The following is a 65373-nucleotide window of genomic DNA, read 5'->3' as shown; positions in this document are numbered from 1 at the left end:
GTATTTGCACTTGAACTACAATCCTACATGAGTCATATGCACATTAAAGTTGGAGAAGTGCTGGTACAGACTAGCTCTTCTCACCTTCTCTGTTTGACATAATTATTTGTGTTTGATGTTGTAGGTTTTTAGCAGCCTCCCTTCAGACATTGCCTAATAGCCCAGGGGCAACGTCATCTCTGGCTGGGAATCACTGGCCCAGAGATTAAAACCTGGAAGCGACCTGGCAGATTCCAATCAGCACCAATTCTTTACTTTGATTGTAACTTCGGGCAATCACTAAACTTTTTGAAGCCCCATTTCTGCAATGTGGGAGAGTTCATAATAGTACAACCTATAGGATGGAATTTATAAAATTGAAATATGACAAAGCCTGAAGGTAAAAGCTCAGATTATATGGCATAAAATTATGTAAATATATTTCTTATAATTATCAAACCTTTTATAATGTGGGACTAAAGGACAGCTCTTAACCTCTGATATAAGTGTAATATTCTTCATTAATTTGTAAAGAGTCATGAAGCCACGGAGTGTAGTATCCAAAGTGTACATGAAAATCACAGAGTTTCCCTACTGACAAAGAGGGAAATAGTAATTTTCTGGACCTATCAGGGGTTGTGTCCTACCAGATGCCAATGCTTTGAAGACCCAGGGTTCTAGTGCAGACAGTAACCTCAGTCTAGACTTCTGAGAGAACTTTAACTCAGGGTTGGGATAAGGTTCTGGGAAGTTGAGATAAGGTGAGACCTCTTGCAGGTAGGATAATCATGGAGAAGGAACAATGAAAACAGGATTCACTTGACTTCTAACCTGGTCCTTTGGGAACAAAGAATCAACAGGAAAAATTTCCAGTCCATCCAGACCAGTGTCTCACAGGGAAATCGGGGCTCAGAAGTGGGAGTAATGTTGGAAACAGTGCCTAATGAGCAGATAAATGAAGCAGAAACAATCTCCTCTCCATATGCACAAGCTTGGGCTTTACAGGACCTATTTGTTATTTTGGATTCCTAAGTCAGAGTGGGACCAATGCTTTACTCCATCCTGCTGCCTTGTCTGGGGACAGAGCTTCAGTCTCCATCATCGATCATCCAGGGAGGCATTCAGACTTCCACATGGAGTCCTCCCTTTCAGAGACCCCATTCAGGTGAGTTGAGAGCCCAGCAGGTACTTCAGGGAAGGGTCAGAGTGGATAGAACCTGAGAACTTTTACTTGAGGTCTTCTGGCCCAGAGCCCAGAGATGGTCATGTTTGCTGGCTAGGTAGACTAATCTATTTAATATGTAAATTGGAGTTTCTTCTACCAGCTTTGCTGTTTGGCATTGAATTCCTTTATAGATATAGATATGTATTTGGGGGAGAGTATAAAAATTATAATTTTTTTGCTCAATTCTTACAGTCTGTCACATTGTGTCCCCCCTCGTTATTTTTACACATAAAGTTAAAGAAGTACAAATAAGTAATTAATACATGGTCATGGGGATTGGGAGCACAACAGAGGGTATTAACATTAATGTGATGGCTAGATAAAGGGTTAGGGGAGGGAGGGAGCAATTGGGGGAATTGTTTTATGAACTCTATAGATGTCTAACCAATGTACTCTATACTTGAAACTAATTTAAACAAATAAAATTTTAAAAAACCTTATATGTCCTCATCTATCTTTTGATGAGTATTCCTTTACATTCATTAATGATCACATCTATCCTTTCCTAAGCACATCTGAATCTATTTATGTTTATATAGGTAGAAATTATAACAGTAGATACTTCCTCCTCCACAGCTTTTCAAAAGTATATTTTTATATTTTTCTTTCCAAGTCTTTGCCAGTTCTCTGGAATTAGAGACCCATAACAATGTGATTAAGTTATTGTATTTTATATCTTTTTTTTTTTTTTAGAATTAGTCTTACATAGTAATCAAGTTGACAATACAGTTACTAAAATCTACTATATTAATTTGGTCGTATTTTCCCATTCCTCAACAATTTGTTCTATATAAATGCACATCTTATGAAACCACATAGGTAAGCAAAATAAGTGCGGTCCTTACTCATTATATAGCACATTACAAAGGAGAAGGCCAGTACAGTGAAATGAGTGCAATATGACATCATCTCCTTAGGGATAAATGTATGAAGAAAGGGCACCAATAGTTGTAGCATAGGAAGGGTTTTATAGAATATGTCTGGGGAGGCCTTCTTATGTTGGATAAGGAAGAGAACCAGGACTAGTGTATCCATCAGATTTGTTACAAAGAGGTCAAAACTCAAAGCCCAAAAATAACAAAAGAAAGAATTCCACAAAGAAAAGTAAGAAAAGGGCCAGGCTCATCCAGTACTGGATCATATAAAACCATGGGTGGTCAAAAAAATGTGGATTAAGTGCAGGAATAACAATTAGGTCAGGGCTGAGGTAGACACCATGATGAGGCCCATGGGGCAGTAAAGGTCCGGTCAGTGTGAGGTCCCTTGAGTCTGAGGGAACTGCAGCATCCATGCCGGCTGCCTCTTCTCTCTGCACCTGCTCTCTGTGGGCTCCTCATTCTTGCTGCTTTTCCCTCACTGACAAGAAGTGGTCCTGTAATTTATTGCAGTATTTATTGCAGTGGATTCTAGAGTTTTTTTTTATTTTGTCCCAAAGAGGACATTCTTTTTATGTTGTGAACCGGCATGCCTGCACACAATCACAGCAACACACACTCACACACACACGCACACACACACACACACACACGATTGACCAAGAGAACTATGAAATGATTATATATGTACTCTATGTATGATGCACTCATATTTTCTCTTATGACATCTTGATTCTATTCTAGTTAATTCTTACAAACCATAGTCTTCCACCCTACTGGGTCCTGATATAGAATATGGAAAACATTCCTCTGGCATGTCCTCCACACCTAGGTCAGTGTTGCCTCCTTCTCTTCCTTCTCTCACCATCAACAATTTCTGGGAGAACGTTCTCTCATCCCTCCATGGAATGCTTACTTATTCATCTACTGTTCCCATCTCAGCTAAGTCTGGTGGGAGGGTGGTGATGTGTATAACATGCTGCATGCCTCACCACACTCACTGTAGAAGGGAGAAAAGACATGGAACTAAATAAAAACTCCACCATGGGCATCCTAATACGTAATTAACTTGATGAGAAAGTATCCTTTTCCTGTGATAATGTTCAGAATAAGAAAAGGCTCATGAAGGAGAGGATGCAGGCAATCTGAAGAGGACATGGAGTTTAAAGGATGGAGAGGGGGTGAAAAGTTCCAAAATGTCTCATGGGGTAACACCAAGCAGAGAGAAGCATGTGTGTAAAGGCTCTGAGCCTTGTAGCTGTGGTTCCGGGTGAAGCTGGGAGTCAAGTTCAATGTTTGGGAGATAAGTGTGAGTATGGGCAGGGCTCTATGTGGGTGAAGCAGATGAATAGGTCATGAGACTTGAGCCTTGTGTTTGAAACGACAAAATTTAATTTCTATTTCCATTGAGGAGTCACTGGGATGGAGTTTAATGCAGGAGTCTTATGAATAGTTTTCAATATACAGAGATCTCCATGAGTCAATGTGATTATCTGTCTAGAGGGTTTCCAGCCTGTAAAACATGAGCGGGATGAAAAAATAATATGGCTGTGCAATTGGGGGACCTAGAGTTGGAGAAGCAATGGAGATAGTAGATGCAGAAAAAAATAATCAGCCTCATCTCATCACAGTGGTAACCATTTATTTACCAACAGAAATAAATGATTAACTTTGCTAAGCATTTTACATATATTGTTCAATCCTGTCATCATTCTGAATTGATATTACTATCTGCACTATTTGGGTGAGGATATTAGCACTTAGAATGTCCTGCTGTCTCTCCTCATTCAAAAAACTAAGAGGTGATAGATTTCAGAATCAAAACGGGGTTTTTTGATTCCCAAGGTTTTGCACTTAATGCTATTAACTAAAGTTTCATTCCAGCTTTAAAAATCTCTGCTTTTTTCCTATACATTGTGTATTTCCTTTTGTAAATAGTAGGTTTATTCTTTGCAAATCTTCTAGTAAGGTGTTTGATCTGTAAGGGGTCCTGATGCCATGAAGGCATTGCTCTTTTTGTTTTGAGTAAATTGTTATTTCCTCCTTTATTGATTACTATGGGCATAAGGCAAAATTGCGGTTGACATGTCACCATAACCAAGGACGCTTTCTCTATCACAATCTCTCAGGGACCACCAGAGATTATTAGATCTGTCTCTGTCTCTGTAACTGTCTGTCTGTCTGTCTCTTTTTCATCTTTTTATCTCTTTGTTTATTTAACTGCTTTTTAATGTACAAGGCAGAAAATAGTTATATGAAAGTGGAGCCCCATTTTTTCATGTCAATTTGGAGGCTTATCAAAGGACTTTGGCACTATTTCTATAACTTTTAGGGGTAAGGTAACCTGATATTATCTTGCCTTGTATTATTTCTTTCCTCTTTATTGTGTCTGGGGGTGAGTAGAATCTCTTATTAACATGACCGCAGGAGGACATACTGTGTGTCTGTGGATGTTGAGTATATGTGGTTTGTGGACCATGAGCACTTCTCCGCTTCTTGGGGCAGGGGTACCTAGCTCATATACTCTGAAATGTGTTCTTTAAAATATAGGTATAGAATGTCAATCAACAGATTGAAAAAAAGAAGGCATCGCTTCTCCTTACAGGATCTCTTGCAAAGATAATAAAGTTTAAGGAACAATATATGATTGAGGGATCCCTGTGTCTTGAAGTTTCATCTGTAGCAGACAGGCCAGCTCATTCCTCCACATTCTCTCACATCATCCCTATCATCTCACTCTGGTTCATTCCCCTCACCATCCCTATTCTTTTTGAGCCTTGATTACTTGAGGCCAGTGCCAACCTCCAGATCTTCGCACTGGCTCTTTCCCGCGCAGCCTACATACTTTCTCAAAATCTTCCTGTCTTTCCTGTGTCTTCCTTGAGGTCTCTGTTCAAAGAGCATCTTGTTTTCAAGTCTTTCTCAATTACATTAAAAATAACATGCACGTCTATGTTCTTTTATACCTACTCTCTTTTTTTTTCAGAGCACATGAAGCATCTAACATTGTGTATGATTTTTCACTACCTTATATTCTTTCTCTGTCTTTGGATTGTAGGGACTTCTGTTTTTCAGCACCCTGTTCCCCTCGACAAGAGAAAGGTGAAGACGCAGCACATATTTCTCAATGAGTGTGGTATGACATCATTTCCTCAGGGATAAATGTATGAAGAAAGGGGACCAATAGTTGTAGCATAAGCAGGATTTTATATAATATGTCTAAGGAGGACTTTGCATGTCAAAAATGAAATAGAAGTAGGACTAGTGTACCCATCAGGTGCGTCATGAAAGAGGTCGAATCTCAAAGCCAAGAATAACAAAGAAAAGTACCACAGGAAAAGTGAGAGAGGGCCAGCCTCATCCACTAAGTGCCATATAAAAACAAGGTGGTCAAATAAACATGATATAGGTGCAGGAATCACAGAAATTACATGTGAAAGAATTTCTAATTAAACCTGTATAAAAATGACTTATTTGGCAAATTGCTGATAGTAGTACAGGAATTTCTATTTAGAGATGTCAGGGAAGATTGTTTAAAGGGGATCGGATGTCTACAAATCCACATATGCATCATATATACATTTTCCTGCAAAATACAAATTGTAGCATTTCAAGATGCTAGTAAAGGCCATGTTTGTTAATTAATTATGGTAATTTTTATTTCCCAGTCATAGCCACCAACACATGGTACCAGAAAATTATTCACGGATCACAGAATTTCTTCTCGTGGGATTTTCTGAGGAACCAGAACTACAACCTTTCATATTTGGGCTTTTCCTCTTCATGTACCTGATCACCATGGTTGGAAACCTGCTCATCATCCTGGCCGTCACCTCACACTCCCACCTCCAAACACCCATGTACTTCTTCCTCTCCAACCTGTCCTTTGTGGACATCTGTTTCACCTCTACCACTGTCCCCAAAATGCTGGTGAACATCCAGACACAGAGCAAGATCATAACCTATGGAGGCTGCGTCACACAGCTGTACTTTTTCATATTCTTTGGAGTGTTGGACAACTTCCTATGGACCGTGATGGCTTATGACCGCTTTGTGGCCATCTGTCACCCCCTGCACTACACGCTCATCATGAATCCCCGGCTCTGTGGACTGCTGCTTCTGGTGTCCTGGATCATGAGTGCCCTCTATTCCTTGTTACAAAGCTTAATGGTGTTGCGACTGTCTTTCTGTACAGTCTTGAAAATCCCCCACTTTTTCTGTGAACTCAATCAGGTGATTAAACTTGCCTGTTCTGACACTTTTCTTAATAACTTAATGATGTATTTTTCAGTTGGACTGTTGGCTGGTATTCCCCTTACTGGGATTCTTTACTCTTACTCCAAGATAGTTTCTTGCATTCGTGGAATGTCATCAGCTCAGGGAAAGTATAAAGCATTTTCTACCTGTGTGTCTCACCTCTCTGTTGTCTTCTTATTTTATTGTACAGTCATAGGAGTGTATTTCAGCTCTGCTTCTCCCCACAGCACACACTCAAGTACAGTAGCCTCAGTGATGTACACAGTGGTCACACCCATGCTGAACCCCTTCATCTACAGTCTCAGGAACAAAGACATAAAGGGGGCTTTGAAAAGATTCTGTGGGGTGGCAGCTTAAAATGGACAACTGTTTTGGGGCTGAAGAACTCCCCATGAATGGTAGGCTAAAAGCCTTGAAACCAGAAAATATGGAAATAGAATGTTTCTCTTTTATTTGTGCTGGAATATCTATTTACTTAATTCATCTTCTCTGTGCAATGTAAGCAATTCAGTTTATCATGCTTTCTCCTCTAATATATGGACATTTTCCTCCTTTGTACATTTTCCCAGGCTTAAAAAGTTTTACCCAAATTAGAACCAAAAATATTTGGAAAATCTTAATTATTTTGTGAATTCATATGGATTCTTAAGAAAAATTTCTTCTCAAATGGTCATATCATCTCAAGAATTTTATTTTGTGTTACTGAAAGAATATTCATGTGTTCTGTTACTCACATATAACAAACTATGCTTGTTGAGTAAGTTTGCTAACATAATATTTTCGAAAACAAAAACAAAACCCTGGACTATGATTTCACTTTGAGTCTGACATTCTATTTTATTTCACTCTCTTAACTCCTCTTACTGTGTGTTTTTTTTTAATTGAACTTCTACTATTTTACTGTTTTTTTTAATTGAACTTCTACTATTTTATTGTTATTGAGTTCAGTGTCTACAACGCCTATCATTGTCCCTAAAAATGATTGATTATCAAATATGCATCTCCAGGTAGAATTGTGAGGGAAATGGAAATTTGATAAAAAGATACATCTAATATACTCTTTAGAAAGACTTGACCTTAAATAAAAGGAAGCATTATTCAGTTGATTAGTATGCAAAATATTTCTTTTTCATGCTGTAATCTACTACTGAAGTACAGAAGGTAGATTCTATGTGTTTTCACTGAGGTGAGGAATGGTTGTCATATTTATGTTTTATTACTAAATTACCTTCCTTTTTGTCCTCTACAATTTCAGTCATGCCTACAAATATGATTCCTACAAACAAATATCTCCACTTTTTAATTTTGTCATAACCACTACATGGATAGTGAATGAATAATATCCATGTCATCCATTTCATACTTCTTTATATGCAGGAATCATTGCCATCTTCATGACATGAATGTGGCTCACAGGACAGCTTGAATTCCTGCCCTGTCATATGATTCAGTGTCATCAGGGTTTCTGCTAAGATGCACGTCTTTCTGACCTCCCCATGGTTATCCGAAAGCAATCCTCAATAGAGCCAATTGTTAATCCAGTTATTCAAAATAAACTTGAATACAAAATGGTCATAGATGTTATGTCCAAATATCACAACATATGCCCAAAATTAAAAAGAGCAGCCTATTATAATTGCCTTTAGTTTGATTGCCTTGATTATTGTACCAGTTAGTTAATGCTGTAAAACAAACTGTCCTAAATTCTATGGCTTATAACAAATGAGATTATATGATGGGAGTTTTTTTCATCTCTGGTCAGATATTCATGAGTCTGCATCAGCTGGGTTCTCTACACTTTATGTCTATAGCTCATTCATGATGCTGTGGGAGGCTGTAATGCACCCCTGTCTTGAACCAATTTATGACAGTTTATTTATATATGTAGTATAATCTTCTAGTTTATAGAAAAATGAATTTGCCAAAAGTGATTTGCCATAAATTAATGTCAATGATTTTATTTCATATGAAACACTTTTCTTTCTACCAAATAATATTTCCCCCTCTTCCATTAAAGTGTGACACAAGCCACCTGTGCTCTACATTTGACCTTAAGCCATGAACCATTAGATTATTTCCTGTAAGTTATTTTATTGGAGTATAATTACATGCAATATATTGCACATATTTAAAGTGTACAACTTGGGAATGACGTCAGAAACATGGCAGAGTGAGAGACATCCATATATCACTCCCCTTGATACAACATCTAAAACTCAACAAAAAACACCCAAACTGCACGCGAGCACATCTGAGCGTTGGATTTGCAAATAAGTGCTATCACAGGTCAGAACCCTGGGAATCGGGGAGTAGACTGGGAGAAACAAAGACGCCACCTCTCACATCCATAACTCCCCGTAGGAGAAGATGGAAGGAGAGAAGGTGCCACAAGTTCCCTGAACAGACCTGCTTGGGAGAGCTGTTAGCTTCATGTGGCCAGAGGCATTGCCCAGGCATCAGGGCAGAAAGCACGTATCTGGGTATAGCAGAGAAGTGGGGGGCGGCAGAGAAACATCATTTGATTATTAACAGCTGCGTTTGAAACTGGGAGGCTGTATCGCAGCCTCCATCCCCCAACTCAGAGGGCCTCTCCCCCATATCTTCTGAGATCTAACACCACGGAGCCCCAGAAAATCTGAGCAAACGCTAATGAAACTGTCACTGACACTGACAGGAACTGAAACTGAGGGTAGCGAGCATGATTAAATATCTACAAGAAAATAAAAAAGGCATTATTAAGACTTTATAAAAGCAGGGATCCAAAAGTCTTAGATGCCACCTACTGGAAACCAAAAAAAAAAAAAAAAAAGTGCCTTCTTTGCAACAGGCTAAAGAGAGAACTTTATATAATAAATTTTCTTTCTGGACAAAAAAGCAGAAAACAGTTCCATTAATGCCCAGGAAAAGAATCGTCCATTAAACACCATGAACAACCAAGGCGACAAGGCATCCCAGAAAGAAAGAGAAAAATCTCCAGCAAATAAGCTTACAGACATAGAAATATGTGACTTAAACGACAGATAATTCAGAATGGTACTTCTGAAAAAACTCAATGAGATCCAAAACAATTCATATCAATAATTTCAGGAATTGAAAACACAACTAGATTAGCAGAATGAGTTCTTTAGCAAGGACATCGAAACTCTCAAAAAGAACCAAATAGAACTTCTGGAGGTAAAGAACACACTGCGAGAAGTAAAAAATGAAATAGTAAGCTTGAGAAATAGAGATGACTAAGTGGAGGAAAGGATCAGTGACATCAAAGACAGAAATCCAGAAATAAATCAGAAAGAGGAAGAGAGAAACCAAAGAATGAAAAATAATGAAAGAGAAATACAAGAACTGTCTGATACCATCAGGAGAGGAAACATAAGAATAATGGGTATTATTGAAGGTGAAGAAAAGGAGCAGGAATTTGAAAGCATTTCAGACAAATAGTTGATGAGAATTTTCCAAATCTAAGGAATGAGCTAGGCTTAGAATTCAAGAAGTCAACAAAACGCCCAATTATCTCAACCCAAAAAGACCTACACAAAGACACATCAAGATGGCTTCATCCCAGGGGCACAGGGATAGTTCAACATATGCAAATCGATTAATGTGATACACCACATAAACACATTTAAAAATGAGAATTATATGATCACATCAAAAGATGCAGAAAAAGCCTTCGACAAGATACAGAATCTATTTATGATCAAAACACTTAACAAAATCGGTAGAGAAGGAAAGTATCTTAACATAATAAAGGCCATATATAACAAACCCTCAGCCAACATTATACTTAACAGTGAAAAACTTAAAACCTTCCCTCTAAGATCGGGAACAAGGCAAGGCTGCCCACTATTGCCACTGTTAATCAGTATAACATTAGAGGTCCTAGCAAGCGCAATCAGACAAGAGAAAGATATAAAAGCATCTAAATAAGAAATGAAGAAGTCAAACTGTCACTATTCATGGATGACATGATTCTCTATATAGAAAACCTTACAGACTCCACAAGAACACTCCTAGAAACAATAAGCAAATACAATAAAGTCTCTGGATTCAAAATCAACATTAAAAAAATCCATAGCGTTTCTTTACTCTAATAAGGAAGCATCAGAAATAGAAGTGGAAAAAATAATTCTTTTTGCAATTGCAAAAAAAGAATAAAATACCTAAGAATAAATCTAACGAAACATGTAAAAGACCTATATAATAAAAACTACAAAACCCTATTAAAAGAAATCAAAGAAGATACAAAGAAATGAAAAGACATATAAATGTGTGACTTAATAGTTCTTGGATTGGGAGAATCAACATAGGTAAAATGACCATATTACCTAAAGCATTATACAGATTTAATGCAATCCCCACCAAAATCCCTTTGGCATTTTTTTTTTAAAGAAATAGAACAAAAAATGATAAGATTTGTATGGAAGCACAAAAGATCTCGAATCACCAAAGCTATCCTGAGAAAAAAGAACGAGGCTGGAGGCATCACTCTGCCTGACTTCAAATTATAATACAAAGAGACAATAATCAAAACAGCATGGCATTTACAGAAAAACAGACACAGAGACCAGTGGAACAGGATCAAGAGTCCAGAAGTAAACCCATATGGGCAAATGATTTAAAAAAAAAAAAAAGCCAAAAACGTACAGTGGAGAAAAAAGCCTTTTCAAAAAAAGGTGCTGGGAACACTGGAAAGGCACCTGCAAAAGAATGAAGCTAGACTGTTGTCTATCACCACACATCAAAATTAACTCAAAATGGATTAAGGACCTGAATATAAGACCTGAAACATTAAAATGCATAGAAGAAAACATAGGAACTAAACTCAAGGAACTTGGACTTAAAAAGGATTTTATGAATTTGACCTCAAAGGCGTGGGAAGTAAAAGCTAAAATAAATGAATGGGACTACATCAAACTAAAGAGCGTCTGCTCAGCAAAAGATACCGTTAACAAGGTAAAGAGACAACCATCCGAATGGGAAATATATTTGCAAGCAATGCCTCCGATAAGGGCCTAATATCCAAAATATACAAAGAATTCATACCACTCAACAACAACAACAAAAAACAGTCCAATCAAAAAATGAGCAGATGACCTGAACAGACAATTATCCCTAAGGATATATAAATATCCAACGCATATATGAAAAGATGCTCAACTTCGCTAGCTATTAGAGAAATGTAAATCAAAACCACAATGAAATACTATCTCACACCTGTTAGAAGAGCTATAATCAACAGGACAAGTAATAATAAATGTTTCAGCTGTACATTTTAACAGTAAGGCATATATATATTTACAGTGTGTGTTCACCTCCCACAGTTAGATTTCCTTCTGTCACCACATATTTGACCCCTTTTATCCATCTACCTTCTCCTCATTCCTCCCCCCACACCCTCTGATAACACTAGTCTATCGTCCATGTCCATGAGTCTCTGTTTGTCCTGTTTGTTTGTTGCTTTTGGGTTTATATACCACATATAAGTGATATTATGTGGTTTTCAACTTTTTCTGTCTGGCTCATTTCCCTTAGCATGATTATCTTGAGGTCCATCTTTTTTGAGGTGTTTTCAAGTCTTTTAGGCAAATACCCAGTAGAAGGATTGCTGGATCATATGGTGGATCAATTCTCAGCTTTTCGAGGAACCTCCATACTGTTTTCCATAGTGGCTGTATCAATTTGCAGTCCCATCAGCAGTGTATGAGGGTTCCTTTTTCTCCGCATCCTCTCTCAACACTTATAATGGCCAATCTTATCATAAAGGCAGCTGATTAGCCAACCTATTCCATCTGCTACCTTAATCTTTCCTTGTAACAAAAAATAACACATTATTAATTTCTAGGGATTACAATGTGCTTATCTTTTAGAGGCTCTTATTCTGCCTATTATAATTTTTTTTAATCAGTAGTATATTATATGGTCTTTCGGGGTCAGAATCTTTAGGAAATGTTTGTTTCTGTTTATTCCAGAGGCCCAGAGGGAAATAATGTTGTGCTTAGAGGTTGGAATAACAGCAGGGAGATGCCTGATGAGCATGGAAAGAGAGAGATGAGAGAGACAGACAGACAGACAGACAGACAGGTAATGCCTCCTCTGTGCATTCCTTAGCTTATACAGCATTGGAGGACAGGATGTGGTTGTTGCTTTTGGCTCCTAAGCTATCTCGGAACTGATGCTTCACTCCTTCCTGCGGTCTTGTCTCAGGACAGACCTTTGGACTCCATATTCAAACATCCAGGGAGGAACTCAGATCCCACATGGAGACCTCACTGCCAGAGACCCCATCCAGGTGAGTCTGACAACCCAGCTGGTACAACAGGAGAGGGTCAGAGAGGATGGAACCTGAGAACTCTTACCTGAGTCACATGAGAGCCCCATCAGCCTGGCCCGGAGACAAGTGATCTCTGTTTGCATTCTTGGTTAAGTGACTAGTTTATAATTAATATATGTTTGTGTTAATAACTATGTGGCTGTTTGAATCTACTCTACAGATACCATTGTTGACAATTAAGTGAAGAGAATGGGAGTCCAGTTGGGTGACGCTATAGAATGAGTGAGATGCGTAAAATGGTTGCAGTAAAATGAAAACACATCTGAGGAGTTTTGCTGGTTGAGGCAGGGAGTAAGAAGTAGAGTGTCAGGTGTGAAGGATGATATAGTGAAGTGAGAGTGTTTGTATTAAATTTCCAAGATGGGCTGTATTTGAATACTTCTTTTATTCATTGAAAAGTTCCAGATGAGTGGAGGTAGAAATTACCTTGCAACGTGAGACACACATTACAGTATCTTCTCTCATGCTGGATAGTCACATAAAAAATAATTATGTGATAAGTCTAAAATGAATACTAAATAGTTTGAACTATTTCATTACTGGCGAGGCTGCCTATATTTTGGAGTTTGTTACCTTTTAAATTTCTCTGTTGGAACAATTAGGAGGAATTTTTATCTCACACTCAGCCTTTTCCTCCAGCGGTCATTATCTTCCATGTTTTTAATGAGAAATTTGTCATGCACTTGAGGACTATAAATTGAGAACTGACCAATGCCCCGGCAAAGAGTAACAAATTTTTAGAGTTCAGTGACAGAGAAATTAATGTCACTATGTGTTCCTTCTTCATAATGCCACAAAGGAATCATTTTTATATTTATGCAATGAAGACTTCGCTGTACCAGCTATGGGGTGGAATATCTCAAACTTGATTTAAAATTTTCCTACTTCATTTTGGTTTGCAACATGAAATTACTTTATCCAAGGGACACTAATGAATGAATAGAGAGGCTTCAACTCAGTTCCCTTAAACAAATATTTTTTAAGAAATGTTTGTTTAAAAGTTACGTTGCTGCTGTAAAATATATACCTACACTTGTTATTTAAAACAAATACATGCTCTTACAGTTCTGGGTGTCAGAATCTTAAATGCATCTCATGGGCTAATATTAAGATGTCTGTAGGACAGATTTCCTTCTGCAGGCTCAGGGGAGAATCTGTTTCCTTTCCAATTCCAGTTTGTATTGCCAGCCATCTGCATTCCTTGGCTCATGGACATTCTTTCTTCTTCAAAGCTAGCAGTGTAGCTATTTCACCTTGTCCCCTCTCCTGCTTCTAGAGGAATATTGTGGCTACCTTAGTTCCACCTGGATGATCCTAGCTCATCTTCTATCTTAAAGTCACCTGATTAGCATCCCTGTTCCATCTGCTACCCTAATCCTCCCTGCTATAAAAATATATTCGAAAGCACTAGGGATAGACTGTGAACATCTTTTGGAGCTTTTTAAATTGCCCACTACAAAGTCTTTTTCAAGAGTTATGATTATGTGTCACTCAAGCACCCTTACGTAAAAGAAACAAACAGAACTACCACAGCCTCTGGAATTTCTTCAAAATTACATGCGAGATGATATTTAGTTCAGAAGACCTAAAACTACCTACACCTGACTCTAACATGGGACCTCAGCTTTGCTACCTAGAGAGTAGTCCATAGACCAGGACCTGCGGCATCAATACCACCTGGGAGCTTGTTAGAAATGCAGAGGCTCTGGGCCTCACAGGACCTGCCGAATCAGATTCTATGTTTGAACTAAAATCCTGGGTGTCTCATACGTACATTGAAGTTGGAGAAGTACTGGTCTAGACTAGTTTTTCTCACCTTTAGCCATCGATATATTGGGAAGAATAATAACTTATGGGGGTGCTCTTCTGTGGATTGTTTGTGTTTAGTAGTATCCCTACAGACCTTGCCAGATACCCCCGGGTCAAAGTCATTTCTGATTGAGAACCATTGCCTAGAAGCAACCTAAAAATATTATGCTCAAGGCCCAATAGATACTCTGATATTAACTTAGAGCACATTGCTACCCCTTTCTGCTCTACCCCTGGGCCTTTGCACTGGCCACTTCCACTGCGGGGTACACACCCTTGTAACCTTGCATCTCCCTCCCCCTTTTTCAGGATCTCTGTTCAAATGTCATCTTGTTTGTAAATCTTGCCTTAAAACCCATAAAAAATACAATGCCCTAGTCACTTTCTCCTTTAGACTTGCTTTCCCCCTCTTCGTATCACCTGTCACCATCTGAGATGTTATATATTTTTATCATTTTCTCTTACATTCTTTCCTCACCATTGAATTGTAGGGACTTTTGTGCTTCACCATCTATACACACAGCCAAGACAGTGTCTAAAACATTGTCAACAATTAATATTCCTGAAATACATGAAGATTTTCTCATTAACACTGTAGAATACATGAACCTGTAGGAAATAAAGCAGAATGAGACTAAAAATCCTAATTTGAGATGGCACAGGAAACTTCCAATGGGAACCAGATTTATATAAAACATATTGAAATTGATTTCTTGACTGCAAAATATAAACTCTAGCATTGGAGCTATGTGATTAATACCAGTTTGAAAATTACTCATGTTATTTTCCTCTTCCTTGTAAATCATCTTCACTTCATGGAACCAGGGAATCTTACAAGAGATTCAGAATTTCTTCTTCTGGGACTTTCAGAGGAACCAGAACTGCAGCTCTTCATATTTGGGCTCTTCCTCTCCATGTACTTGAACACTGTGTCTGGAAACCTGCTCATCATCCTGGCCATCAGCTCAGACTCCCACCTCCACACGCCCATGTACTTCTTCCTCTCCAACCTGCCCTTGACAGATATCTGTTTCACCTCCACCATTGTCCCAAAGATGTTGGTGAACGTCCTGACACAGAGCAGAGTTGTAACCTATGTAGGGAGCATAACAATGTACATTTTCCTACTCTTTGCAATGTTGGATGACTTCCTCCTGACCATGATGGCCTATGACTGCTTTGTGGCCATCTATCACCCCCTGTACTACATAGTCATCATGAACCCTCGGCTCTGTGGACTGCTGCTTCTGGTGTCCTGGATCATGAATGCCCTGTATTCCTTGTGCTGTTGGAAGGCAAATTGCTACAGCCCTTATGGAAAACAGTATGGAGGTTCCTCAAAAAAACTAAGAATTGATCTACTATATGATCCATCAATCCCTATATTGGGTATTTAGCCAAAAGACTTGAAAATTCATATCTAAAAGATTTGCATGCCGATGTTATTCGCAGTGGCCAGGACATGAAAGCAACTGAAGTGTTCTATGATCAATGATTGGTTAAAGAAGCTGTGGTACTTATATACAATGGAATAACACTCAGCCATAAGAAGTGATGAAATACTGCCATTTTGATAACATGAAAGGACCTCAAGATAATCATGCTAAGCAAAATTAGCCAGGCAGAAAAAGTTAAAAACCACATGATATCACTTATATGTGGGATAAAAACCTAAAAGCAACAAATAAACAGGACAAGCAAATAGAGACTCATGGACATGGATAATGGAGTAGCTGTTACCAGAGGATAGGGGAGAGGAGAGGGAGAGAGGTAGATGAGGGGAAAAGAGAAAAAAAATAAGGAGACAGGCTCAGGGAGATTCCATTTTTTCACAGATATGTAACAATGCAGTTAAAGCTTTCGTACAGTTCTTTGAATGATGTGTAAATAGACCCATTCAATATATGCTCTTAATTCGTTAGGTCTCTTTGATCCAGCAACTTGTACACCTTAAATATCTGCACTATATTGCATGCAATTATACTCCAATCAAATAACAAGCAGGAAAAAAATCTAGTGATGCTTCATTCAAGGTAGGATGTAGATCACAGGTAGCTTGAGTCACACTTTAATGGAGGAGAGAGAAATATGATTTGATAGAAAGCAAAGTGTTTTATATGGATATAAAAAATAGTGGTATTAATTTGTCACAAATTATATTTGGTAAACTCATTTTTTTGGTAAACAAGGTTATAGTACTTATGTAAATAAACCATCATAAATTGGTTCAAGACTGGGGTGCATTATAGCCTCCCACAACATCATGGATGAGCTATAGACACACAGTGTACAAATTCCAGCTGCTGCAGACTCATGAGTATCTGAACAGAGATCAGAACAACTCCCATCATATAATTCCATTTGATATAAATCACAGCATTTTGGACAGTTTGTTATACAGCATTGACTAACTGATACAATAATCAAGGCAATCAAACTAAAAGCAATTATAATAAGCTGCTCTTTTTTAAATTTTTGGCATATGTTGTGATATTTGGACATAGCATCTATGACCATTTTGTTATTCAAGTTTGTTTTGGATAACTAGATTAACAATTGGCTCTATTGAGGATTGCTTTCGGATAACCATGGGGAGGTCAGAAAGATGTATATCTTAGCAGAAACCCTGCTGACACTGAATCATATGACAAGGCAGGAATTCAAGCTGTCCTGTGAGCCACATTCATGTCATGAAGATGGCAATGATTCCTGCATATAAAGAAGTATGAAATGGATGATATGGATATTCATTCACTATCCATGTAGTGGTTAAGAAAAGTGGAGATATTTTGTTTATAGAAATCATACTTGTAGACAGGACTGAAATTTTGGAGGACAAACAGGAAGGTAGTTTAGTAATAAAACGTAAATACACCAACCATCCTTCACTTCAATGAAAACAGGCCCTCATTCATCTTCTATACTTCAGAAGTAGATTACAGCATGAAAAAGAAATATTTTGCATACTAATCAACTGAGTAATGCTTCCGCATATTCAAGATCAATTCTTTCTTTCTAAAGATCATATTAGGTGAATCGATTTATCGAATTTGCATTTTCCTGACCTCTCTACCTGGAGATATATATTTGGCAATCAATTTTTGTTAGGGACTATGATGGGCACTGTAGATGCTGAACTCAATAACAGTAAAAAAGTAAGAGTCCAGTTAAAAAAAAACCAACAGAATGATAAAGTCCACATTATCAGAAAGACCAGGAAAGGGAGTGAAATTAAATAGAATGACAGACCCGAAGTGACAGTATATTTCTGTTTATTATAAAATATCATGTTAATGAACTTAGTCAACAAGCATAGTTTACTATATGTGAGTTATACAACCCATGAGTATCCTTTCGGTAACATAAAATAAAATTCTTGAGATCACATGATCATTGCAGAAGAAATTTTTCTTACGAAATCCATACAAATTCACAAAATAAAAGAAAATTTCCAAATAGTTTGGTTCAAATTTGGATAAAACTTTTTAAGGCTGGGAAAATGTTCAAGGGAGGAAAATGTCCATATATTAGAGGAGAAAGCATGATAAACTGAATTACTTACATTGTACACAGAAGGTGATTTAAGTAAATGGAAATTCAAGCTAATACATAGAAGAGACACATTCTATTTCCACATTTTCTGGCATCAAGTCTTTTAGTTCTCCAATCACTGGGAGTTCTTCAGCCCTAAAACAGTTGTCCCTTTTATAGCTGCCATCCCACAGAATCTTTTCAAAGCCCCCTTTATGTCTTTGTTCCTGAGACTATAGATAAAGGGGTTCAGCATGGGCGTGACCACAGTGTACATCACTGAGGCTATTGCACTTGAGTGTGTGCTATGGGTAGAGACAGAGATGAGGTACACTCCTAGAATTGTACAGTAAAATAAGGAGACAACACAGAGGTGAGACACACAGGTAGAAAATGCTTTATACTTCCCCTGAGCTGACGACATTCCACGAATGCAAGAAACTATCTTAAAGTAAGAGTAAAGGATGCCAGTAAGGGGAAGAGCAGCCAACAGTCCAATTGTAAAATACATCACCAGGTTATTAAGAAAGGTGTCAGAACAGGCAAGTTTAATCATCTGATTGATTTCACAAAAAAAGTGGGGGATTTTCAAGACTGTACAGAAAGACAGTCGCAACACCATTAAGCTTTGTAACGAGGAATAGAGGACACTCATGATCCAGGACACCAGAAGCAGCAGTCCACAGAGCCTGGGGTTCATGATGACCATGTAGTGCAGGGGGTGACAGATGGCCACAAAGCGGTCATAGGCCATCATGGTTAAGAGGAAGTCGTCCAACATTCCAAAGAGCATAAAAAAATACATCTGTGTGATGCAGGCTCCATAGGTTATGACTTGCGTCTGGGTCTGGATGTTCACCAGCATGTTTGGGACGGTGGTAGAAGTGAAACAGATGTCCACCAACGACAGGTTGGAGAGGAAGAAGTACATGGGTGTGTGGAGGTGGGAGTCTGAGCTGACAGCCAGGATGATGAGCAAGTTTCCAAACATGGTGATCAGGTACATGGAGAGGAAGAGCCCAAATATGAGGGGCTGCAGTTCCTGTTCCTCTGAAAATCCCAGTAGAAGAAATTCTGTAATCTGTGAATAATTTTCTGGTACCATGCGTTGGTGGTTATGACTAGGAAATAAAAAATTAAATAATTAATTAACAAACATGGGCATTAATAGCATCTTGAAATGCTACAATTTATATTTGGCAGTAAAACATATATATGATACATATATGGTTTTCTGGAGATTTAATTCTTTTTAAATAATTTCCCCCAACATTTCTAAATAGGAATTCCTGTCCCACTATCAGCAATTTGCCAAACAAATCATTTTTACACACATTTCATGAGAAATTCTTTCATGTTTATTTGATCACCCTTGTTTTTATATGGCCCTTAGTGGATAAGGCTAACCTTTCTCTCATTTTTCATGTGGTATCCTTTTTTGTTATTCTTGGCTTTGAGTTTTGACCTTTTTCATGACACATCTGCTGGGTACACTAATCCTAGTTCTGTTCTGTTTTCAACATGGAAAGGCCTCTCCAGACATATTACAGAAAATCCTACTTATGCTATAACTATTGGTCCACTTTCTTCATACATTTATCCCTGAGAAAATGATGTTATACCACACTCATTGAGAAATATGGCTAAATCCTGACCTTTCTCTCATCAAGGAGAACAGAGTGCTGGCAAACAAATGTTCCTACAGTCTATGGCCATGCTACCCTGAACAAGCCCGATCCTGTCTGATCTTGGAAGCTAAGCAAGGTCGGGCCTGGTTAGCACTTGTATGGGAGACCACCTAGGAAGACTAGGTGCTGTGGGCATCAAAAATAAGGGATTGTAAGCTGACAAGGTCCTTGCTACCTGTGAGGTCAACCAAGGGTTGCCCCACCTAAAAAAAAAATATAAAAAGTCCCTACAATCCAAAGATAGAGAAAGAATACAAGGAAGTGAGAAATCATACACATTGTTAGATGCTCATGTACTCAAAAAAAAAAGAGAGTATGTATAAAAGAGAGTAGATGTGTGTGTGTTATTTTAAATAGAATTGAGAAAAATCTGGAAAAAAAGGTATCATTTGAATAGAGACCTCAAGAAACACACTCTGTCTAGAGAGATATCTGGGAGAGTGCATATCCTGCATGGGAAAGAGCTGGTGCAAAGGTCCTAAGGTTGGCATTTGTCTCAGGTAATCGAGGCTCAAAAGGAAGCTGTGTGGTGAGGGGAATGAGCAAGAGGGAAATGATAGGGATGCTGTCAGAGAATGTGGAGGAATGAGATGGTTTGTCTGCTGCAGATGAAACTTCAAGACACAAAGACTCGCTCAGTCTTATGCTGGTCCTTAAACTATATTTTCTTTGCAAGGGATTTTGTGAGGAGAAGTGATGGCTCATTTATTTCCATCTGTCAATTGACATTTTGTATCTGTACTTTAAAGAACACGTTTCAGAGTATATGAGCTAGATACCTTTGCCCCAAGAAGTGGAGAAATGCTCATGTTCCACAAACCACACACATTCACACCCACGGAAACACACACTATATCCTCCCGGGGTCATGTTAATACAAGCTTCTACTCACCCCCAGACACAATAATGAGTATAGAAATAATACAAGGAAGGATAATATCAGGTTATCTTGCCCCTACAGGTTATCGAAATAGTTCCAAAGTTCACTTGATAAGCCCCCCAAAAGACATGTAAAGATGGAGCTCTTTTTTCATATAAATATTTTCTGCCCTTATATTAAAAATCAGTTAAATAAACAGAGAGATAAAAAGATGAAAGATAGACAGACAGACAGAGGCAGAGACAGAGACAGACCTAATAATCTTGGGTCATCCCTGAGAAATTGTGGTAGGGAAAGCGTCCTTGGTTATGGTGACATGTCGCATGCAGGTATTTTGCCTTATACCCAGAATAATCAATAAAGTAGCAAATAACAATTTATTCTGAACAAGAAAGAGCAGTATCTTCATGACGTCAAGACCCCTTACAGATCAAACACCTTACTAGAAGATTTGCAAAGAATAAACCTATGATTTACAGAAAAAACCCCATACAATGTATAGGGAAAAAAACAGGGTTTTTTTTAAAGCTGAAATAAGACTTTAGTAAATAATATTAAGTGGAAAACCTTGGGAATTAGAAAACCTGGTTTTAATTCTGAGCTTTACCACCTCTTAGTTTTTTGAATGAGGATAGACAACTGGACATTCTAAGTGCTAATATACTCATCCAAATAGTGTAGATACTGATATCCATTCAAATGGCGACAGGTCTGAACAATATGTGTAACATGCTTGGCAAAGTTAATCACTTATTTCCTGTTGGGAAATAAATAATTATCACTGCAATGAGAGAAGGCTGATCATCATCATTATTATTTTTTTTTACCTCTAATGTGTCTATTGCTTCCCCAACTCTAGGTTCCCAATTCCTTGACCATATTTTAGTTTCTTGTCATCTCTCTCATCTTCTACAGGCTATTTATCCTCTAATCAGATAATCACATTGACTGATGGAGATCTCTGTATATTGACAACTCCCACATTAAACTCCATCCTAGTGACTCCTTAATGGAGATAGAATATAAAATTTTATAGCTTCAAATAAAAGGCTCAAGTCTCTGTGACCTTTCCATCCTCTTCAGTCACATAGAGCCCTTCCCATGCTCACACTAATCTCCCAAACGATGAACTTAACTGCCATCTTCACCTGGCACCACAGCTACAAAGCTCAGAGACTTTATACAAACACTTCCCTTGCTCGGAGTCTCCCAGGAGACATTTTGGAACTTTTCGCCCCTTCTCCATCCTCCAAACTCCATGTCCTCTTTCAGATTGCCTGCATCCTCTCCTTCTTGAGCCTTTCTTTTTCTGAACATTATCACAGGAAAAGGATACTTTCTCATCAAGTTAATTACGTATTAAGATGTCCATGGTGTAATTTTTATTTAGTTCTGTCTTTTCTCCCTGATACACAGTGAGTGTGGTGAGGCATACAGCATGTTATACACATCACCACCCTCCCACCAGACTTAGCTGAGTTGTTAGCAGTAGCTGAATAAATAAATATTCCATAGAGGGATAGGAGAACGTTCTTACAGAGATCGATGATGATGAGAGAAGGACGACAAGCAGGCAACACTGACCTAAGTGTGAAGGACATGCCAGAGGAATGTTCTCCATATTCTATATCAGGATCCAGTAGCGTGTCAGACTATGGTTTGTAAGAATTAAATAGAATAGAATAAAGAAGGCACAATAGAAAATATGAGAGTGCATCATACTCAGTGAGGCTACACACATAATCGTTTCATGGTTTTCTTTGTCAGTTGTGTACATGCGTGTTTGTGTGTGTGTGTATCAGTTTTGCTGTGTGTGTGTGTGAAAGCATGGTGAATTACAATGTAACAGGCCTGTCTTACCTTGGGACAAAGTCAGGAAAATCTGGAATCCACCGCAATAAATGCAAGATTTGTTTTGGAAGATCAGTTCCTGTCAATGAAGAAAAGCAACAAGAATGAAAGAGCCCAGCAGAGAGAAGAGGCAGCTGGCATGGCTGATGCAGTTTCCTTGCATTCAAGGGAACTCATACTGACTGGACCTTTACTGTCCCACTGACCTCAACACAACGTCTACCTCAGGCCTGATCTAATTGTTATTCCTGTACCTATTTCATGTTTATTTGACGAACCTTGTTTTTATATGGCCCTCTAGTGCATAAGGCTGACCCTTCGCTCACTTTTCTTGTGTACTCTTTCTTTTATTATTCTTGGCTTTGAGTTTTGACCTCTTTCATGACATATCTGATGGGTACGCTAGTCCTTGTTCTGTTCTGTTTTCAACATGTAAAGGCTCCCCAGAAATATTCTATAGAATCCTGCTGATACTACAACTATGGGTCCTCTTTCTTCATACATTTATTGCTGAGAAAATGATGTCATACCACACTCATTTCATCGTACTGGGCCTTCTCCATTGCAATGTGATATCCAATGAATATGGACCTCACTTATTTTGCTTCGCTATGTGGTTTCACAAGTATGCGCCTTTAAACAGAACAAATGTTGGGGAATGGGAAAATATAAGCAGGTTTAAATAGTGCCTTTTAATAACTGTATTAAGTGAACTTGAATAAATGTGTAAGACTAATTTTAAAATAAAATAATAAAATAAAATAATTAATCACATCAATATGGGTCTCTAATTCCAGGTAATTGGCAACAACCTAAAATGAAAAACATAAAAATACACCTTTGGAAAGCAGTGGAAAAAGAAGTACCTAGTGTTATAATTTCTACCTATGTAAATATAAATAGATACAGATATGTTCAGAAAAGGATGCAGGTGATCACGAATAAATGCAAAACATGAGTGATGACATATTAGTGTTTACATTTAAAAATAATGCAGGAAACACAATATGATAGACTGTTAGAATTGACCCCCCATTTTTTTTAAAATTTCATACTTTTCCCAAATACATCTCTACTTGTATGAAGCAATTTAATGCTATACAGCAAAGTTGGCAGAAAAATCTGAAGTTTAATATATTAAATAAATCAATTAGTCTACCTAGCAAACATAGATGGCCATCTCTGGGCTCTAGGTGAGGCTCGTGAGGCTCTCAAGTAGAAGTTCTCAGGTTCTTTCCTCTCTGACCCTTTATAGCAGTACTTGCTTGGCTCTCAGACTCACCTGGATAGGGCTTCTCAGAGGTAGGACTCCGTGTGGAAGCCTGAATTTCTTCCTGGATAATTGATAATGGGGACTGAAGCTCTGTCATCAGAAAAGACAGCAGGAAGGAGTGAAGCATTGGTTTTCAACCAGACTTAGGAATCTAAAATAAGAAACACGTCCTGTAAAGCCCAAGGTTGCACACACAGGAAAGGAGATACTTTCATCTACCTTTATCTACTCATTAGGCACTGTTTACACTGTTGCTCCCGGCTCTGAGCACTGGTTTACCTGTGGGACACTGGTCTGGACTTAATGGATATTATTTCTCCTGATTCTCTGTTCCCAAGGGACCAGGTTAGGCGTCAAGTGAATCCTGTTTTCGTTAGTCCTTATCCATGACTCTCATGCCTGTCCAAGGTCTCACCTACCAGCACTGTATCCCAAACCTGAGTTAAAGTTTTCTCAGAAGTCTAGACTGAAGATACTGACTGCATTAGATCCCAGGGTCTTCAAAGCATTGGCATGTGGTGAGACACAACTCCTCATAGCTCGAGGAAATTGCTACTTCCCTCTTCAACAATAAGGAAACTCTGTGACTTGCATGTAAACTTTAGGCACTACACTCCTTGGCTTCATGACACTTTACCAAATTAATGAGGAATTTCATTCTTACATCAGAACCTCAGAGCTGCCTTTTACTCTCACATTTTAAAACATTTGATAATTATGACATATTTATATAATTTTATGCCATATAATCTAAAATTTGTACCTTACAGGCTTTGTAATTTAAATTTTATAAAAGTGACACAGGAGAAGGCAGATTTCACCTACTTGCCCGGAGATCAAGCCCTGAACCGAGAGAAGACGAGAGTCTATTGGCTAAGAGTGTGGAAAGAATTCAACGCAAAGGCCAAAGTTAGAGTCAAAAGGAAAGTTTATTAGAAAAGGGATAACTCTAGAGACAGAATGTGGTCTCCTCTCAGAGACAGAGAGTGAGAAGGACAGTGAGAGAGACAGAGGGAGAGAGAGAGACTGACTAAAGGCACTGAGAGGGACCCTGAGTGTTCAAGGAATTCAGTTTACATGGCATTCTTTAGTTCCCATTTCCTGTGATATGAACATACATTGAGAAACAGGGAAGAGTATGTAGCTTGAAAAGATAAGAACATATAGGGTGAAAGGCCTGCTGTCATTTCAGCCTTTAACCTTAGGTTCCCCATGGTTTTAGCCATTGATAATGACTTGGTTTCTATTTCTCCGTCAAAGATGTGGGGAAGGAGATTTCTAGTAATCCCAGCAGAAATCTTTCTTTGTTCTGAAGGAGTCCTCCAGGCCTGGCTGCAGGGCTGAATGGTATATTGCAGCCTCTGATTGTTAATAAAATGTTAATAAACATTTTAATTCTCTTGTCTCCTCCCTACATTAAAAGTATATCATGTGAGGTGGTACCATTAAGAACTTTATTCTACATTGCAGAAGTGCAGCTTGAAAAAGTTTAGTGACCTGCCTGAAGTTATAATCAGAATAAGGAATAGGTGCTGTTTGGAATCTGTCAGAATGCTTCCAGGTTTTAATTTCTGGGCCAGTAGTTCCCAGCCAGAGATGACATTGCCCCTGCGCTATTAGGTAATGTCTGAAGAGAGGCTGCTAAAAACCTACAAAATCCAACACAAATAAATATGTCAAATTGAGAAGGTGAGAAAAGCTAGTCTGAACCGGCATTTCAACTTTTATGTGCATATGACTCATGTAGAATTGTAGTTAAAGTGCAAATACTAATTCAGCAAGTCCTATTGGGCCCAGAGATTCTGCATTTCTCATAAGCTACAGGAAGATGCTGATGCTGCAGGTTGTGGTCTGAGGACACTGTAAGTAGCAAAGCTGAGGTCCTGTGATCATGTAAGGGACAAATAGTTTACGTCATCTTTATTCAAAATTGTGTTTGCATTAAATTTTGGATGAAATGTGTGCTGTAATGCACCATTAAACAAATAGGATAACTTCTGAGAAATGCATGGTAGGTTAGGTAGCATAAGGTGCACTTACCTAAACCTAGTTGGTTAGCCTATGACACACCTAGGCTATTTGTTATAGTCTATTGCTCTGTAGAGGAATTAAAAAAATTTTTTCTACCCCTCTGGGTTCTTTGCTGACACATCCTTGTAACAAAGACGGATTAATAGAAGAAAACCAATAAAGTTTAATAATATGTATTTCTTCTGTATACATGGAAGAGATCCAGGAAAACTGAGTAACTCCCCAGAATGGCCTGAGCTACCATGTTAACTGCCATCTTTAGCCGAAGATAGAAGAACGCACTGGGTTGGGTGTAGTCAGTTATGGGAGGTTATCAGAAAAAAGTCCAGTAAATGAGGTAAGGTGGTTATGCAGGTATAAGTCATTGTCTTCTTCATTGATGGGTTTCTACAGAAAATGTCACCTCCTTTTCCTGGTACAGTCAGGGAGACACCCTTCAATTGGAGATTTTCCTTACTACGTAAATGTTCCTTACAAAGTGTAATGTGTACTTGAATTTCAGAGCTTCTCCCATGATTGATGTTTTTATTAAAATTAGCCAGCCTAAAATAATCTTTATGAAATTTTGGTGTGATAATTCTGTTCCTTTACATTTCCTAGACCTCTGTAATGTGTTATTGTACTGTACACTGCAGGAAATCGCATCACGATGACTATTTGTGTAATGCCTCATGTTCCGATGTTACCAAGGCTATGAAGTCTTAAGTGATAGGAATTTTTCAGCAACATTATAATCTTATGGGACCAACCTTATATGTGTGGTCCCTTGTTGACCAAAATGCCCTTATCAGCACATGACTAGGTGTACTCTTTCCAGAGGCTGTGATAATTTCTGTGATTGTTTCTTTTATATAAAGGCCCTTCAGTATCACCAAATAATGTACTTCAGAAAAAAACTTTGTAGTAGGCAGAATAAGGGTCTCAAAACATATCTACATGCTACTCCATGGAAACACTGAATACGCTATTTATCATAGAAAGAGAGGATTAAGGCAGCCCTTGACATAAGTTTGCTAATCTGCTGACTTCAAGAAAAGAACGTGGTCCTGATTAAGCAGGTGAAACTAATGTCATCACCATGGTCCTAGAAAATGGAACAGAAAGGAATACTAGCTGGAATCAGAGGGAGATTGGAAGATGCTACACTGGTGACTTTGGAGATGGAGAAAGGGCCAGGAGCCAAGGAATGCTTGTGGCTTCGAGAAACTGGAATAGGAGAGAGAATGGATTCTCTCCTGGAGCCTCCAGGAAGAACCAGCCCTGCAGACATCTTGATTTTAGTCCAGTGAGACTCCTTTCAGGGTTTTGATCTTCAAAAAAGTAAGAACATAAATTAGTTTCTTTCATACCCTGCTATTTTAAAATATGACAACCAGAATGTAATACATTTATTAAATCAATCTTTTTTTTTTTGTAGGAAATTTTAGCCTCCCATTTTATTCTATTAGCTTCTCTTGGATAAGGTCTTTTTTGTTGAAATCCCACCTCAAGTAGAAAGAAAAATGCAAAAATCAATTTACTCCATCAGGTGGTCTAATGAATCTTTCAGTGCATAAAAGTAAATATTCTGAATTTGAGGCCTTTGTGCATTAAAATAAGGAATATAATTCATTACTAAAAGTAAGATCCACCATTCTACTTTAAATCTTTGTGTGTACAAATATACGAAAAGATGCTCAACATCGCTAGCTATTAGGGAAATGCAAATAAAAACCACAATGAGATACCATCTCTCACCTGTAAGAATGGCTATAAGCAACAGGACAAGTAATAACAAATGTTGGAGAGAATGCAGAGATAAAGGAACCCTTGTACACTACTGATGGGACTGCAAATTGGTACAGCCACTATGGAAAACATTATGGAGGTTCCTTAAAAAACTAAGAATTGATTTACCGTATGATCCAGCAATCCCTCTACTGGGCATTTACCCCAAAGATTTGAAAACCCATATTCGAAAAGATATTTGCACACCGATGTTCATAGCAGCATTGTTCACAGTGGCCAAGTCATGGAAGCAACCGAAGTGTCGTACGATAGATGATTGGCTAAAGAAGCTGTGGTGTATATATACAACGGATATTACTCAGCCATAAGAAGAGATGACATACTGCCGGTTGTGACATTCTGGATGGACCTCGAGATAATCATGCTAAACAAAATTAGCTAGACAGAACAAGTTGAAAATCACATGATATCACTTATATGTGTGATGTAAACCTAAAAGCAACAAATGAGCAAGGCAAACAAACAGAGAATCATGAACATGGAATATAGACTAGTGGTTACCAGAGTACTATAGACTAGTGGTTACTAGTGGGGTTGGGGAGGAGCGAGGAGGTAGACAGAGTGGGTAAAGGGGGTCAGATATAGGGTTTAGGGGGAAGGTGAAAGGAATAAAGGGGATCACATATACGATAGCTGAAGGAAACTGTCCTTTGGGTGGTAAAAACACAATAGAATATACAAATGTCAAATGATAATGTACATTTGAAAAATATATAATTGTATTAACTAACGTTACCCCAATAAACTTAATTAAAAATTTAAAATGAATAAATCTTTGTGTCTAAATGTAGACATTTTTTCAGTTTCATGTTAACTTAATCCAGCATTCCTTTAATTTCTATCCTCTCCACATTTTTTTTCAAGTTTCTTTTTGACCTTATAGGTGACATTATTAATGAGTCTGTGTTGTGCATATGTATGTGTATTTACTTGAAAGAAAGTCAGGTAAAAATGCACATATATGTATACTTAAATATGCTCCATATGTGAAATTATTCTAGCCTCATCAAATACTTCTAAAAAGTTATTTATTTCTAACAACATTTACCTGAATTAGATTTTGCACTTCACATCATCATCAGAAATAAGGAATCAGAGGATCAGAATCATTGTATTTTTTTTTACAATTATAAAACAAAGCAATTAAACTGTTGCAGACCTTTCTGAATTGTATATATGTGTGTGTGTTTCTTTGTATGTATGTATGTATTCATGTAGTATGTATTCTTGTGGTTTTTTTTGTAGGGCTCCTTTAATTCAGCAATTTATGCATTTTAAAGAAGACACAAATAAACAAAAAAATATTGTGTGCTCACTGATTGGAAGAATTAATACTGTTAAAATGTCCATACTATTTTGAAGAGGAAACTACAGGCTCCAAATGTGTCATTGTTGCTAAAAGCTCATAATGCCGTCTGAGATTTAATACCAAATCTAATGGCAATTTCAACCTCTCAGAAATGTAATACTATTCAATCAATGAGGAATTTTTGTTGAAGCACCAGTAAGGTAATCTGTCACTTGGGCCTCTCCATTCTCCCATAGAAAGAAGAGAGAATCTTCAGGATCAAAACCCTTGCTGTTCCCATCCCTCCAGAAAAGATGCCCTGCTCTAAAATCATTCTTTCTTTTCTTTTGTTAATAGCTCCCTTGTCCCTCCCTTCTTTCTAAGAAAACATTCCAATATGTACAACCACCGAGAGTTGGTTTCCTTCTAATTGCTAGATGGGATGCTGCCCCTTTTACAAATTTCTTAATAAAGACAACTAAATTTCTAAATTTATTTCATTGATTTTTGTTTTTTTTTTATACTATCTATAATAATGTATATATTCAATGCAAATCCTATCAAAATTCCAATATCGTTTTTCACAGAAATAGAAGAAAGAACTGTAAAATTTGTATGGAGCCATGAAACACCCTGAATATTCAAAGCAATCCTGACAAAGCAGGAAAAAGCTGGAGACATCATGCTCCCTGATTTTGACCTATGTTACAAAGCTATAGTAATCAAAGCAGTATGGTGTGGATGAAAAAAAGAAGCCACATACTCTACTCAATAAGCTCAGGAAAGGCCTACATGGTGGACCTTACAAATCCGAAGACTAAAGTAGCCATGTGGGGGTGTTCTGAACATAAAACTTCTAACTCAAAGCCAGTCGTGGCAGGTTGTCACAATCTAGTCTTATAGTTTCCTTGACAAAGGTTAATCTTTAACTTTGAAATAGTTTAATGTCTTTGTGCATCTAAGATAACTCACCTTGAAAATGTCAGCATCACCTTCTTTTACAGACCCCTTGAAGGCATAACTGTCGGCCCCACACCATGAGACCACACTGTTATTCTGTTGTCCACATACCATCTCTATGTGTTGTACATGTGAACTACTCTATACCCACCATTGTAAAAAAAAAAAGTACATGCCTTTCTGTTTTACTTTTTATCCAATCTCAGAGATTTCCCTTCTTTACTTTCTCCTGCATCTTCTACCAATGAATGTCACGAAGCCCTCCTTACAGCTATTCCTTTCATTCTAAGTAAAATTAGTTGCAAAACTGCCAAAAAGTCTGTTGAGATTTCGCTTCCCGTCAATTTTCATCAGTTTAGGTGACAGATGACACCCAAACTTTTAAGAGACTTTTTCCTACACTAGACATTCTTATGAAAGTAAAAACAGATACATAGATCAACGGAACAGAATAGAGAGTCTAGAAAAAAAACATACACATATGTGGTCATTAATTTGTGAGAAAGAAGCCCAGAACATCCAATGTGGAAAAGGACAATCTCTCCAACAAAAGGTACTGGGAAAACTGGACATGCACATGTAAAAGAATGATGCTGGGTCACTATTGTTAGGCTTCAGAAAAAGTTACCGCAAGATGTGTATGTGGATTATTCTTGAGACTCCTTAGAACCAAGGGATCCCTCTCTTTTAAAGAATTTAAATGTGAGGGCTTGCCTGCAACAAGAGTGATCATTAGAGATAACCTGTTATGACCTATGTTTGAGACAAGGCAAACTTCTGCTGGAGCATCTAACTAAACATCTTCTAACTGAACATCTGCTCTTACTGTCTTGCCCATGACCTTCTCCCCTATGAAGTCCCAGATGCTTTAGCTAATCCTTAGCGCAGAATGTCATATATGCCTTATTTTCTGTTTGGCTCTGAACCTCTCATGTGTGTTTCCATATAGACTTCACTGGGAGATACATATTTGGTAATTAATTTTTGGCAGTGACCATTGTAAGTAGTCTAGACACCGAGCAGAATGAGACATTGAACCAGGAGACCATATATAAGATATGTGTAATGCTGACATTAAACTTTTGATTTATGAGTCATCCATTTTAAATACATTCATCTCAAAAAAAAAAACCCCAAAACTAAACAAAAAGAAAACCCACACTGCTAGCTATATGGCGAGGGTAGTAGATAAGCACGAAGTTCCCCCAACTTAGTCCATTCCCTCTCTCTCCCTCTCTCTCTTCTCAGATCCCCTCCCCCAGGTTTTCCTATGTGGTCCCCAATGACACAGGACCTGTGAGTAACAAACCTGGTGTTTTCATAATTCCCTGATACTTGTTGCAAATATAATAAGGACCACAAAGGATCTGGTCCAGCCACAACATTGGCTCTGGTCTGAGTACCAAGCAGTTGGGATCCAGGCTAGGGCCCCAGGCATTCCTCACCTATAGCATCACTTGCAACAGGCTGAGATTTAAAAGGAACGATGACGAAGTCTACATTATCAGGAAGAGCAGTTAAGGTACTGATTAAATAGAATGAGGGACACCAAAGTAGAAACTGGGGTTTCAGATTTTCTTAGAATGAAATTATATAAATTGGCTTAATAGTAAGTGAAGTCATTTCACATGAGTAATACAATTTATGACTATTCTATCTGTAAAACAATAAAACATAACTTACAATGATATATGTCATAATAGAAGACATTATTCTTTAGAAATCCAAGTTACCCATTAAAGAAACAGAAATTTACAAATTTTCTGATTAAGATTGGAAAAACTTTGTAAATTTATGGGAAAAAATGAGAGAAATTGGCTATGTAAAAGAGAGAAGAGAAAGCTTAATAAAATGACAACTTAAATTGTATAGAGAAGTTAAACTTAAGCATATGGAAATTCCAGGACACAATCTGATTAAAGTATCACAGATTAAAGGACACCTTTTCAGCCTCAGAATAGTTGTTCATTTTATAGCTGACCTCCTAAGAAATCATTTCAGAGCAACCTTTATGTCTTTATTGCTGATACTGTAGATGAAGGGGTTCAGCATGGATGCAACCATAGTGTAAATCACCAAGGTTATTGCACTTGACTGTGAGCTGTGGGTATCACCAGAGCTGAGGTATTCTCCTAGGCTTGTACAATAAAATAAGACAACTGAGAGGTGAGACGCACAGGTAGAAAATGCTTTATACTTCCCCTGAGCCGATGATATTCCACGTTTGGTGGAGACTATTTAGATTAAGAGTAAATGATACCAGCCAGGAGCCTACCACCCAACAGAACAGTTAAGAAATATATCACTGTGTTATTAAGAAAGGTGTCAGAACAAGCGAATTGAACCATGTGACTGAGTTCACAGAAATAGTGGGGGATTTTCAAGACTGAACAGTAGATAGTCACATCACCATTAAGCTTTGCAACATGAATATAGGATACTCATGATCCAGGACACCAGAAGCAGCAGTCCACAAAGCTGTGGTTGCATAATGACAGTGTAGTGCAGGGTCGACAGATGGCCACAAAGTGGTCATAGGCCATCGCAGTCAGAAGGAAGTCATCTCACACTGAAAAAAGGATAAAATAAATATCTGTGTGATGCACCCTCCATAGGTTATGTCTTAGCTCTGTGTCTGGATGTTCAGCAGCATTTTTGGGATGGTAGTGGATGTGGACCAGATGTCCACCAAGGACAGGTTGGAGAGGAAGAAATATATGAGCATGGAAGTGGGAGTCTGAGCTGATGGCCAGGATGATGAGCAAGTTTCCAAACATGGTGATCAGGTATATGAGAGGAAAAGTGCAAATATGAGGAGCTGCAGTTCCAGTCCCTCTGAAAATCCCAGAAGGAGAAATTCTGCAACTCTTGTAAGATTCCCTAGTTCCATGTGGTAGAGGTGACTTAGAGGAAAGAGGAATATAACATGTGCAATTTTCATATAAACTGGCATTACTCACATAGCTCAAATACTAGAGTTTATATTTTGCAGTCTATAAATTAATTTCAATATGTTTTATGGATGTGGTCTCCTCTTGGGATTTCCTGTGCCATTTCATATTAGGAATTTTGTTTCCTTCTGCTTTTTCTCCTATGTGTTCATGACACTGTATTTTACAGTGTTATTGAGCAAATCTTCATGAGGTTTAGGAATATTGTTTGCTGACCATATTTTAGGCACTATCTAGGCTGTGAAGAATGAGAGCTGAAAAAAAATTTCCTTCGATTCAATGAGGAGGAATGTAGAAGAATAACATAGAAGAAAATAATAAAAATGTAACATTTCAGACAGTGACAGCTGGTATGAAGAAAAAGAAAGCAGGTGTAAAGGAAAAAGTGATGAAGACGTTGTGTATTTTTATGTCTTTCGGCAAGACCTGCAAACAGAGGACCTTTCGATATCACCACTAGGATGAAAAGGAGGGAGAGGCCAGGTTATGCGGACAACTGTGTCCTCCACAGAGGGACTGGCGAATGCAAAGGCCCTGGGTGAAGAAGAAAGGGTTAGTGATGTGCACGAAGTTAATAGAGTATCTGTTAGGCCTTGTTTATAATTTTTGCAGGTTGCTTCTAGGCAGTGGTTCTCACCCAGAAATGATTTTGCCCCTGGGATATTCGGCAATGTCCAGAGGAATACTGCTAAACAACAACAACCCATGGGAAAGCATCCTCCAAAATTATCTGCTCCTAATGTCAACAGTGAGAGGTAGAAAATCTTAGTGTAGTCCAGCACTGCAACTTGAGTGTGCCTATTAATCAACAAGGATTCTACAAGAAATGCAGAATATGATTCGGCAGGTCCCGTTGAACTAAGAAATTCTGCATTTCTCTCAAGCTCCCAGGTGGTTTTGATGCTGCCGGTCTTGGTGTGGAGCACTCTCTGAATAGCAGGTTGCGGTCCACTGTTAGAGTCAGCTAGACATATTTTTAGGTTTTCTAAACTAAATTTTACTTGCATGTAGTTTTAAAAGAATAATGTATTCACTCATTCAGTGAATGTGACAAATGCTGTGTTTATTCTTTTATATAAGGGCCCTCGACTGGCACATTATAATACACTTTTTAAAAGACTTAATAGTGTGTAGAATAAGGACCTCCTGAATGTGTCCACACTCTCAGCCCCAGGGACTTTGAACTTGATATTTTTATAACAGGAAGGATTAGGTAGCAGGTGGAACAGAGTTTTTAACTGGTGACTGTAAGGTAGAAGATGAGCCAGGATCATCCAAGTGGGACTAAGGTAACCACAATGCTCCTCTACAAGCAGAAGATGAGACAAGATGAAAATGCCGGCTTTGAAGAAGGAGGAGGGGCCAGGAACCAAGGAATGCAGCTGGCCAGAATGCAAACTGGAATGGGAAAGAAAACAATTTCACCTGAGCCTCTACAAGAAACCCAACCCTGCAGACATCTTGAGTTTAGACATTGAGACACATTGACATGTCTGACACCAGAACTGTGAGAGCATATATTTGCTTGTTTTAAACAACTCGTGTGGGAATATTTTACAGCAGTGGTAAAATCTAATATAGACATTTATTCAATAAAATTTGCTGAAGGAACTGAGCTGAATGAACTGAATGAACTCCATTCATTCGTTAGTGTGCTTGGGCAAGAGAATTTTATGATGAGAATCCACATGAAGAAAAAAGAAATTTTAAATAGCAATCAACTGGTACAGTGACATCATCATTGCATAAATGTAAATATGATCTGGCTACCATACCTTGATGCATTAAAATTTAAGGTACAACCAGTCACCTTAATTTCTGCCTCACTGAACTGCAAAAACTTTTGTTTTTCATCATCTTATAGTCTTTGCTAGAAGTGGGTCCTTCCTCTGTTTTTATCCTCCACATGCATGTCAAAATTTTTCAATACATATATAGAAGACAACACCACTGGGAGAAAAGGCTGAATGTGAAACAGGAATTCCTACTAACTTTTCCAAAAGAGAAAGTAAAGGTAACAAACCCCAAAATATGGCACCCTCACCAGTAGTGAAATAATTCCAAATAAAACTATTTGGAAAAAAAGAACTTTTTAGATTCATTACATAATTATTTTCTACATGAATAACCAGCAGGAGAGAATATACTGCAATGCATGCCTCACGAATGGCTGCTGCAAGATCGTTTCTGTTTCCACTAATCTGGAATTTTTCAGTGACTACAAGAAGTGCTCAAATAAGCCCATCACAGAAATTTAATGCAAACAATCTGACTGCACTGCGTTGTCTTCCACACTTGACAATTTCCTACTCTCCGACCAACAAAACTACTCAGATGTGTTTTCTGCATCCATTTTATGCATCTCACTCACTCTACAGTGTTACCCAACTGTACATCTATGCCCATCACTTACTTGTAAACTATGGCCCTTGTAGTGTCGATTCATACCGACACATGGCTAATAACACATTAACATTAATTAATTACAAATTAATTACTTAACCAAGAATACAGAGATCTCTTGTCTCTGACTGGGCTGATTGGGCTCTCATGTGACTCTCATCCTCTCTGACCCACTCCTGAACTAGCTGCTGGGCTACCAGACTCACCTGGATGGGGTCTCTGAAAGGGAGGACTCAGTGTGGAACTCTCGATTCCTCCCTGTTTGGTTGATGATGGGGACCGAAGCTCTGTCCCCAGATAAGACAACAGGAAGGAGTGAAGCATTGGTCTCTGAGGCAGCTTAGGAGTCAAAAGCAACAACTGTGCACACTCCATGGGGTTGCAGCAGAGGAGATATTTTCAGCTCTCTTCATCTGCTCATCAGACACAGATTCCACTGTTGCTCTCACCTCTGAGCCCGATTTCCCTGTGGGACAGTGTTCTGGACAGACTGGACATTTTTCCTGCTGATTCTCTGTTCCATTCTCTGTCCAGGATGGAAGTCAAGTGAATCCTGCTTTCATTACTCATTCTCTATGACTCTCCTGCATGCCAGATATCTCAGCTCCAAGCACCGTATTCCAAACCTGAGTTACATTTCTCTCAAAAGTCTAAGACTGAGAAATCTGACTTGACTAGGTCCCTTGGCTCTTCAAAGTATTGACTTGTGGTGGGACACAACCCCTGATAACTCCAAAAATTTGCTATTTTCTTCTTTAAAAATGAAGAAAACTGTGTAACTTTGATGTAAAGCTTTGGCCACTATACACTTGACACATTAGCATCCTGACACATTAGCCAGTGTGAGTTTCAGAAGAAGACACTCCAAGAAGTGCCTCAGAGGCTGCAGATTATTTTGAGCTGGCCAACTTTAATTGCTGACTCAAGAGAAACTTCTGCTTCTTCCTTTAACTACCCATAAGTACTTGAATAAGAGATCTTTTCTATAATAAGAGATTATCAGAGATAATCTCCCTTTGACCCACCTGTATGGCAGAGCTTTCTTTTATTTACTAAATATCTGCACTTTTTGTCATCCTGCACTGACGCCTAGAAGCCCTAAAGGCACCCTATCTCATTCCTAGCTCAGAATTTCTTATATACCACATTTTTTTCATGTCTGAACCAATCCTGCTTTGGGGGGCCTTCTGACTATCTATCTCATGTGTGTGGGCTTTCCATACATATTTATGTATTAAATTTGGTTATTTTCTCTTGCTAATCTGTCATGTTCATTTGATTATTAGACCATCCAGAAGAACTGTGAGGGTGGAGGAAAGTTTGCTCCTCCACCACAGTTTGCAAAGTGAGGGGGATAACCTCACCGCCTGGAACCCTGAGCTTCCCCACGAGGCTGCTGCAGATGAGGAGATTTAGGTGTCTGACACAGGCCAGTGGAAGTTAAGGGTCTTACCATGTAATTACACCCCAAATCTCTGTCTGTGGGATCTGGCGGGAGTGAAAGTTTTGAGAGTCATTTTTTCTTCTCAATTTGATTTGCAGAAGAAAACATTTGTCAAACTATTTTCTCAGTACAGTGACCCTTGATTACTTGGCAGAAGTACTTATGGGGCTTGTTTTCACTATGTCTGTCTTGTTTCTCACCTTTCATCTTGTTATATATCCTGATAGTGTGGCCTTATGAACAGTGTGAATATTTTTCTCTGCTTGTAACATCCAGTGCACTTGTCAATGTGCACCTTTCCTCAGTCCAGCCAGAAGAAGCTGTCAGGGGATTTCCTGTGTCTATCCCATTCTTCCCAGAGATGGTCTATTATCTCTGCCAGCTGGAGGATGCTTATGCATCTGGTAGGCAGACAAATAGTTTGTGGATCCGTGCTTAGAGAATATTAAACCTTATTCCATTCAAGGGAGGAAACCATGTGATTTCTGTTTTGGAACAGCTGTTTAAAGACAGGGCTCCCTATCTTCTTTAGGCTAACTCTGGGGGTAAACTTTTGTGAGGGTTGCATTGTTTTGCATTCTCCTTTGTGCATGCCTCTAATGTCCACAGTACTGGTTTGAATTGCTATAAACCCTACCATCAAGGTGAGACGACGGCACTTTTTAATTAGCAAAACTTTCAATCAACAAAAAAACAAACATTTTTTTAGAGAGTTCTCATGTTATAATAGTTAGTCATTAATATTCTCTTAATCAGATAGGAGGACAGAAATTAGAACAAAAATCAAAGTCCATTCAGACCCTTTCCTATTTACCTTCACACATTTGCAGATACTGTAAAAAAAAAAATCAGGACATTGAAAGTAAAAATGAATGAAAAGAATAGTAAAATCTTAATAAAGATGACCTAAAATTTTTCATCCTAAGAACTCAGCTTGGTAATTGTCAAATTGGAAGCTCCAAATGTAACTATACACAAACTTCATTTCTTTCATATAGTTTTTTTCTCTGATTCAAGCTGATTTTGCCCCAATAACGGCATTGTGAATCACATGCTTTATTGCTACCCCAATCCTCTGTATGCCTGCACCTTTATAATGAAGCCTGAGGACATATGATTAATGAACTTCAGATCTGTCAATAATCATGAAGATGATAGGTTTCAGTTGGACTTTAGACTAAGACTAACATCTTGGCTTTAGATATGTTTTAGCCCCAGGCCCGTCTAGGCAGAACAGCAGCCCCATCAGCCATGGGACTAGATGGCATAGTGCCCGTGGCTGATTTCAGAACTGGACACATGATCAATTACCTGTTCCCTCTCCAGTCATCCAATCAGTATAACCCATGATCCCAACTCCCTTAGTTTCCTTGATTACTGATTTTTCCCTAAATAACTTGTATTCCTGAGACACCTAGAGAGCCAAGGCCTTTGAGTGGTAGCTTGACTGTGTCTCCAGAGCTTGTAACTCTCTAATAAACCTTATTTTCTTTGCTGCAAAACCTGCATGGATCTCTACGTAGGCTTAGATGCTTGCAGGAAGACGGAGCCCTTATTTGTCCCGATTAAATAGGGAACAAGATAACAATTTGATCTCATGCTCTGCTGTCAGCAGTTATGCCTTCAAAGGGTCTGGAAAAGAAGATGAGTCTGACATTTCCAAGGCATGTTATCTGAGAAGCACAAAGACTATAGACAACTTTAAAGTTAAAGATTGACCTTTGTCAAGGAAGCTACAGGCCTGGGACACGAAGATGCTCCATGACCTGCTTTTAGTTAGGAATTTTAAATGTAGATCACCCTCGGTGGTTGCTTTGATCTCTGGGTTTGTAAGGCTTTATTAAGGGATTCATGGATGGGGCAGCATCTCATCTAGCAATTAGAAGGGAACTCCCAGTGGTTGTACAAAATGGAAGGATTTTATAGAAAGAAAATTAGCCAAAGAAACTGTTATCAAAAGAAAAAAAAAAGGATTATTTTTAGACCAGAACAGCGTTTTTTGGGAGAAAGTGAACAGCAACGATTTTTATCCTCCAGATTCTCTCTTCCTTCTTTAGGAGGATGGAGAGGGCCAAAGTGACAGGTTACGTTACCAGTTCCTTGATAGAAAATTTCAGACGGGTTGATTAGGAAAGACTGTAACTGCCATTAGATTTGGTATTAAATCTCATTTTGCCTTCATGGGCTTTTAGAGCCATTAACGCCATTTGGGGCCTGTGATTTTCTCTTTAAAGGTAGTATGGACTACTTAATGGTAGTAATTCTTCCAATCAGTGAGCACAGAATATCCTTCCATTTATTTGTGTCTTCTTTAAAATGTATAAATTGCTGAATTAAAGGAGCCATATGAAAATTAAGAATACATATTGCATGAGTATATATACACACATATATGTATATAGGTAATTCAAGAAGGTGCACAACTGTTTAATTGCTTTGTTATATAATTGTAAAAAATGTAGTCATTCTGATACTCTGTTTCTTTATTTCTGATGGTGATGTGAAATAAGAAACCTAATTCAGATGAATGTTTTTGGGAGTAAATAAAATGTTTGGAAATATTTGGTGAGTCTAAGATCTCTTCCTCAGGTAAGCAGTGTATGTACATATACATATATATACCTTTTTACCTGCCTTCTTTTCAAGTAAACACACGCATATGCACAACACAGACTCATCAATAATGTCATTTTTATACTATCCAAAGCAATATGTAGATTCAATGCAATCCTTATCAAATTACCAATAGCATTTTTCAGAGAGCAAGAATAGATAATCCTAAAATTCATATGGAGCCATAAAAAACCCCAAATAGCCACAGCAATCTTGAGAAAGAAGAACAAAGTTGGAAGGATCACACTAACTGATATCAAACTATACCATAAGGCTACAGTAACCAAAACAGCATGGCACTCACATAAAAACAAACATATTGATCAGTGGAACAGAATAGAGAGCCCAGAAATAAATCCACGCCTATATGCTCACAAAAGAGGTAAGAATATACAGTGGAGTAAAGACGGTCTTTTCAATAAATGGTGTTGGAAAAATTGGACAGATGCATATAAAATAAAAAGAAGCTGGACCATCTTCTTATACTTTATACAAGAATTCACTCAAAATGGATTAAAGACTTAAACGTAAGACCCCAAACCATAAAACTTCTGGAAGAAAATATAGGCAGTAAACTTTGATATTACTAACAGGAATTTCCTTTAAGATATCTCCTCGGGCAAGGGAAACAAACAAACAAAAATAAACAAATGGGAGTACATCAAACTAAAAAGTTTTTGTACAGCAAAGGAAACCATCAACAAAACAAAAAGACAACCGACTGGGAGAAGATATTCGCTAATGATACATCTGGTTAATATCCAAAAATATATAAAGAACTCATACAACTCAACAACAATAAAAAACAAACAATCCAATTAAAAAATGGGCACAAGACAGATGCTTCTTCAAAGAGGAAATATAGATTGCTAAAAGATGTATGAGAAGATGCTCGAGGTCGCTAACCATCAGAGAAATGCAAATTAAAACCACAATGAGATATCACCACACACCTGTCAGAATGGCTATCATCAATAAATCAAAAAACAAGTGTTGGTAAGGATGTGAAGAAGAGGGAACCCTCATATATTGTTGGTGGGATAGTAAATTTGTACAGCTGCTATGAAAAACAGTATGGAGGTTTCTCAAAAAATTAAAAATGGATATACCTTTTGACCCAGCAATTGCACTTCTGTGTATTTATCCAAAGAAAACCAAAACAGTAATTCGTAAAGATCTATGCCCTCCAATATTCATGGCAGCACAATTTACAAGAACCAAGATATGGAAGCAACCTTAATGCCCCTCAATAGGCAATTGGATAAAGAAATTATGGTTCATATATAAAATGGAGTGTTACTCAACCTTTAAAAAAATGAAATTTTACCATTTGCAATTACATGGATGGACCTAGAGGTTATTATGCTGAGTGAAATAAGTCAGACAGAGAAAGATAAATACCATATGATTTCATTTATATATGGAATCAAGGAACAAAAAGAACAAACTAATCAAAAACACTCATAAACATAGTGGACAATTTGGTGATGGACAGAGCGGACCAGAGTTGGGGTCTGGGAGAATGGGGTGAAGGGTTAAAAAAGTACAAATTAGTACTTGATAGTTCATCACGGGGATGGGGAGCATGGCAGAGGAAATGCAGCTATCATTAATACGGCTAGGGTGAGGGCCAGAGAAGGGAGGGAGCAATTGGGGGAACTGTTTTATGAACTATATAGATGTCTAACCAGTGTAGTGTATACTTTAAATAAATTTAAATAAATAAATTTAAAAAATAATTTTATTTTTAATGTTGAAAAGGAACTTGACAGAATTTTTGGAGAGAATAAAAATTAAAAGAAAGGTTAAGTTAAAATGAAACTAAAAGATGTAGACATTTAGACACAAAGATTTAAAGTATGGTGGATCTTAATTTTAGTAATGAATTACATTTCCTATCTTAATGCACCAAGGCCTCAAAGTCAGAAACACATTTATTTTTATGCCATGGAGAATTCATTAGATCAGCAAATGAAGTAAAATCCCCAAACTGACTTGTGATTTTTTTTCTGTCTACTTAGGGTAGGATTTCAACACAAAATTCTTTACTCAAGGGATGCTAATAGAATGAACTGAGAGGCTAAATTTGTTTCCTACAAAAAATTTATTGGATAAATGTATAACATTCCTGTTGTAATAAATTAAAACCATAGGGTATGAAGGAAACAAATTTGTGTTCATACTGTTTTAAATTTTAGAAGGTTGAAACAAGTCCAATGGGCAAAAATCAAGGGCTGGTTCTTCTAGAGGCTCCATGAGAGAATCTGTTTCCTCTCCAATTTTACTTTCTGTGGCCATAAGCATTCTTTGGTTCCTGGCCCTTTTTCCATCTCCAAAGCCAGCAATATAACACCTACTAATCTCCCTCTGATTCCAACTATTCTTCCTTCCTGTTCCACTTTCTAGGACTATGGCGATTATACTATTCCCACTAGCATAATCACAGCCAATCTTTTTATCTAAAGTCTAATGGCAAAAGTGTTCCAAGGGCTATCTCAATCTTTCTTCATTCTAACAAATAACATGTTTAAACTTTCCAAGAAGTAGAAAGTGGGTTTCTTTTGGAAGCCCTTATTCTGCCTACTAAAAAGTCTTTCTTGATGTGTATTATTTGGTGGCGCAAGGGCCTTTCTATAAAAAATATAGATCACAGGAGTTTAGAGAAACTGTTGGAGAGAGATACATCTCCAGATCTCTCCTTTTGAAATAGCAATAACCAGAACATCTAAAACTCAAAAAACACCCAAACTGCACACCAGCAAGTCTAAGCATGGGATCTGCGCATATGTGCTACCAGAGGTCAGAACCCCAGGTGTTGGGAGGTAGACTGGGAGAAACAAAGAAGCTGCCTTTCACAGCCACCAGAGCTCCCTGAGGAGGATGGAGAAGGGATAAGGTGCAGTAAGTGTCCTGAACAGCCTTGTCTGGGAGAATTGTGAGCTCCAAATGGCAGGCGGCAGAGTCCAGGTAGAGAACAGAGAAGCAAAGATGACAGAGAAACAACACTTGATTTTTACAAGCCACAGTTTCAAAACTGAGGCTGAGCCACAGTCCCCATCACCCAACCCATGGGACCCCATTCCCTGTATTCTCAGTGACTGAACACCACGGAGCATCCAGGGAATGTGAGCAAACACCGAAACTGGTGCTAACACTGACAGGGACTGAAACTTAGATTAGTGAGTGTGATTAAACAACTATTTTTTTTAAAGGCATTATTATGGCTTTATACAAAGCAAGGATCCAAGAAGCTTAGATGCCACCTACTGGAAAACAAAAGAAAAGCACCTACTCTGCAACAAGATAAAGATAACCTTTATATAATAAATTTTCTTTCTGGAAAAAGAGCAGAATACACTTCCATTAATGCCAAAGAAGAGAAATAGTCCATCAAACACCATGAACAACCAAGGTGACAAGGCATCTCAGAAAGAAAGAGCAATATCTCCAGAAAATAAGCTCACAGATATAAAAATATGCGACTTAAGTGACAGAGAATTCAGGATGTTACTTCTGAAATAAACTCAGTGAGTTCCGAAACGAATCATATTAACAATTTCATGCATTGAAAAAACAACTAGATGAGCAGAATGAGTTCTTTAGCAAGGACTTTGAAACCCTCAAGAATAAACAAATAGAACTTATGGAAGTGAAGAATACACTGCAAGAGGTGAAAAATGAAATAGCGAGCTTGGTTAATAGAGTCAACCAAATAGAGAAAAGGATCAGTGATATCGAAGACAGATCTAGAAATAAATCAGAAGGAAGAAGAGAGAAACTGAAGAATGAAAAATAATGAAAGAAAAATACAAAAACTAGCTGATACCATTAGGAGAGGAAAAATAAGAATAATGGGTATTATCGAAGGAGAGGAAAAAGAGCAGGGATTAGAAAGAATGTTACGACAAATAGTGGACGAAAATTTTCCAAATCTAACGAATGAGCTAGAGCTTGGAATTCAAGAAGTCAACAGAACACTCAATTATCTCAACCTCAAAAGGCCTTCACCAAGACACATTGCATTAAAATTATCAAAAATCAATGACAAAGACAGAATCTCAGGGGAGCCAGGGAAAAGAAGACAGTAAGCTTTCTTCTCACATTAGGCAAACACATTAGATTATCATTGGACTTCTCAGCACAAACCTTACAAGCCTGAAAGGAATGGAATCCAATACTCAAAGTATTAAGTGACAGGAAATACCAGCCAAGAATAATCGATCCAGCTAAGGTCTCCATTAGATATAAAGGAGAAAAAAGACCTTTCCAGACATACAAAAATTGAGAGAATTCTCCATTACAAGGCCTGCATTACAGGAAATACTGAAAGGGATCAGCTCACCTAAAACAAAATGATAAAATAAATATGTAATTAGGAGTAAGATGACTATCAGGCATATAAAAGTAGAGGAATGTAACCCTTACTAAGAATAGGGCATTATAAGCTTAAACGATAAGACGAGATTAGCAATAGTAAGATAGCAAAGAACATTCAGCATATATGGGGACAAATTGAGACAACGAACGCTGAAAAGGGGAATTCAGCTAAATTCTCAAAGGAGAATGAAGATAAGGCATGCACAAAAGAAAATGGATGACTGTATATAAAAAACTATCCTTTATATCTTCATAATGGTAACTACACACCAAAATTTCAGAACTGGAGTATATTACATAAAACAAGAAGAACCAGAGGCAAAACCCACAAAAGCCAAACAAAATTAACAAAACAGAAACACAAGGACAAGGAAGCAATGGAAACACCAGCTACCAGAAAGCAAAAGATAAAATGGCTATAAGAAGACCTCATATTTCAATATGAATCTTAAATGTTAATGGGCTGAACTCACCAATAAAAAGGCTCAAAGATGCAGAATGGATGAAAATACAAATCAAACATATGCTGTCCCAGAGGACACAACTTAGCTCCAAAGACAAATATAGACTCTAGTCAAAGGGTGGAAAATAATACTTCAAGCATATGGCATTCAGAGAAAAATGGGAGTAGTGGTACTAATATTAGGCAAAATAGTCCTCAAAATAAAAAAAAGGTAAAGAAAGATACTGAAAGATATTTCATAATGATAAAGGGAATCATGCACCAAGAAGACATAACACTTATTAATATCTATGCTTCCAATTAGGAAGCCACAAAATATGTAAAGCAATTACTAACAGAACTAAAGGGAGAAATAGACCAAAACACTATCATAGTAGGGGACCTAAATATTCCACTGTCAGATATTAACAGATTATCCAAACAGAAAATCAATAAAGAAATAACATCCTTAAATGACATTGTAGTACAACTGGACATAATTAACATCCACAGAGTCTTCCATCACAAAACAGCTGCTTATTCATTCTTCTCTAGTGCACATGGACCCTTCTCAAGAATCGACCACATATCGGGACACAGAGTTGGCCTCAACAAATATAAGAGGGTTGAAATCATACCAACCATATTCTCTGAATACAATTATTTGAAACTAGAGATCAACTGCAGAAAGAAGCAGGAAGAACCACAATTACATGGAGATTAAACAACATGCTACTGAAGAATAACTGGGTCAGAGAAGAAGTAAAAAGAGAGATCAAGAGATACACAGAAACAAATGATAATGATAGCACAACATATCAAAACTTTGGGACATGACAAAAGCAGTTATGAGATGAAAGTTCATATCATTACAAGCCTATCTTCAAAAACAAAAATGAGCCCAAATAAACAACCTAAAGTTTCATCTTAAAAAACTAGAAAACAAAGAACAAACGAAACCTCAAGTCAGCAGCAGAAAAGAAATAATCAAAATTTGAGCAGAAGTAAATGAAATTGAAAACAACAACAACAAAACAATAGAAAAAATAAATGCAACAAAGAGCTGTTTCTTTGAGAAGCTTAATAAAATTGACAAACCCCTGGCTAGACTCACTAAAGAAAAAAGAGAAAGGACACAAATAAACAAAATTAGAGGTTAAAGAGGGGAAATTATGACTGACATTGCAGAAATACAAAGGATCATACAAGAATACTATGAAAAAGTATACTATGAAGAAATGGACCAGTACTTAGAAATATGCAACCTTCCTAGACTGAATCAAGAAGAACTGGAAAATCTAAATAGACTAATCAGCAGTATGGAAATTGAAACAATCATCAAAAACTTACCAAAGGGTAAAAGTCCAAGACCAGATGGCTTCACCAGTGCATTCTATCAAACATTCAAAGGTGATTTATTACCTATTCTTCTCTAACTCTTTCATAAAATTGAAGAGGAGGCAATACATCCCAACACATTTTACAAGGCCAATATTTCACTAATATCAAACCTGATAAAGATAACACACACACACACACACACACACACACTCACACACACACAAACTGCACACCAATATCTCTCATGCACACAGATGCAAAAATCCCAAATAAGATACTAGCAAACTGAATACAGCAACATATTAAAAAAATTATATACCACGATCAAGTGGGCTTCATCCACGTGGTACAAGGATGGTTTAGCATATGTAAATCGATTAATGTGATATATCATGTAAACAAATTAAAATATAAGAATTATATGATTATATCAATAGTTGTAGTAAAAGCCTTGACTTATGATCAAAAGACTTAACAAAATCGGTATAGAAGGAAAGTATCTCAACATAATAAAGGCCATCTATGACAAACCCTCAGCCAACATTACACTTAATGGTGAAAAACTAAAAGCCTTCATTCTAAGATCAGGAACAAGGAAGGCTGTCCACTATCGCAACTGTCATTCAATATAACATTGGAGATCCTAGTGAGTGCGATCAAGCAAGAGAAAGATATAAAAAGCATCCAAATAGGAAATGAAGAAGACAAACTATCACTATTTGTGGTTGACATGATTTTCTACGTAGAAACCCTAAAGTTTCTACAAGAGCACTACTAGAAACATCAAGCAAATACAGTTAATTTTCTGGATAGAAAATCAACGTTCAAAAATCCATAGCATTCCTATACTCTAATATGAAGTGTCAGAAAAAGAAGTGAAAAAATAATTTCTTTTGCAATTGCAACAAAAAGAATAAAATATCTACTAATAAATCTAACAAAACCTGTGAAGGACCTATATAATGAAAACTACAAGACCTATTAAAAGAAACTGAAGAAGATACAAAGAAATGGAAAGATATTCTGTGTTCTTGGGTTGGAAAAATCAATATAGTTAAAATGATCATATTACTTAAAGCATTATACAGATTAAATACAATCCCCATCAAAATCCATCAGTTTTTTTTTAAAGAAATGGAACAAAAATCATCAGATTTATATGAAAGAACAAGAGTCCCCAAATTGCCAAAGTCATCCTGAGAAAAAAGAACAAGACTGGAGGCATCACTCTGCACGACATCAAATTATACTACAAAGCGACAGTAATCAAAATGGCATGGTATTGGCTGAAAAAAAGACACACGGACCAGTGGAACAGAACTGAAATTCCAGAAGTAAACCCATATAAATATGGGCAAATAATTTTTAACAAAAAAATGAAAAACATATAGAGGAGAGCCTCTTCAATAAATGGTGCTGGGGAAACTGGAAGGCCACCTGCAAAACAATGAAACTAGACTGTTGTGTATCACCACTTTCCAAAATTGACTCAAAATGGATTAAGGACCTGAACATAAGACCTGAAACAATGAAATGCATAGAAGAAAACATAGGAACTAAACTAAAGGACATTGCACTGAAAGAGGATTTTATAAATTTGACCACAAAAGCAAGGAAAGTAAAAGCAAAAATAAATGAATGGGACTACATCAAACTAAAGAGCTTCTGCTGAGCAAAAGAAATCATCAACAAGGTAAAGAGACAACAATCTGAATGGGAAAATATATTTGAAAGCAATGCTGCCGATAAAGGCTTAATATTCAAAATATACAAAGAACTCATACAACTCAATAACAACAACAACAAAAAAACAAATGATCCAATCAAAACTTGGGCAGAGGATCTAAACAGATACTTCTCCCTAGAAGACATACAAATGGCCAAAAAATATTTGAAAAGATGCTCAACATCGCTAGCTATTAAAGAAATGCAGATCAAAATGACAATGAGATACCATCTCACACCTGTTAGAAAAGCTGTAACCAACAGGACAAGTAATAACAAGTGTTGGAGAGGATGTGGAGAAAAAGGAACCTTCATACACTTCTGGTGGGACTATAAATTGGTACAACCACTATGGAAAACAATATGAAGTTTTCCCAAAAAACTAAGAATTGATCTGCCATATGATCCAGCCATCCCTCTACTTGGTATTTACCACAAAGACTTGAAAGCCCATATCTGAAAAGATACTTGCATGCCGATGTTCAAAGCAGAATTATTTAAAGTGGCCAGGACATGGAAGCAACGAAAGTATCCTACAACAGATGATTGGATAAAGAAGGTGTGGTACATATATACAGTAGAATATTACTTGGCCATAAGGAGATGAAAAAATATCATATGCGATAACATGGATTGACTGCGAAATAATCATGCTAAGCAAAATAAGCCAGACAGAAAAAGTTGAAAACGACATGATATCACTTATATGTGGGATATAAACCTAAAAGCAACAAACAGGAGAAACGGAGACTCATGGGCATGAACAGTAGACTAGTAGTTACCAGAGGGTGGGGAGGGAGAAAGGAAGAGGGAGGTAGATGGGATAAGGGGGTGAAATATATGATGACAGAGGCAAATCTACCTATGGGAGGGGAACATGCTACGCAATATATATATGCCTTACTATTGAATTTTACACCTGAAACTTATTCGATTTCATTAACCGATATCACCACAATAAAAAAAAATAATCTAAAAAAAAAAGAGGATTGGCTATTATTGATATGGGATTGATATCATTACTGTAGTCTTACAATGTGTAAGAGGAAGGAAGGAAAGTTGGAATCAGAGGGAGATTGGAAGATGCTACACTGTTGGCATTGAAGATGGAGAAAGGGCCGTGAGCCAAGGAATGCTTGTGGCCACAAGAAACTGGAACAGGAGAGGAAAGAAATTCTCTCTTGGAACCTCCAGGAGGAACGGGCCCTACAGAGTTCTTGATTTCAACCCATTATCTCCTCAGACTTCTGACTTCCAGAAGTTTAGGTGAATAAATGTTTTTCTTTTAAAGCCATTAGTGTTATGTTTTGTTACTGCAGCAATAGCAATGTTATACAGACATTTATTTAATAACTGTTTTTGGAGGAATGTAACATTAAGCATCTCAATTCATTCATTTCGCTTCCCTTGGGTGAGGACATTTTCTGTTGAAACCCGCACTAAGTAGAAGAAAAATCTAAAGTTAAATTGGAGATTTTGTCTCATTAGCTGTTACAGAGAATCTCCCATTGTATAAAGGTAAATGTGGTTCTGAATTTGAGGCCTTTGGACATTAAGATAGGGCAATAATTCATTATTAAAACTAAAGATAAGCATTCTACAATAATTTTTTTGGTATGTTTTCTTATTTTTTAAAATTTTATGTTAATTCAATCCAAAATGATTTTCATTTCTATCCTCTCCAACATTCTCTCACCTTTTATTTCAACATAAAAGATGGGGTTATTGAGTCTGTTTATATACATATATGTGAGTGAGTGTGTTTATTTATTAAATAGTCATATGTAAATACACATACATTAGAAGAATACTAACTGACGAAAGAATTCTTGGATTCAACAAGTATTTCCACAGATTTCATGTATTCTGCACCAGATTTATCAGAAATATTATTATCCAGTATTACAATCAGAAATAATGAAACAGCTCAGGGAGATTCAATTTTTTAATAGATATGTAATAATGGAATTAAAGCTTTCCTACAGTTCTTTGAATGATGTGTAAATAGACCCATTCAATATATACTCTTAATTTGTTAGCTCCCTTTATTCCAGCAACTTGTACACTTTAAATATCTGCAATATATTGCATGCAATTATCTTATACAATAAAATAAGAAATAGAAAAAAAATCTAGTGATGCCTAATTCAAAATTAGGTATCAAGTAGCTTGAGTCACACTTTAGTGGAGGAGGGAGAAATACCATTTGGTAGAAAACAAAGTGTTTTATATGAATATAAAAATAGTGGCATTAATTTGTCACAAATTACATTTGGTAAACTCATTTTTATTTGGTAAAGAAGATTATACTACATATATAAATAACCATCATATTGGTTCAAGACAGGGGTGCATTACAGCCTCCCACAACTTCATGGAGGAGCTATAGACACATGGTATACAGACCTCAGCTGATGCAGTCTCATGAGTATCTGAAGAGAGATCAGAACAACTCCCATCGTATAATGCCATTTGATATAAACCATAGCATTTAGGAGAGTTTATTATACAGCATTAACTAATCGATACAATAATCAAGGCAATCAAATGAAAGGTAATTATAATAAGCCGATGTTTTTAATTTTTGGCATATGTTATTATATTTGGAGACAGCATTTATGACCATTTTGTTATTCTAGTTTATTTTGGATAACTGGATTAACAATTGGCTCTAATGAGGATTGCTTTCAGTAACCGGGTGAGGTCAGAAGGACATGCATCTTAGCAGAAACCCTGCTGACACAATCATATGATAGGACAGGAACTCAAGCTCTCCTGTGAGTCACACTCATGTCATGAAGATGGAAGTGATTCCTACATATGAGGAGTTATGAAATGGATGATATTAATATTGTTCATTCATTATCCATGTAGTGGTTATGACAGAATTAAGAAAAGTGGAGATATTTTGTTTATAGGAATCATATTTGTAGGGAAGACTGAAATTTGGGAGGACAAACAGGGAGGTAGTTTAGTAATAAAATGTAAATACACCAGCCATCCTTCACTTAAATTAAAACAGGCCCTCACACATGGAATCCATCTTCTATACTTCAGGAGTAGATTACAGCATGAAAAAGAAATATTTTACATACTAATCAACTAAGTAATGCTTCCACATATACAAGACCAATTATTTCTTTCTGAAGATCATATTGGGTGAATCGATTTATCAAATTTGCATTTTCCTGATGACTCTACCTGGAGATATATATTTGATAATACATTTTTGTCAGGGACTATGGTAGGCATTGTAGATGCTGAACGCAATAACAGTAAAAAAGTAGGAGTCCAGTTTTAAAACCAGCAGAATGTTAAAATCCACATTATCAGTAAAGCAGTTACGGGAGTGAAATTAAATAGAATGACAGACACAAAATGACACTATATTTCAGTTTTTAATAAAACATCGTGTTAATGAACTTAGTCAACAAGAATAGTTTACTATATGTGAGTTATACAACACATGAATATTTTTTCAGTAACACGAAATAAAATTCTTGAGATGACATGAGCATTTGAAAAGAAATTTTTCTTAAGAATCCATATGAATTCACAAAATAATTAAGATTTTCCAAATATTTTTGGTTCAAATTTGGGTAAAACGTTTTAAAACTGAGAAAATGTACAAGGGAAGAAAATGTCCATATATTAGAGGAGAAAGCATGATAAACTGATTTGCTTACATTGTGCAGAGAAGGTAAATTAAGTAAACGGAAATTCCAGCAAATACATAGAAGAGGCATATTCTATTTCCACATTTTCTGGCTCCAAGCCTTTTAGCCTCCTAATCACAGGGAGCTCTTCAGCCCTAAAACAGTTGTCCCTTTTATAGCTGCCATCTCACAGAATCTTCTCAAAGCCCCCTTTATTTCTTTGTTCTTGAGACTGTAGATGAAGGGGTTCAGCATGGGTGTGACCACAGTGTACATCACTGAGGCTACTGCACTTGAGTGTGTGCTGTAGGGAGAGGCAGAGCTGAGGTACACACCTAGAATTGTACAGTAAAATAAGGACACAACGGAGAGGTGAGACGCACAGGTAGAAAATGCTTTATACTTTCCCTGAGCTGATGACATTCCACAAATGCAAGAAACTATCTTAAAGTAAGAGTAAAGGATGCCAGTAAGGGGAAGAGCAGCCAAGAATCCAATGGAAAAATACATCATCATGTTATTAAGAAAGGTGTCAGAACAGGCAAGTTGGATCATCTGATTGAGTTCACAGAAAAAGTGGGGGATTTTTAAGACTGTACAGAAAGACAGTCGCAACAGCATTAAGCTTTGTAACAAGGAATAGAAGGCACTCGTGATCCAGGACACCAGAAGCAGCAGTCCACAGAGCCGGGGGTTCATGATGACCGTGTAGCGCAGGGGGTGACAGATGGCCACAAAGCGGTCGTAGGCCATCACAGTCAGAAGGAAGTCATCCAATCCTGCAAAGAGTAGGAAAAAATACATCTGTGTGATGCAATCTCCATAGGTTATGACTTGACTCTGTGTCTGGATGTTCACCAGCATCTTTGGGACAGTGGTGGAGGTGAAACAGATGTCCACCAAGGACAGGTTGGAGAGGAAGAAGTACATGGGCGTGTGGAGGTGGGAGTCTGAGCTCACAGCCAGGATGATGAGTAGGTTTCCAAACATAGTGATCAGGTACATGGAGAGGAAAAGCCCAAATATGAGAGGTTGCTGTTCTGGTTCCTCAGAAAATCCCATGAGAAGAAATTCTGTAATCCGTGAATAATTTTCTGGTACCATGTGTTGGTGGTTATGACTAGCAATAAAAATTTAAATAATTAATTAACATACATGTGCATTACTAGCATCTTGAAAAGCTACAATTTACATTTTACACTAAAATGTATATGCGATATGTATATGATTTTCTGGAGATCTGATTCCTTTTAAGTAATTATTCCCAGCAGCAATAATTTCATTTTTACACATGTTTAATGAAAAATACTTTCACATATAAATTCTAATCTTCCTGCACTGATTTCATCTTTATTTGACCATCTTTGTTTTATATGGCACTTCGTGGATAAGGCTGGCCCTTCTCTCACTTTCCATGTGGCATCCTTTTTTGTTATTTTTGGCTTTGAGTTTCGATCTCTTTCATGACACATCTGATGGGTACGCTAATCCAAGTTCTGTTGCATTTTCAACATTTGAAGACCTCCCCAGACATATTACAGAAAATCCTGCTTATGCTACACCTATTGGTCCACTTTCTGTATACATTTATCCCTGAGGAAATGATGTCATACCACACTCATTGATAAATATGTGCTGAGTCCTTACTTTTCTCTTGTTAAGTACAGGGTGCTGAAAGAATACAAGGAAGTGAGAAATCATATACATTGTTAGATGCTGCATGTGATCTGAAAAAAAAGAGAGTATGTGCAAAAGAGAGTAGATGTGTGTGTTATATTTTTTATAGAATTGAGAAAAATATGAAAACAAGATGGCATTTGAATAGAGACCTCAAGAAACACACAGGGAAGACAGGGATATCTGGGGAAGTGTGTATCCTGCATGGAAAGAGCCAATGCAAAGGTCCTGAGGTTGGCACTTGTCTCAAGTAATCAAGGCTCAAAAGGAAGCCATGTGGTGAAAGGAATGAGTAAGAGGGAGATGATAGTGATGGTGTCAGAGAATGTGGAGGAATGAGATGGCCTGTCTGCTACAGATGAAACTTCAAGACACAGGGACTCATTCAATCTCTTCCTGTTCTTTAAACTTTATGTTTCCTTGTATAGGATCCTGTGAGGAGAAGTGATGCCTTCTTTATTACCATCTACTGATTGACATTCTGTATCTATATTTTAAAGGACCCATTCAGAGTATATAAGCTAGGTACCCCTACCCAAAGAAGTAGAGAAATGCTCATGCTCCACAGACCACATATACTCACACTCACAGACACACACACTATGTCCTCCTGGGGTCATGTTAATACCAGCTTCCACTCACCCCCAGACATAATAATGAGGAGAGAAATAATACAAGGCAAGATAATATCAGGTTATCTTGACCCTACGAGTTAGAGAAATAGTTCCAAAGTCTACTTGATAAGCTCCCATGAAGACATGTAAAAATAGGGCTCCATTTTCATACAAATATTTTCTGCCTTGTATATTAAAAGTCAGTTAAATAGAGATATAAAAAGATGAAAGACAGACAGACAGAGACAGAGACAGACCTAATAATCTTGGGTGGTCCCCGAGAAATTGTGATGGGGAGAAAGCGTCCTTGGTTATAGTGACATGCCAACCGCAGGTGTTTTGCCTTATGCCCAGAAAAATCAATAAAGTAGCACAAATCAATTTACTCAAAAGAGGAAAGGAAAGAGCAGTATCTTCATGGCATCAAAACCCCTTACAGATCAAACACCTTACTCGACGATTTGCAAAGAATAAAACTACAATTTACAAAAGGAAACATACAATGTATAGAAAAAAAGCATGGTTTTTTTAAGCTGAAATGAGACTTTAGCTAATAACATTATGTGCAAAACCTTGGGAATCAGAAAACCGGGTTTTGATTATGAGATCTACCACCTCTTAGTTTTTGAATGAGATAGCTAGACAATCCAAGTGGTAATATCCTCATCTAAATAGTGCAGACAGTGATATCAATTCAGAATGGTGACAGGTTTGAACAATATATGTAACATGCTTAGCAAAGTTAATCACTTATTTCCTGTTAGTAAATAATTGATTATCACTGCGATGAGAGGAGGCTGATTGTTTTTTTTTCTACTTGTAATATCTCCACTGCTTCCCCACCTCTAGATCCCCAATTCAATAACCATATTTTAGTTTCTTGTCATCTCTCTCATCTGCTAAGAGTAGAGATCCAATAGACAGATTATTGCATTGACCTATGGAGATCTCTGTACGTTGAAAATTGTTCATAAAACTTCCGCATTAATCTCCATCCCAGTGACTCCTTATTGGAGATAGAAGCCAAAATTTCATAGCTTCAAACATGAGGCTCAAGTCTTGTGATCTTTTAACCCGCTTCACCCACACAGAGACTTGGCTGAGCTCACACTAATCTCCCAAACATTGAACTTGACTCCCAGCACCACCTGGCATCACAGCTACAAGACTCAGAGCCTTTACATACATGCTTCCCTCTGCTTGGAGTCCCACCATGAGACATGATGGAACTTTTCACCCCTTCTCCATCCTCCAAACTCAATATTCTTTGTTTGTATTGCCTGCATCCTCTCCTTCATGAACCTTTTCTTTTTCTGAACATTATCACAGAAAAGGATACTTTCTCATTAAGTTAATTGTGTATTAGGATACTCATAGCATAATTTTTATTTAGTTCCATGTCTTTTCTCCCTACTACAGTGAGTGCGGTGAGGCATGCAGTATGTTATACATATCACCACCCTCCAACAGACTTACCTGAGTTGGGAACAGTAGCTGAATAAATAAGCATTCCACGGAGGAATAGAAGAATGTTCTTCCAGAAAACGTTGATGATGGGAGAAGGCATAGAAAGAGGCAACACTGATCTAGGTGTGGGGGACATGCCAGAGGAATGTTTTCCGTATTCTGTATCAGGACTCAGTAGAGTGGCAGACTATGGTTTGTAAGAATTGAATAGAATAGAATAAAGAAGGCACAATAGAAAATATGAGAGTGCATCATACTCAGTGAGGCTACACACATAATCGTTTCATGGTTCTCTTTGTCAGTTGTGTACATGTGTGTTTGTGTGTGTGTGTGTGTGTGTGTGTGTGTATCAGTGTTGCTGTGTGTGTGAAAGCGTGGTGAATTACGATGTAACAGGCTTGTCTTACCTTGGGACAAAGTCAGGAAAATCTGAAATCTACTGCAATAAATGCAAGATTCATTTGGAAGGTCAGTTCCTGTCAATGAGGAAAAGCAACAAGAATGAGGAGCCCAGCAGAGAGCCAAGTGCAGAGAGAAGAGGCAGCTGGCATGGCTGATGCAGTTTCCTTGGATTCAAGGGATCTCACACTGACTGGACCTACACTGTCCTACCGACCTTGTCACAGCGTCCACCTCAGCCCTGATCTAATTGTTACTCTTGTACCTATTTCATGCTTATTTGACCAACCTTGTTTTCATATGGCCCTGTAGAGCATAAAGCTGACCCTTCTCTCACTTGTCTTGTGGAATCTTTCCTTTATTATTATTGGCTTTGAGTTTTGACCTCCTTCATGCCACATCTGATGGGTACACTAGTCCTCATTCTGTTTTGTTTTCAACATGTAAAGTCTCCCCAGACATAATCTATAGAATCCTGCCGATGCTACAACTATGAGTCCTCTTTCTTCATACATTTATCTTGAAGAAATAATGTCATACCACACTCATTTCATCGTACTGGGCCTTCTCCATTGCAATGTGATATCCAATGAATAGGGACCTCTTTTATTTAACTTAACTATATGGTTTCATAAATATGTGCCTTTAAACAGAACAAATGTTGGGGAATAGGAAAATATAAGCAGGTTAAAATAATGAATTTTAATAACTGTATTAAGTGAACTTGAATAAATGTGTAAGACTAATTCTCAAAGAAAAGAAATAAAATACAATAATTAATCACATTGATATGGGTCTCTAATTCCAGATAATTGGCAACAACCTAAAATGAAAAATATAAAAATAGACTTTTGAAAAGCACTGGAAGAAGAAGTGCCTAGTGTTATAATTTCTACCTATGTAAACATAAATAGAATCAAATATGTTCAGAAAAGGATACCAGTGATCATGAATGAATGCAAAACATGAGTGATGACATATTAGTTTTTACATTTAAAAATAGTGGGGGAACATGATATGATAGACTGTTAGAATTGACCCCAATTTTTTTTTTAAATTCATAGTTTCCCTCAAATACATATTTACTTATATAAAGGAATTCAATGCTAAACAGCAAAGTTGGTGAAATAAACTGAAAGTTAACATATTGAATAAATCAATTAGTCTACCTAGCAAACATAGATGGCCATCTCTGGGCTCTAAGCGATGCTGGTTAGGCTCTCAAGTAGAAGTTCTCAGGTTCTTTCCTCTCTGACCCTTTGCTGCAGTACTAGCTGAGCTCTTAGACTCACCTGGATGGGGTCTCTCAGAGGAAGGACTCCGTGTGGAAGTCTGAATTTCTTCCTGGATAATTGATAATGGGGACTGAAGCTCTGTCATCAGAAAAGACAGCAGGAAGGAGTGAAGCATTGGTTTTCAACCAGACTTAGGAATTCAAAATAACAAACACGTCCTATAAGGCCCAAGGTTGCACACACAGAAGAGATATTTTCATCTACCTTTATCTACTCATTAGGCACTGTTTACACTGTTATTCCCCACTTTGGGCAATGATTTACCTCTGGGACGCTGGTCTCGGCTGAATGGAAATTTTCCTACCGATTCTCTGTTCCCAAGGGACCAGGTTAGAAGTCAAGTGAATCCTGTTTTCGTCCTTCTCCAGGACTCTCGTGCCTGTCCAAGGTCTCACCTACCAGCACTGTATCCCAAACCTGAGTTAAAGTTTTCTCAGAAGTCTAGACTGAAGATACTGACAGCATTAGATCCCAGAGTCTTCAAAGCATTGGCATGTGGTAAGACATAACCCTTCATAGTTCAAGGAAATTGCTACTTCCCTCTTTGTCAATAGGGAAACTCTGTGACTTGCATGTAAACTTTAGGCACTACACTCCTTGGCTTCATGAAACTTTACCAAATTAATGAGGAATTTCATTCTTAAATCAGAACCTAAGAGCTGCCTTTTACTCTCACATTTTAAAACCTTTGATAATTATGAGACATATTTATATAATTTTATGCCATATAGTCTAAGATTTGTACCTTACAGGCTTTGTGTAATTTAAATTTTATAAAAGTGATGCAGGACAAGGCAAATTTCCCCTACTGGCCGGGAGACCAAGCCCTGAACCGAGAGAAGACGAAGGTCCATTGGCTAAGAGTGTGGAAAGAATTCAACGCAAAGGCCAAAGTTAGAGTCAAAAGGAAAGTTTATTAGAAAAGGGATAACTCTACAGACAGAATGTGGTTTCCTCTCAGAGGCAGAGAGTGAGAAGGACAGTGAGAGAGAGAGAGAGAGAGAGAGAGAGAGAGAGAGAGAGAGAGAGAGAGAGAGAGACTGACTAAAGGCACTGAGAGGGACCCTGAATGTTCAAGGAATTCAGTTTACATGGCATGTTTTAGTTCCCATTTCCTTCGATATGGACATATAGTGAGGAAAGGGGAAGATCGTATACCGTGAAAAGGTAAGAATCTGTAGAGTAAAAGGCCTGCTTGCATTCTCAGCCTTTAATCTTAGGTTCCTCAATGTTTTAGCCATTGGGAATGACTCTTGGTTCCTGTTTTCCCTTCACAGGTGTGGGGAATGGGGTAATTAGTATTCCAGCATAAATCTTCCTTTATTCTGAAGGTGTCCTCCAGGCCTGGCTGCAGGGCTGAATGGTATAGTACAGTCTCTGGTTGTGGCTTTAAAATTAACATTTTAATTCTCTTGCCTCTTCCCTACATTAAAAGTATATCATATGAGGTGGTACCATTATGAACTCTATCCCATATTGCAGAAATGAGGCTTGAAAAATTTTAGTGATCTGCCCGAAACTATAATCAGAGTAAAGAATAGGTGCTGATTGGAATCTGCCAGGATGCTTCCAGTTTTTAATCTCTGGGCCAGTGGTTCCAAGCCAGAGATGATGTTGCTCCTGGACTATTAGGCAATGTCTGAAGGAAGGCTGCTAAAAACTTACAACATCTAACACAAATAAATATGTCAAATTGAGAAAGTGAGAAAAGTTAATCTGGACTGGGACTTCTCTGACTTTAATGTGCATATGACTCATGCAGGATTGGAGTTCAAATCAAAAATGTGCAAATACTAATTCAGCAAGTCCTGTTGGGCCCGGGGACTCTGTATTTATCACAATCTCTGGGAAGGTGCTGATGGTGCAGGTTCTGGACTGAGGACTCTACGAATAGCTAAGCTGAGGTCCTGTGATCATGTATGGAGCAACTAGTTGTATGTCATCCTCACACAAAATTGTGTTGCATTCAAATTTGGATGAAATGTGTGCCATCATGCTCCATCAAAGAAAGGGGATAAATTCTGAGAAATGAGTGGTAGGTTAGGTAGCATAGAGTGCACTTACACAAACCTAGATGGGTACACACCTAGGCTATATGTGTATTTCTTTCTACCCTTCTGGGTTCTTTGCTGACACATCCTTATTACAAAAGACAGATTAATAGAAGAAAACCAATAAAATTTAATAATGTGTATTTCTTCTGTATACATGGAAGAGATCCAGGAAAACTGAGTAACTCCCCAGAATAGCCTGAGCTACCATGTTAACTATTGTCCTTAGCTGAAGATAGAAGAAGGTCCTAGGGTTGGCTGTAGTCAGTTATGGGAGGTTATCAAGAAAAGCCCAACAAATGAGGTAAGGTGGTTATGCAGATGTAAATCATAGTCTTATTCTCTGATGAGTTTCTAGAGAAAAAGTCACTCCCCCGCTACCTGGTACAGCCAGGGAGACACCGTTTCATGGAGATTTTACTTACTATGCAAATGTTTCTTACAAAGTGTAACTTGTTCTTGGATTTCAGAGCTTCTCCTATGACTGCATTTTTTAAAAATTATCCAGACTAAAATAATCTTTATGTCAAATTAGTATATTTTGGGGATGATAAATTCTGTTCCCTTATATTTCCTAGCATACAGACCTCTGTAATGTGATATTGTACTGTACACTGCAGGAAATCGTATCACGATGACTATTAGTGTAATGCCTCATGTTCCGATGTTACCAAGGCTATGAAGTCTTAAGTGATAGGAATTTTTCAGTAACATTATAATCTTATGGAATCAACCTTATATGTGTGGTCCCTTGTTGACCAAAATGTCCTTTTCAGAACATGACTAAGTGCACTTATTCCAGAGGCTGTGATAAACTCTGTTTCTTTTATATAAAGTCCCTTCAGTATCACCAAATAATGTACTTCAGAAAAAGACTTTGTAGTAGGCAGAATAAGGGCCTCCAAAACGTGTCTACATGCTACTCTCTGGAAACTGAATATGCTATTTATTATAGAAAAGGAGGATTAAGGCAGCCCTTGACATAAGTTTGCTAATCTGCTGATTTTAAGACATGAACGTGGCCCTGATTAAGCAGGTGAAACTAATGTCATCACCATGCTCCTAGAAAATGGAACAGAAAGGAATACTAGCTGGAATCAGAGGGAGATTGGAAGATGCTACACTGGTGACTTTGGAGAAGGAGAAAGGGCCAGGAGCCAAGGAATGCTTGTGACTTCGAGAAACTGGAAAAGGAGAGAGAATGGATTCTCTCCTGGAGCCTCCAGGAAGAACTAGCCTTGCAGACATCTTGATTTTAGTCCAATGAGACTCCTTTCAGGGTTCTGATCTTCAAAACAGTAAGAATATAAATTAGTTTCTTTCATACTCCACTATTTTAATACATAACAACAAGAATATAATACATTTATCCAATCAATCTTTTTTTTGTAGGAAATTTTAGCCTCCCACTTTATTCTATTAGCTTCCCTTGGGTAAGGTTTTTTTGTGTTGAAATCCCACCTCAAGTAGAAGGAAAAATGCAAAAATCAATTTACTCCATCAGGTGGTCTAATGAATCCTTCAGTGCATGAAAGTAAATGTTGTTCTGAATTTGAGGCCTTTGTTCATTAAATTAAGAAATATAATTCATTACTAAAAGTAAAGTCCACCATGCTACTTTAAATCTTTGTGTGTACAAATATATGAAAAGATGCTCAACATCGCTACTTTAGCGATCAAATCAAAACCACAATGAGATACCCTCTCACACCTGTTAGAATAGCTATAATCAACAGAACAAGTAATAACAAATGTTGAAGAGGATGTGGAGATAAAGAACCCTTATACACTGCTGGTGGGACTGCAGGTTGGTACAGCCACTATGGAAAACAGTATGGAGATTTCTCAAAAACTGAGAATTGACCTACCATATGATCCAGCAATCCCTCTACTGGGTATTTACCCCAAAGATTTGAAAACCCATATTCAAAAAGATATTTGCACACCGATGTTCATAGCAGCATTATTCACAGTGGCCAGGATATGGAAGCAACCAAAGTGTCGTACGATAGATGATTGGCTAAAGAAGATGTGATACATATATACAATGGAATATTACTCAGCCATAAGAAGAGATGAAATACTGCCATTTGCGACATCCTATATGGACCTTGAGATAATCATGCTAAGTGAAATAAACCAGACAGAAAAAGTTGAAAATTACATGCTATCACGTATATGTGGGATATAAATCTAAAAGCAAAAATGTGCAGGACAAACAAACAGAGACTCATGGACATGGAATATAGGCTAGAGGTTACCAGAGGACTATAGACTAGTGGTTGCTAGTGGGGTAGGGGAGGAGAGGGGATGTAGACATGGTAAAGGGGGTCAAATATAGGGTTTAGGGGGAGAGTGAAGTGGGTAAAGGGGATCAAATATATGGTAGCTGAAGGAAACTGTACTTTGGGTGGTAAAAACACAATAGAATATACAGATGTCAAATGACAATGTACACCTGAAAATTATATAATTGTATTAACCGATGTTACCCCAATAAATGTAATTAAAATTTTAAAATAAATAAATAAATAAATAAATAAATAAATAAGTAAATAAATAAATAAATCTTTCTGTCTACATGTCTACATTCTTTCAGTTTCCTGTTAACTTAATCATGCATTCCTTTAATTTCTATTCCCTCCACATTGCTTTCAAGTTTCTTTTGATTTTAAAGGTGACATTATTAATGAGTCTGTGTTGTGCATATGTATGTGTGTTTACTTGAATGAAAGTCAGGCGAAAATGCACATATATATACTTAAATACTTTCCATATGTGAAATTATTCTTAGTCTCTTAAATATTTCTAAACAGTTATTTATTTCTAACAACATTTACCTGAATTAGATTCGCACTTCACATCACCATCAGAAATAAGAAATCAGACGATCCAAGTCATTACATTATTTTTTTACAATTATAAAACAAAGCAATTAAACTGTTGCTGGCCTGTTTGAATTTCATATGTGTGTGTGTTTCTATGTATGTATGTATATACTCATGCAGTAAGTATTCTTGTTTTTTGTAGGGCTCCTTTAATTCAGCAATTTATGCATTTTAAAGAAGACAAATAAAAAATATTGTGTGCTCACAGATTGGAAGAATTAATACTGTTAAAATGTCCATACTATTTTGAAGAGGAAACTACAGGTTCCAAATGTGTCATTGTTGCTAAAAGCTCATAATGCCATCCGAGATTTAATATCAAATCTAATGGCAATTTCAACCTCTCAGAAATGTAATACTATACAACCAGTGTGGAATTTTTTTGTTAAAGCACCAGTAGGGTAATCTGTCATGTGGGCCCCTCCATTTCACCATAGACAGAAGAGAGAATCTGCAGGATCAAAACCCTTGCTGTTCCCATCCCTCCAAAAATGATGCCCTGCTCTAAAAATAATTCTTTCTTTTCTTTTGTTAATAGCTCCCTCGTCCCTCCCTTCTTTCTAAGAAAACATTCCAATATGTACAACCACTGAGAGTTAGTTTCCTTCTAATTGCTAGATGGGATGCTGCCCCATTTACAAATTTCTTAATAAAGACAATTAGATCTCTAAATTTATTCTGTTGATTTTTGTTTTTTAGACTATCCAAAGGAATGTATAGATTCAATGCAGCCCCTATGAAAATTCCAATACTATTTTTCGCAAAAATAGAAGAAACAATTGTAAAATTTATATGAGACATTAAACACCCTGAATATCCAAAGCAATGCTGATAAAGTTGAAGAAAGCTGGAGACGTCATGCTCCCTGATTTTGAACTATATTACAAAGCTATAGTAATCAAAGTAGTATGGTGTAGATGAAAAAGAAGCCACATACCCTACCTGACCAGCTCAGGAAAGGCCTACATGGTGGACCTTACAAACCCCAAAACCAAATTATACACACAGGGATGTTCTAACCATAAAACTCCTGACTAAAAGCCAGTCTATGCAGGTTGTCACAACCTAGTCTTACAGTTTCCTTGACAAGGGTCAATCTTTAACTTTGAAATAGTTTATTGCCTTTGTGCATCTAAGATAAAACACCTTGAAAATATCAGTGTCACCTTCTTTTACAGACCTCTTGAAGGCACAACTTCCAGCCCCACACCATGTTATCTTGTTGCCCACATACCATATCTATACGTTGTACATATGAACTACTCTGTATCCGACATTGTAAAAAGCACATGCCTCTCTGTTTTACTTTTTACTCAATCTCAGAGATTTCTCTGCTTTGCTTTCTCCTATTTCCCTCATCTATCAACAAATGGCAGAAAGCCCTCCTTACATCTCCTCCTTTCATTCTAAGTATAGAATAAGCTGCAAAACTTCCAATAATCTATTGAGATTTTGCTTCCCATCAATTTTCATCAGTTTGAGTGACAGATGACACCCAAACTTTTAAGATACTTTTTCTTAAGATGGACATTCTTACAGAAATAAAGACACATAGATCAATGGAACAGAATAGAGAGCCTAGAAAAAAACATACACATATATGGTCATTAATTTATGAGAAAGGAGCCCAGAATATCCAATGGGGAAAGGACAATCTCCTCAATAAAAAGTACTGGGAAAACTGGACATATACATGTAAAAGAATGAAACTGGGTCACTATTATTAGAGTTCAGAGAAATGTACCCCAAGATGTGTATGTGAATTATTCTTGAGACCCCTTAGGACCAAGAAAAACTTTTCCCTCTTCCTTAAAGAATTTAAATGTGGGGGCTTGCCTGTGATAAGAGTGATCGTTACAGATAACCTGTTATGGCCTATGTATAGACAAACTTCTACTTTAGCATCTAACTAAACATCTTCTAACTGAACATCTGCTCTTACTGTCTTGCTCATGACCTTCTCCCCTCTGAAGCCCCAGATGCCTTACCTCATCCTTAGCTCAGAATGTCATATATATGCCTCATTTTCTGTTTGTCTCTGAAAATCTCCTGTATGTTTCCATACAGACCCCACTGGGAAATATATATTTGATAATTAATTTTTGCCAGTGACCACTGTAGGTATTCTAGACACCAAGCTGAATGAGACTATAAAACCAGGAGATCACATATAAGTTATGTGTAATCCCTGACATTAAACGTTTGATTTATGAGTTACTCACAGGACCTGTGGGTAACAAACCTGATGTTTTCATAGTTCCCTGATGCTTGTTGCAAATATAATAAGGACCACAAAGGATCTGGTCCAGCCACAACATTGGCTCTGGTCTGAGTAATAAGCAGTTGGGATCCAGGCCAGGGCCCCAGGCATTCCTCACCTATAGCATCACTTGCAACAGGCTGAGATTTAAAAGGAACGATGATGAAGTCTACATTCTACATTATCAGGAAGAGCAGTTAAGGTACTGATTAAATAGAATGAGGGACACCAAAGTGGAAACTGGGGTTTCAGATTTTCTTGGAATGAAATTATGCAAATTGGCTTAATAGTAAGTGAAGCCATTTCACATGAGTTATACAGCTTATGACTATCTGTAAAACAATAAAACATAACCAGGAGTAACACCAGGTTTGTTACTCACAGGTCCTGTGTGATTGGGGACCACACAGGAAAACCTGGGGGAGGGGATTTGAGAAGAGAGAGAGGGAGAGAGAGGGAATGGACTAAGTTGGAGGAACTTCGTGCTTATCTATTAGCCTTATCATACAGCTAGCAGTGTGGTTTTGTTGTTGTTGTTTGTTTAGTTTAATTTTGTTTTTGAGATGAATGTATTTAAAATGAATGACTCATATATGTCATAATGGAAGACATTCTTCTTTAGAAACCCAAGTAACCCATTAAAGAAACATAAATTTACAAATTTTCTGATCAAGGTTGGAAAAAATTTCGTGAATGTATGGAGAAAAAGGGAAAAAAAACTGGCTACGTAACAGAGAGAAGAGAAAACTTAATAAATTGACTACTTAAATTGTATAGAGAAGTTGAACTCAAGCAAATGGAAATTTCAGAACATAAATAAAAAGACCGAGTTCTATAATCAGAATCTTATTAAAGGATCACAGATTAAAGGACACTTTTTTCAGCCCGAAGGAAATTATTCATTTTGTAGCTGCCATCCTAAAAAAATCTTTTCAGAATCACCTTTATCTCTTTGTTCCTGGGACCATAGATGAAGTTCAGCATGGATGTGACCACAGCATACATCAATGAAGTTTCTGTACTTGGGTGTGAGCTGTGGCTTGCAGCAGAGCTGAGGAACACTCTTAGAACTGTACAATAAAAGAAGGAGACAACTGAGAGCTGAGACACACAGGTAGAAAATGCTTTATACTTTCCCTGAGCTGATGAGATTCTGCATATAGAGGAAACAATCTTAGAGCAAGAGTAAATTATACCAGCCAGAGGACCCCCCACCCAGCAGAATGATTAAGAAATATATCACCAGGTTATTAAGAAAGGTATCGTAACAAGCAAGATGAACTATCTGATTGAATTCCCAGGTAAAGTGGAGAATTTTCAAGACAGTACAGAAAGATATTCGTAATACCATTAAGCTTTGCAACAAGGAATGCAAGGCACTCATGATCCAGGCCACCAGAAGCAGCAGTCCACTGAACCAGAGATCATGATGACCATGTAGTGCAGGGGGTGACAGATGGCCACAAAGTGGTCATAAATCATCACAGTCAGAAGGAAGTCATCCAATCCTGCAAAGAGTAGGAAAAATCATATCTGTGAGATGCAGCCTACATACATAAGGGGCTGCAATTCTGGTTCCTCTGAAAATCTCAGAAGAAATTCTGAAAATATTGTAAGATTCCCTGGTTCTATGTCATGGAGGTGACTTACAGAAAACAGGAAAATAAAGTGTAATTTTCATACAAACTGGCTTACTCACATAGTTCTAATACTAGAGTTCATATTTAAAATTCAAGAAATTAATTTCAATATCTTTTTAAGGATGTGGTCTCCTCTTGGGGTTTCCTGTGCCATTTATATTAGGAATTTTTGTCTCATTCTGCTTTTTCTCCTAGGGGTTCATGACACCGTATTCTACAGTGTTATTGAGAAAGTCTTCATGCATTTTGGGAATATTGTTTGCCGACTAGGTTATAGGCACTGTCTAGTCTGTGAAGAATGAGAGCTAAAGTACAAAACTCCCTTGAATTCAATGAGGAGGGATGTTGAAGAAGAATGTACAAT

General features: G+C 37.5%; 2 protein-coding genes and 4 pseudogenes across 2 annotated transcripts; 2 read left to right on the top strand and 4 right to left on the bottom strand.

Moving 5' to 3' along the window:
• The first annotated feature begins 5780 nt into the window (after positions 1-5780).
• LOC120607064 (olfactory receptor 7A10-like) lies at positions 5781-6302 on the top strand (annotated as a pseudogene).
• An 11841-nt stretch (positions 6303-18143) lies between these two features.
• Positions 18144-19112, bottom strand: LOC120607055 (olfactory receptor-like protein OLF4). The gene has a single exon (XM_039868657.1). The coding sequence runs from the start codon at positions 19110-19112 to the stop codon at positions 18144-18146; it is 969 nt and encodes a 322-aa protein (XP_039724591.1).
• A 599-nt stretch (positions 19113-19711) lies between these two features.
• LOC120607068 (uncharacterized) lies at positions 19712-19830 on the top strand (annotated as a pseudogene).
• Positions 19831-31758: 11928 nt separating this feature from the next.
• LOC120607054 (olfactory receptor 7A10-like) lies at positions 31759-32491 on the bottom strand (annotated as a pseudogene).
• Positions 32492-50853: 18362 nt separating this feature from the next.
• LOC120607053 (olfactory receptor 7A17-like) lies at positions 50854-51723 on the bottom strand. Its single transcript, XM_039868655.1, has 2 exons — positions 51376-51723; positions 50854-51090 (listed from the first exon to the last, which is right to left on the bottom strand). Exons 1-2 carry the CDS (start codon positions 51721-51723, stop codon positions 50854-50856), a joined length of 585 nt encoding a protein of 194 aa, XP_039724589.1.
• A 12564-nt stretch (positions 51724-64287) lies between these two features.
• On the bottom strand, positions 64288-64926 carry LOC120607052 (olfactory receptor 7A10-like; annotated as a pseudogene).
• Between the last annotated feature and the right edge of the window lie 447 nt (positions 64927-65373).

The sequence above is a fragment of the Pteropus medius genome, unplaced genomic scaffold (assembly GCF_902729225.1).
Source record: "Pteropus medius unplaced genomic scaffold, Ma_sr-lr_union100, whole genome shotgun sequence".
Classification (NCBI taxonomy): Eukaryota; Metazoa; Chordata; class Mammalia; order Chiroptera; family Pteropodidae; genus Pteropus; species Pteropus medius.
The sequence above is the reverse complement of the archived record's forward strand: the minus strand, read 5'-3'. Positions and strand labels throughout refer to the sequence as shown.

Bases quoted from the DNA above. Each gene is read 5' to 3' on its own strand.
- LOC120607053 (XM_039868655.1), bottom strand. From the start codon at position 51,723: ATGTACCTGATCACTATGTTTGGAAACCTACTCATCATCCTGGCTGTG. The intron at 51,091-51,375 runs ATCACGAGTGCC...TGTGCGTCTCAC, and splicing joins TGCTGCTTCTGGTGTCCTGG to CTCTCCGTTGTGTCCTTATT.
- LOC120607055 (XM_039868657.1), bottom strand. From the start codon at position 19,112: ATGGTACCAGAAAATTATTCACAGATTACAGAATTTCTTCTACTGGGA.